Here is a 72,089-nt window from a genome sequence, read left to right on the forward strand (position 1 = left end):
GTGGACAATAGGAAGAAAAGTTAAGTATTCTTTGGTATTGTAAGCATTTAGCAGTAGCGGTTAATTGTGTGACCCTAACAATTGGAGCTCATATATATGGTCTTTCCCTGTGTTTGAATTCCCCTATACGGGTTTATTCTAGGAGGTTTCATCTAGAATAAGTAAAATGACAATCACAGAATTATATTTGAGTCTCTATTTGAAATTGCTCTACTACTCTCTTATGTTGTAATTTCTCCACTAAAATCTACTATTATAATACTTTTTCTCCTTCTGATTGATTTTTTAAGAATAACTCATAATAGCCTGAATATAGTATTCAATGTGACCATAATAATTGACTTCGAATTATATGATGACTATTAATACATTATCTAAGGAAAGTCTAACAGTTGCTCTGATATCAATGAAATAAGACTAGTCTATCTCAAAAATCAAAGATCCTTTTAATCCACAATAACATAAACCCTAACCACAAAATAGGACAAAATGGACTAGAACAAAGCTGAAAAGATTTAAATAAAATAGGATACAAAAAAAAAATAAGAAAGTAGAAATAGAATTGAATAGATTTGAATAGAAAGATACAAAACCAAATTTTACTATAAAAGAAGGATTGAAGCCATATTTGATCAGATGTCCAAAAAGCCTTCTCTAGTCTTATTTATACTTTGTTCTATCACTGAGGAATTTCTAGAATGTTCCTAGATGATCTCACTTAAATAACTGCCCTAAACTCCTTTTTAGAAGATTCTATGATAGGACCTACTTAGATATCTACTTTAAATCTTTTTTAGAAGATTCTATGGTTGGTCCCATATAGATAACCATCCTAAGTTCTTTTTAGAGTGTTCCACAATGAATCCTATATAGTCCACTAATCTAGCCTCAATACTAAAAACTTTCATAACTTCTCAAACATGGTTCCAACTATCTATTTCTATGTGTCAATAATACAAATATCTTATTTATACCCTATTATATGTATAGTATATAGATACAAATAAATATCATAGAAATTGATTATGGATTTTTTAAAAGTAGAATAATATAATTACATAAAAATAAATTGAAACAATAAAAAGACATATAAGAGTATTATGATTTTTTGTACTTTATAAAGGCAAAAGATTGATTTAAATAAAAATCAAATGAGGAGGGAGTATATGTAGTTGTGACCAATTCATTGCATAAATACTAGAATCAATTCATAAAAGGTCAAAAATTCTTATTCAGAGACAAAGAGTAGATGGGACTTTTTTCCTCTAAAAGCTTATAGCTATCCATGGCAATGTGGCAAATAAACATAGATTATCTATTTTTTACACAAGCTACTAAATATTAGATTTTTCATGCTATTAAAATATATATAATAAAAGAATAGGTAAATATAGTAAAAAAAATATTCAAAGAAATTAGGATACTTTAGAACTAGAAAAAAAGAAAAGAAGAATACAAGCAACAATTGTCATAGGTATTCCAAAAAAAATACAAATTATTCTAATGCAACCAAGGTAAGTGAAAAAAATTGATCTTTTTTTATTATGGTAGGATTAATTAGCTAATCTAAGATCTTAGTAACTTCGAATAGCCAAGCCAAGTTTCCTTCATATAATACATGGCCAAAATGGATCATTCTTTATTATGTTGTCCTGTTGTGGTTCGGCTACTATATGAAAATAATGTAATTATGTACTTAATATATAATTTATTAAGTAACATGGTGAGAGCCATGTTAGTAGATTTTAGTTGGTTGTAGAATATAATTTGATTATTACTTTGAGAAGAGGTTGTTTAAAAAGATTACTATAGAATTTGTATAACTTTAATTTCTTTTTGATAGTGGCTTTTAAGATTGGTTTTGGTTGATAGTAACTTCTAAATATTTAGAGTCACCTTTGTTAGACATTGGTGACATTTGAAAACTTATTTTGATTCTTTTATTTGGTGTTTAGAGCATACATTATGTAAATCTTATAAGAAAAAGGATTGAAGAAGGATTTTGGTAGCAAAGGGAGTAATTAGGGCACCAATATAGATGAATGGAGATGAAAAATAAAAATCTCCATTCCTATTGGTCAATAAAACATGACCAATGGGCTTTGAGGAGGCTGCCCGAGGCCATATTAGGGATTAGGATTAGTTTCTCGACCCCATTCGAACTTTGAAGGCTAGGATCAGAAGGTTTAGGTTTTTGGTTAAGGTTTTGGTGCATGTTTTGTGTCATTTGGGGTTTTTATGAAGAAGTTATAGGCGCTCAAAGTTAAGATGTTAGTTTTGGACCTACTGTCACTCTTTTGGGCATAACGCAAGCATACCGATGGCAATTGAGGATCGGCGACCGCGACTGAAGAGAGCACTTTTGCGACTATACTATTCACATACTGCTTATTAGATTCTAAGTTAAGGTGAAGGAGTTATTGGATTTTGAAGTCAGCACATGCAATCTAAGGGTAGTAAGTAAATCGATTTACTAGTGTTTGTCTCTTGAGCTATATCTTGAGCAATTTGACAAGGTTTTGGCTCAAAATTTCAAAGAATGTGTAATTTTATGTTAATAAACTTTGTGCATAAGTTTTATGACATTTGGAGTTCGGATTTTTGAGATATAAGGAAAATAGTTCTTTGGATGCTTGTAAATTAGGGTTTGGAGTGTCTACTAGGGTTTCTTAGATTCCAGAAGATCGGGAGTGAATTTGCGGTTGGTTTTTTTTGTGGTAAAATTTAAGGGTAAATTCTACCTATCTTGTAAATTTGAAATAAATTTAACGGTTAGATCAATAGTTATGATTTTCTAAAGTTCGGGGTGAGAAAACCCTTCTCGAGAAAAATATGTTTTGAAGGGATTTTGATATATTTGGAGTTTTATACAAAAATAAAGGAGATTTGGAAGCTAAGAAAAGAATCATATAAAGGTTTAAGGTACACTCTCTACAGCTAGATATCCAATGTATTCCCAGATAGCAAATCACTCCATACGACAATGTGAACAACATTCAATTTACAAAGTGATAAGTCAAAAATAGTGAAGAATGTTGATTGAAAATTGAAAGCTTAAATGGGCCAATACATGGAATAAAGAGAGAGTGCGGAAAGAAGGGGGGCTAATTTGGCTCACATGGCATTATCCATTAGTCCTAAATGTGTGGAGAGGTAGAATTAATAGTGACACGAATTAATGTTGTCCTATATATTTAACATTAATAAGATAATTAGTAGTTCAAAGATTCTAGGAATACCCCTCCACAATAAAAGCATGGAGATGGAAGATTCATATCCTTTAATTACTCACAAGTACAAAACAAGTTGTAAGATCAAAGAGGTTGGCAACTAATGACATCTCTAATAGAGAGCAATATAGGAGACACACTAACATGAAGAATAATACAAGATGTGTTATTAATCAACAAACATGTCTTATGCAATTCTCTCTCTTGTTGAAGTATTGCATTTTAGCATATAAGATTTCTTAGACATTCAAATCAATAATTTGTGGTTGTTGCTTTGCAATGTGATTACATGGTCACTACAAATTCAAAAGAATGATGCCACATTCAAAGGGGAAAATTAGACAGAAGAAAAGATGTATCAAATAATCTAGTTATATCTCATCGACTATAATAGAAATGCCTAGATCAAAACACAAAAACAAATGCAACACACACTTTACAGGTTGAAAAGTGGACATAGATATTTCATCAATTGTAGTGTAAATAAAAATGGACAATATAAGTCTACCAATATTTGGATACAATTTAATAATCTTTCTATTGTGGCTTCATATATATTAGATCATTGTTTCTAAAATGCATCACTTTATATGAAATAATTATATATATATTATAAATTTTTTCAAGTGTATTCTTAAATTTACTCATATTTATGTTAAATTTTATGAACCAAGTATTTTGTGAATTTTTTTCATCTCTTAAGTTTTTTAATATATTTATTTTGTAACATTTTTTTCCTACAAAATTATAATATTTTTTTATTTATAATTTTAAAATAATAATTTGATCTCTAATGGATATATAATCTTTTGATTGTATTTATATATACATTGAATTATTTACTTATTTAAAAAGACTTATTTTGAATACTATCAAATTTATAAACTCTTTTTGATTTGTTGACCAAAATGCTCTTGACTATAGCTATTTTTATATTAAATTCAAATAAAATTATGTTTGTTTTAAAATTCCATTTTTTTAGTATTATAAATATTTTAAACTTAATAATGAGTTTTTTTTAATTATTATTATTTTTTTTTGAAGATGCTATAGATTATCTTTATATCTTCTTTGTTGCAAGCTTTGTTTTATAAATAAACATTTACATATGATGATTTTTTTATAAAATTATTTTTTCTTCAATGTATTTATTAGCTATGAAAATGATGAAAATTAGTTGTTACTAGGATTAAAGTACAATTTCTGTTAAATTTGATAATAAATTTACATTGTGAATATTTTTTCAAATAATTATTTGATTCAATAAACTTATACTTGAAAATTTGTTATGCTTATGAATAAAAATGTCATTCCATGTGAAAATCCCCTAATGGGATACACGCAAGAGGATACAGAAAGAGTACAATAATTCCGTTCCATTCCATTCCAACTTTGAGCAACCGGTGACTAATATCAAGTTGGACCTAGTCCATAATCAAGATCTGGATAGGGACCTGCACTTGTTCAGGATCTGACTCGGGATCGAACCCTCACCATGGGCTATTACCCCAAGTCACCCCCAAGTCATCCCTTGCTGTACAACCCTAACCCCGAAATCCCACGTCCGCTACCTCAGTCTCGTCGGCAACCACCTCGTGTGTAAGCTACCACTAATTGGCCACTAATTTGTTCAAGTGGCACCAAGTTCCAGCCCGCGCGGTGAGAATAGGCGACAGCGCGCGCACCCGTCCGCCATCGTGCCGGACCTACGAGAACGATACCTTACTGGATATCGGATGGTACCTTGCTCTTAGGCATTGTTCGTAGCAACCAATGCTACGATTTAGTGGCGCTGCTGACTGGGCCAGCAATTGTCATAATTGTGTACTCCCAGTGGCTGACCGTGAAGCAGTTCAAACATCAACACCCACACGGTAATTGTGCCAGCTCCCCGTTCCGCTCCATCTGCCCACCACTTCCTTTACGTGAGCTTGCAAATCATCTGGGTACACCTACCTTGCACCGCACACCTTGCGAAGAAATTAAACAACTGCCACAGAACTCACAGGTACAACCAGATCAGACTCTGCTCCCCGCAGCGCTCTTGAGTTGTTCAAAAACTCTAGAACCACGCCCTACAAGGCGGTCACGAATCAATGGAAGTGGAACTGATGCAAGTCGGTAACGTGAACGAACGATGCTGTCCTGGGATCAAACCCCATCCAAATGGATATAATCAGTTATTCTTTCATCCATAAAGTATGGATGAAAGTGATAGCAATTACTGAGCTTAGCAGATAGTAATTCCAACATGTCAAGTCTAAAAACTTGGTTTTGTTTGCAAGTTTGTTTGTATCAACTATTACTCTTATATTTATAAATGTAATAAAACTCAGAGTAATAAAACTTTGCTGCAAAGATGTAAAGACATGTTTAAGCATTGAACAAACAAAACAACTTGATTTACATTGAGAGGATCAAATTCAACTGAATTTCCTCTTCTAAAAGTTTATCTTTTAAAAGATGCATCTTGTCAAGGTTTAAATATGGTTAAATAGATTGAAATTCCAAATATCTTGTGAATGATACTTTTTAGGATCATACCTTTAGGTTATTATTTTATTTCATTGGTTATTAGATTGATTTAATATATAACATTGGACTTAACTCAACCTTTGTTTTGATTGAGTTGTAGTATTCTTTAAGATATACCTAAATTAACTTTAGTCTTCGATTTTTTTGTTATATAAAGTCATGACATGAAAACTTTATAATTTGAAATTCTTTGTTTTGTGCCATTTGATAAATTTGATGGACATAACAATAATTATATTTATTTTATTTATATTATCAAAACTAGTTTCTAAGTTAAAATTTTATAAATTATAATATATATATATATATATTTTATATATTTTTATTTATACAAATAATAAATAAATACTTTTGAATATTTGAATGCATGTCAATATAATAGAAATCTTTTAAGATACCATATGTATTTCTTTGTCCAAGACACAAACTTGAAGAAGATACACAAACTCGTAGAATCTGTATTAAAAGAAAAGTGACAATATAGAAGAAAGTATATATATTCAAGAAAGAACTAGAATGGCTATTGCCAAAGACTATAAAACATAAGACTCTTGAAACTAGACTAAAAACAAGAAAGGAGTTGATAAGAGTGACAATGTCACGGCCATAATCATGTAAGCTAATAATTACATATAGAAATAGATAGAAGTAAGTAAAAGTAAATAAAAGTAAGTTAATTCTATAATATTTAATATAGAAGCTTCCTAGAAACTTCCTAGACACTGCTTTGACTTCATAGGTGTCTTTAATTGACTTTTTGGATTAGAAACGTGGTCAACAAGTTGGCCATGTGCCACACATGTTGTTAGCTTGAAGATCAAGCTAACTATGTGGCCCACACGTAGAAAAACTTGCCTTGTAAGTCAAGGCATGTGTCCTACAAAGTCAACACATATTGGAGGTCCTATAGAACGTCGCCACGTAGCCCCTAGTTAGATAGTATATATAGAGACAAGAGTGAAGGCTTCTTCACTCTTGTCAACTCCTTTTTTGCTTCTAGTCCAGGTTCAAGAGTCTTTAGTTTCTTGTCTTGTGGCAATAGCCATTCCAGTTTCCTTTTAATATACCTACTTGTTTATATTTTGACTTATTATATCGAGATAGCCTTTTGGTGTATATTTTCCCTCATCGAGTCTTTGTCCTTGACAGATTGATAAGAGTGCACTTACAATATCAGAGCTTTATTTTTTCTTGAGTAAGAGTGGATTACCCCTTTCTCTTGACAAGACATAAGCGTATTAGAAGTTTGCGGATTACCCACTTCTAAACTGATATTGTTCTTAGTATCTTCTTTGTTATCAAGTCTTTCTTTTCTTTTGTCTTGAGCAATATCAAAAAAAATTTTCTTCTTAGTATCATTATGGCAGAGCTTGTTGAAATGAAGAGTGCAATGGCACAAATGCAAGAGCAAATGAAGGAGTTAATGCTTGCGATGCATCAACTCAATTCACCAACACAGGAAAGAACAAGAATAATAGAAAGTGGAGATATAGAGATAATCGGAGCTCCTTCAACATCTACAACAAATCACGTTCCTTCTCCAATTGAACAACACCCTATAAGCACTAGAGAACCAAGAATTGCCTTACCTGAGAAATTTGATGGTACGAGATCAAAGTTTTGAGGGTTCATCAATCAAGTACAATTGGCAATTGAACTTCAACCGCAAAGCTATCCAACTCCAGGATCTCAAGTCAGGTTTATTGGCACTCTACTTTCTGGTTTTGCATTATCGTGGTTTTTATCTTTTCTTGAACAACGAAATCCAATATTGGACAATTTGGAAGTTTTTTTGGCAGAGTTTCGATCTATGTATGGTGAACACGATGCAACTCGTGTTGCAACAAATAAGATCCAAATTTTGCGACAAGAAAATCGCTCAGTAACAGTATATGCTTTACAATTTTGACAACTTGCAATTGACATCAAGTGGGATGATGCTGCACTCATCAGTCAATTTTTTTATGGATTGCAATACGAAGTAAAGAAATTGATGCTCAACTTACCTGATCCTCAAACTTTGAGTCAAGCAATCGATTTTGCGGTAAAATGTGATAATCGACTTTTCGAATTTTGATCCGAGAATCATTCACGAGAACCTCAACGTTATTACTCAATGGCAACATCAACATCTTTGCCAAACATACATTCAGAAGTAGAAGACATGCAAATTGACGCGGTACGTTTTAAATCCCTAACTGAGCAAGAAAAGATTTGTCGTCGTCAAGAAGGATTATGTTTACATTACGGAGAACCTAAGCACACTGCTCAACATTGTCCAAAGAAACGACGCAACTATAAAATGAGGGGTACGACGGTCAAAGAAGACAACATGTCGGAAAACGGATTTGTCCAGCTACAATAGGGATCGTGCAGCTGGAACCTTGTACAATTCCTAATGAAGGTCCTATCCTCTCCTCAGAACCCTCTCCTTGTTTTATAATAGACTTATATTTAGGACCTAAGAATTACAAAGCCTCTGCTTTATTAGATTCGAGAGCCTCAGCATGTTTTTTAGATGAACAATTTGTTAAAAGTCGTAAAATACCCTTTGTACAGAAACCTAAACCAGTACATGTAGAAGTCATAGATGGTCGTCCCTTGTCTTCTGGAGATGTCACTCATGAAACTCATCCTATAAAAGTAACAATAGACAGTCATGATAGCTACATAACTTTTAACATAATTAAATCCCCATCCAATCCAGTTATTTTAGGTTTATCCTAGCTAGAAAAATATAACCCTCGAATAGATTGGAATTCGCGTAAACTTGACTTTTTCTAAAGCGTTATTAATAGTTCTACCAACCAAGTAAAAAATTATAAATCTAGTATAGTAAAACCCGTATTGATAGGTGCAAAAGCATTTATACATGCAGCAAAAGAAGGATCAACTTTTGCTATTTATGCTGCACCTATTTCTGAAAACGTAAAGACTTCAATTGGCATTCCAAGTCAATATCAGGAGTATCAAGACGTTTTTGAGAAGAAGAATGCAGATATTCTTCCTGAGCATCGCCCATATGATTGTTCAATCGACCTCAAGGAAGGAACTCAGCCACCATTTGGACCAATTTACAGTTTATCGCAAGATGAGATGGCTGAACTGAAGACATATATTGACGAGAATTTAGCGAAGAATTTTATACGCCATTCAAAATCTCCAGGAAGAGCTCCAATTCTATTCGTAAAGAAAAAAGATGGATCTTTACGAATGTGTGTTGATTATCGAGGACTCAACAAGATCACAATCAAGAACAGGTATCCATTACCTTTGATATCAGGACTCCTTGACCAGTTGAATCAAGCTAAGATCTATATAAAAATAGATCTAAGAGGAGCATATAATCTAGTACGGATCAAAGAAGGAGATGAATGGAAGATTGCGTTTCGAACCAGGTATGGACATTTCGAATATAATGTCATGCCCTTTGGACTCAAGAATACACCAGCTGCTTTTCAACATCTCATGAATGATGTATTTCGTGAATTCTTAGATAATTTTGTCGTCTGCTATCTAGACGATATCCTGATCTATTCTAAGAACGTCAAAGAACATGAAATACATGTTCGTCAAGTATTACAAAAACTTAGAGATGCAGGATTGTACGCCAAGATAGAAAAGTATATATTTCACACTACTCAAGTTGACTTTTTAGGATACATCATTTCAAATGATGGTCTCATGATGGATTCTAAGAAAGTCCAAATAATCATGGATTGGAAGATTTCAAGGACAGTAAGAGATGTCCAATGTTTCTTGGGATTTGCCAATTACTATCGGATCTTCATCAAATATTTCTCACGAGTTGCAGCTCCACTTACACGCTTGACTAGTAAAGATAAATTTCAATGGAATCAAGAAGCGGAAGCAACATTTGAAACCTTGAAGAAATCGTTTGTCTCTGCACCAGTCTTATATCGTGTTGACTTTTCCAAGGCATTTTTTATGGAAACAGATGCATCAAATTTTGCCTTGGGTGCAATTTTATCACAAATGGGAACAGATGACAAACTTCATCCGATAGCTTTTCATTCAAGAAAATTCTCAGCAGCCGAGATCAATTATGAGATCCACGATAAAGAACTTCTTGCGATCGTGGATTCCTTTCAAGAATGGCGTCATTATTTAGAAGGCGCTTCTAGTCCAGTCATTGTGTATACATATCATAAGAACCTCGAGTATTTCATGTCAGTACGCGTGTTGAATCGTCGTCAAGCTCGTTGGAGTATGTCTTTGTCAAGATTCGAGTTAATTATCACTTATCGGCCAGGAAAACAACAAGGTTTGTCTGATGCCCTATCTAGACGTTCTTATTTTGCACCAAAAGAAGGAGATGCAGCTTTTGAGCAACAAAGAACGGTCCTCTTGAAACCGGAGCAATTTCATCTCCGAGCAATGAAATCAACATTGACTGTTGATTCAACTTTTCTCAAGCAAATCCAATCCAGTATATCTTCAGACCCTCTTGTTTATGATATCGAGAATAATTCTTCCAAGTCTCATGATCCTTCTAAGTTTGAGTTCAAGAATAATCTATTATATTTTGAAGGACGCCTATATGTTCCAGAAGGAGAAGCACGTTTACGTGTTCTTCAAGCACGTCATGACTTTCCAGCAACAGGGCACTTTGGATATAATAAGACTTTGGAACTCATATCAAGAGATTTTTGGTGGCCACAAATGTGGAAGTCAGTCAAAGACTTTGTACAATCTTGTGATATTTGTTCAAGATCAAAAATTCCTCGTCATCAACCTTACGGACTTCTTCAGCCATTACCTATACTAGAACAACCATGGTCTTCTGTTTCTATGGATTTCATCACAGATCTTCCAAGCTCAAGATTTTATGATTCTATATTTGTGATAGTAGATCGTTTCACCAAGATGGCACATTTTGTGCCATGTACAAAATCTATCACAGGTGAAGAAACAGCTAAGCTTTTCATTGATAATATCTATCGCTATCATGGATTACCTAAAGATATCATATCAGATAGGGGAACTCAATTTGTGTCAAGATTTTGGAGGACCCTTTTCAAGATTTTAAAAGTGGACATAAAGCTATCTTCGGCTTTCCATCCTCAAACTGATGGACAAACAGAGCGCGTAAACCAAGTCTTGGAGCAATATTTAAGGTGTACTATCAACTACCAACAAGATGATTGGACAACCCTTCTGCCATTGGCAGAGTTTGCTTATAATAATACTATACATTCTTCCACGCAACAAACACCTTTCTTTGCCAATTATGGCTATCATCCATGACTTGATACTTTTGATTTTTCAAAAGTTGATAATCCTGCAATAGAAGATATGACAAATCGGTTGTCAGAGTTATATGCAATAATGAAGACGCAATTGAAGGAAGCTCAAGAACGACAAAAGATAAACGCAGATCTATATCGTAAGGAGCAACCACAAATCAACGTGGGTGATAAGGTATGGCTACTTCGTCGCAATATCAAGACTACTCGACCTTGTGACAAGTTGGACTATCGTAGGCTTGGCCCCTTTTCTGTTTCTGAACAGATCAACCCAGTTGCATATCGGTTACATCTACCGGAGTCAATGAAGATTCATCCTGTATTCCACGTTGTCGTGTTGTAACACGAGTATACAGTGAAAATAAAAAGAAAGGGGAATTTTATTAATATTCAGTTACCTCAAATATTGGGAGCATCGACCAACTCCTGTACAAATACTGAGTGGTCAGGTTCAGTGACTCCGTTACAGTCAGCCGGGGCATACTGAAATGCCCCATTCGATTCCAATAACGGGAGTCAGCAGGAAGAGAAGGACCAATTCACACGACGGGTTCGAGGAGCCAATTGGATCCAATTTCGATAATCCAATCCGGGTCCTCTTACCCAATATGAGACTTGTATTGGTGGGGCAACCCAATGCAGTCTAGTTACGGCAAATCCAGGTCTTACTACGGGTCTTAGCCAATCTAACGCGAGGACCAATTTGACCCAATTACGAGAACATCCAGGTTACTACGGGCATCTTTACCAATATAGGACCTGAATTGGTCGGGCGACTCAATGTGGTCCCGATTACGGGGTTCGATTCTGTTTCAGGCTGTCCTGTTCTCTGTGCCGTCTCAAGGAACGTTGTTTTTGGTAAATGGATTTCTTAAAGGTAAAAACGGAGGAGAAAGCTTGGTGGCGAGAGCCAATTTCGAATCCAAGTTGAGGTGAGAGCCAATTTCGGATCCAAGCTTGAGGTGGGAGCCAATTCCGGATCTAAGATGGAAGATTGAAGAAATTCAGAGGATAAGGTTAGGTGGAATATATTTTTGGGGGGTGTGGTTTTCTTTTAAGGGGAAATCGGGGGGGGGGGGGGGAGCGAGTTTTTTCAAGCTTCTGCAAGGTTACCAGTTCGGTTTTTCATTGGAGGTTTTTGGAAGATCAAGGGAATTAGAGAGAGGAGCTTCATGCTTCGGGTCGGGGAAGGAAAGACATAGGATTTGGATTTTTCTTCTTCGTAGAGTTTTGGGGAAGACTGAGGCAATCGCTGCTGAAGTCAGTGTTGTAATGGTGAATCGGGATTTTTAAATGAAGTGGGTTTGAATACTCTTGACTATTTTGTGAAATCGAGTTACGTCTGTGATTGAAGGATTAAAAGGGTGTCTATAGGATTGAGTATGCGGAGTGAATGAAATTTATTGGGTTAATCTAACAAGACAGTCAGTGGATACAAGATCGTAAGTACAAAGCAGTATTGAAGGTTAACAGTTTGGGTTGTACGGGGTTCTCTGTAACGTCTAGAGACCTACCGGCTGGGGCAAAAAGGACTTCGACAAGCAGTCGAAGAGCACCCGTATAGATTTACGGTACATTGTTGCAGTCGTTTATATTCCAGCAGTCAAAAACTGATAGACTGCTTGACTATCGACGAATCTCCATACTACCTTCTACAGCCAGATGCCCGGCGCGTTCTCGAGCAGGAAAGCACGTAATACGACATAAGTGGTGAACCCGACGTGAAAGCTTGAGGTGGAAGGTATTGGATTTCGGTTGATTTTATCTTTATTTTTATGGAAAACGAAAATAAAAATTTTGAAGGATTTTTGGGAGAAATTTCTGGTGAGGAGTCTTCTAAAGGACAAGGTATGCACATGGATCCGTCTATTGCTAGTTTGTTTCAAGCCTTCTCATTGTCAATGCAGCAACAGCAAAGCAATGATCGAAAGGAAGCTTTGGCAACCAAAGCATTGCAAGCAGTGGTCAATAAAATTGATCAATTTGATGGGAGGAATATTTCAAGGTATTTAAGATGTTATGTTCATGAAATGGAATTAAATCGGGTTTCTGAGAAGAAAATGGTTGCACTATTTGGACTTGCCACGATACCGGAGATAAGGGACCACATTACATCGATTACGGATCGTTGTGGGAATTCATGGGAGGATTTTTCACATGCATTGAAAGACGAATATTTCTTGGAAGATGTTGATCGCGTTACTAAGAAGCTGTTTCTGGGATGGATTGAACGGCCCAATAAGAATTTGCAAGCAACAGAGCTACTAAGGGAATTTGAGAGGCAGTACTCTCAATTATCGAAGGTAGAAAAATTGACATTGGAGCCGAACAAAGTTGATCTATTTCTTCAAGCTGCTGATGGAGAATTGCAAGAGAAATTAGAACCCCTTCTTGAAGACAAAGAAGAAGATGAAGGATTGACAACAAAGTGGAAGAACGTTGAAGATGCGGTGGGGTTGCTTACAAAAAAAGAAAGGAGGAAGGATAGGAGCAATATTTCGAAAACAGTACAAGCACCCAAAGCTCCAGTACGTACTACACCACTGACAATGCCTACAGTTCAACCTTCGACATCCTTGTCAAAGAAAGCAGATATGGGTATGGAAGAAATTATACGAGGAATGCGAGATCTTCAAATCAAATTGGCAAGACTTGAAGAGAATACTTCTATAAACAATTCGAAGAATGTTTCAAAACAAGGATATGTACAAAGATGCATTTGGTGTAATGATGCTTCACACACTAGAAAAGATTGCAATGAATTTAATAATATGATATGGCAGGGAATTATTTGCTGGAAAGATGGGAAGATAGCATTGAAAGATAGGGAGGATCTTCTTCAAACCAATTTTGGCAAGGGAGGAATGAGAGCATTGGTTCAAGATTACTTAAAAGAGCATGAAACAGCAGCACCAGAAAGTGGAAGTTATGGTACTAGAATAGATGATGACCTTAGAGGAAGTACGGAAACTAGTGAGTTTTGGGCTTCTGCCACGTCTACAATGCAAGAAGGGAAATTACCTCGAGAATCATTATTGAGGACTGCAGCTACAATACGAGATGCAACAGGTTGGGAGGATCCTGTTGAGTCTCTTTCAGTTCATGCATATATTGCTAAGAGCCAACATGAAGCTTTGATGGAAGAAAAGAGACGAGGAAATTTTGATGATACTAGAGAAGGAAATTCTTCTAAGAGGCAAACTCGAAGAGACAAGGCTCGGGAGGCAGCTTCACAAGAATTGCCTGTAAAGGATACCTCAGCATCATTGGGAGAAAAAACAACGGAGACAAAAGATAAGGGCAAATCAATTGCTTATATGCTACTTTCTGACATTGAAGCGGCAACAAATTTGAAAGGGGTGTTGGAAGAACGTATATTAAACGCTAAGGTGGAATTCACATTGAAAGAAGTCTTGGGAATTGCAAAGAAGGAGTTTCATGATGTTATCATTGACAGCATTAAGCGAAAGAGGCAATTAATGAGCGAAACTGGAATGAGTCATGCTATTGATGCAAGAATATGTAGAGATGAAGAAGAGGTTGATATTGGTTACAAGCAACCAACAAATGAAAAGAATGGGTATAATCAGCGAGTACATTTCGAAGATTCTAGTGACAAGGAAATGGAAACTTTGAGCCATTATACTCGAAAGCATTGGGCAAGGGCAACTACTGAGGTATTGGTGAAGGTAGGAGATATAGAAGAACCAATAGTTGCTTTGGTGGACCATGGTTCTGAAATAAATCTCATGACTAAAGATCTTTATAAGAAGCAAAAATGGCCAATTGATATGGAACATGGATGGGCAATACGAGCAGCTAATAACACACGAGGCGAATTATATGGAGCTTGTCCAGATGTCAAAATTTGGATTGGAGATGTTGCGACGGAGCAACATTTCTTCGTTCAAGATACAACGTCTTATCCGTTGATTTTAGGACAACCTTATATCACGGCAACACGGATGGAAACAAAGGTACTTGACGATGGTTCTGCTTATGCAAGGGTACGGAGCGAAGATGGGAGGAAAGCTGTACAATTTCTAACAGTACCTCCTAACCATGAACGGAATTGAGATAGGTTGAGGGAGAAACCATTGCCAAAGATTGTTGAAGGATTTAAGGATTTTGGGGAGGTACCACAGTAAAGCGAGATTATGGAGGTACAAAAGAGGAGGTACTCTTGCGAGATGAAGGTGCCTTTGATGCGAGTTTTATTGGTATATTGGAGAATGGAAATATTATGTATAAGAAAGTTGAAGATTTTAAAAGAAAAGAAAGAAAAAGATTATATGATATTGAAGGACAGTTACGCAAGATAGGTACATTGCAAGATGATGAGAGGATTTTAGGTGTTTATGAAGAAAATGGGCTGGAAGATTCATTGGAATTGATTACATCTATTGGGTTAGGGGATAATGATAAGATTGTTGAGATTCATTCAAGAGAGGTTTATACCATGCTTGAATCTTTTCAAGCACCAGAAGTCACAGTAGAGACGAGATATAAAACGGCAGATAAGAAGGTAAAGCCTATTGCCGGACCATTACCAGAGGATTCTAAAGAATAAATGGGAGAAGCATCAAAAGAAGCAAGTTTAAGAGATCCAATGAGTATTGGACATCAGTTTACTGAAGAGACTTTTGAAGAATTGAAGATTGGTTTTGATGGTTCTTTATTGCCGGAGGAAATTACTTGCTTCAAAAAGATGTTGGCTAAACAAGGTAGATCGTTTGCCTTTGAATCTCATGAAATTGGGTGTGTGGATCCAAATATTATAACACCTATGGTTATCTTCACTGTACCGCATGTACCTTGGAATCTAAGACCGATTCCAGTACCGAGGGCACATTTACCTAAATTGGTGGAACTATTGAAAGAAAAGATAAAGATGAAAATATTAGAACCTTCATTTGCGCCGTATTCTAGTCGATGGTTTACGGTACCTAAGAAGAATGGGTCACTACAATTTATTCAAGATATGCAGCCGGTGAATGCTGTAATTGTCAGGAATGCAGGAATTGGACCTATTGTGGATGAATTTGCTGAGGCGTTTGCTGGAAGGGCGATCTATTCAATGGGTGATTTGTATTCAGGTTATGATCAATTTCAACTTGCCGAAGGAAGTAGAGATATGACAACGATGAGGACACCGCTTGGATTGGTTAGAATGTGCACTCTTCCTCAAGGCGTGACCAACTCAGTTGCGCATATGATGAATGGGATGAATAAGGTATTGAGAGATTTTATCCCGGAAAAGACTATGCCTTTTCTAGATGATGTTCCTATAAAGGGGTGGAGAAGGAGACAAGGATGAAACTTTAGATACGAGGGGGTGTCGCAGATATGTTATTGATCATATACAAGATTGTGAAAAGATTTTAACTCGGCTTGGAGAAGTTCATTTTACATTATCGGGTATGAAGTCCGTATTTGGAGTGCGAGAGGTTGTAATTGTTGGACATTTATGCGGATCTTACGGAAGAAAACCAGATCCGACTAAAGTTGATGCAATTGGAAGGATGAAAGAGGATTGTACTTCTTTAATAGAGGTTCGCAGGTTTTTGGGTGCATGTGTATTTTATCGAATCTGGATCCCTCATTTTGCTCACATAGCGGATCCATTATATGAACTGTTACGCAAGGGTTACCGATTTGAATGGGAAGAAAGGTATATTTAGGCAATGCAAAGATTGAAGAAATTATTGATGTCACCTCCAATATTGAGGAAGGTTGATTATAAGTGCAATAGACCAGTGATTCTTATTGTAGACGCTAGTCCAATTGCCGTTGGATGGGCGGTGGGTCAAGATGATTCGAATGGGAGTAGATTTGCAGTTCGATTTGGGGCTAAAGTTTTAAGTATTCGTCAGCGTGCATATTTGTAAGTCAAAAGAGAACTTATGAGAGTTATTTCGGCTATGAAAGCTGAAAAGGACTATTTGATTGGGGCAGTAGTAGTAATTGAAACAGATTGCTTGCCATGCTTGGAATGATTATTAACTGTTCAACGCCAGATATTGTAATGTTGAGATGGATTGCTTTTATTAAGTCACTAAATCCAGAATTTAAGCATATCACTGGAAAGGACAATTTAGTAGCAGACATGCTATCTCGAGCAAGATACGAGAGGGAATACAAAATGGTTGAAGACATTGATGATGTCGGATTGAAATTTTATTCAATATCAAATCTCAACAGAGAAGACAAGCTTTTTCTTGAAGAAGCTTATGAAGGAGAATTATTGGATATTGGTCATTATTTGAATACCTTGTCTAAGCAGGGGAATTGGTCTACAGAAAAATTCAAACAAATAAGAAAAAAAGCATATGGATTTTTACTTCGAGATGGATTCTTATGGAAGAGACCGAAGAAAGGAATTGGGATGCCACAACGAGTGATAGGCAAAAGGGAAGAAAAACTAAAATTATTAAAGGAGTTTCATGATAGTTTATGGGCAGGGCATAGAGGAATCTGGGCTACTTTTGCTAAACTCAAGGAACGATATTGGTGGAAAAATATGTATCGAGATGTGCTCTCATTTGTAGAGTCATGTGAAATCTGTCAATCGTATTCTAATATCCGACATCGAGATGGTCTTCATCGTACGTATCCTTTGGCTATTCATTTTAAATGGGTTGTTGATTTGGTTATTATGCCGGTTGGGTTATGGCAGATGAGATATTTGGTTTTAGCTCGTCAAGATTTATCAAATCAAGTAGAAGGAAGAGCATTGAGGACAAAATCTACAGAGGAGATTTGTAGGTTTTTGCTTGAAGATGTCATTTGCCGTTACGGGTGCGTAGGAAAAATCACTGCAGATCGTGGAGAATTAAATGCACAAGAAGCTCGTAAGTTCTTTGAAAGATGTGGAGTTAAACTATCACTGACTACTGCTTATAATCCGGAAGGGAATACGAAAAGCGAACGCGGTCACCCGCCGATTGTGAAAGCATTGGTTAAAGCTTGTAATGGGAAGGTTAAAGAGTGGCCATGACTTTTGTCATTTGCATTATGGGCTGATCGAACAACACATAGTTCGGTGACAAGATATATGCCAGTAGAACTTATGACAGGTCAAAAATCAATTATGCCGATTGAAGAAAAGGTACTTACTTGGAGTATGCTACCATGGGAAGATGGATTGACAAGAGAAGAACTTCTGGCTATTAGGATTCGACAATTGGAGCAAAGAACGGAAGATGTCCAGATAGCATTGGAAAGGTTAAAAAGAGCAAGGTTACAAAACAAGGCGCGATTCGATAAGCAACATCGATTGAGACCAAAAGCAATCGAGGAAGGTGACTGGGTACTTGTTTATGACAATAGTCTGGATAATCAACATAGTACTTTGCGGAAATTTTCAAAACGTTGGTTTGGACCATATGTAGTAACAACTGTTTATGATAATGCTACATACTAATTACGGGAGTTAGATGGTACAAAATTGAAAATACCAATTGCAGGGAAGAGAGTAAAAATATTTAAACGAAGACACGCAGAGATGAATATGGAAGACCTTAATGAAGGTACAGAGATTCCGCAGCAAGAAGATGAAAGTGATATGGATAATAAAGGTGACGAAGACGAACTGGACAAAGACGTAGGGGATATATTCTGAATCAAACAGCAATTGGGTAAATTGGTGCATACCGGAGGATGCACAGGTTCAGAGAGGGTGGATGTCGTGTTGTAACACGAGTATACAGTGAAAATAAAAAGAAAGGGGAATTTTATTAATATTCAGTTACCTCGAATATTGGGAGCATCGACCAACTCCAGTACAAATACTGAGTGGTCAGGTTCAGTGACTCCGTTACAGTCAGCCGGGGCATACTGAAATGCCCCATTCGATTCCAATAACGGGAGTCAGCAGGAAGAGAAGGACCAATTCACACGACGGGTTCGAGGAGCCAATTGGATCCAATTTCGATAATCCAATCCGGGTCCTCTTACCCAATATGAGACTTGTATTGGTGGGGCAATCCAATGCAGTCTAGTTACGGCAAATCCAGGTCTTACTACGGGTCTTAGCCAATCTAACGCGAGGACCAATTTGACCCAATTACGAGAACATCCAGGTTACTACGAGCATCTTTACCAATATAGGACCTGAATTGGTCGGGCGACTCAATGTGGTCCCGATTACGGGGTTCGATTCTGTTTCAGGTTGTCCTATTCTCTGTGCCGTCTCAAGGAACGTTGTTTTCGATAAATGGATTTCTTAAAGGTAAAAACGGAGGAGAAAGCTTGGCGGCGAGAGCCAATTTCGAATCCAAGTTGAGGTGAGAGCCAATTTCGGATCCAAGCTTGAGGTGGGAGCCAATTCCGGATCTAAGATGGAAGATTGAAGAAATTCAGAGGATAAGGTTAGGTGGAATATATTTTTGGGGGGTGTGGTTTTCTTTTAAGGGGAAATCGGGGGGGGGGGGGGGGGGAGCGAGTTTTTTCAAGCTTCTGCAAGGTTACCAGTTCGGTTTTTCATTGGAGGTTTTTGGAAGATCAAGGGAATTAGAGAGAGGAGCTTCATGCTTCGGGTCGGGGAAGGAAAGACATAGGATTTGGATTTTTCTTCTTCGTAGAGTTTTGGGGAAGACTGAGGCAATCGCTGCTGAAGTCAGTGTTGTAATGGTGAATCGGGATTTTTAAATGAAGTAGGTTTGAATACTCTTGACTGTTTTGTGAAATCGAGTTACGTCTGTGATTGAAGGATTAAAAGGGTGTCTATAGGATTGAGTATGCGGAGTGAATGAAATTTATTGGGTTAATCTAACAAGACAGTCAGTGGATACAAGATCGTAAGTACAAAGCAGTATTGAAGGTTAACAGTTTGGGTTGTACGGGGTTCTCTGTAACGTCTAGAAACCTACCGGCTGGGGCAAAAAGGACTTCGACAAGTAGTCGAAGAGTACCCGTATAGATTTACGGTACATTGTTGCAGTCGTTTATATTCCAGCAGTCAAAAACTGATAGACTGCTTGACTATCGGCGAATCTCCATACTACTTTCTACAGCCAGACGCCCGGCGCGTTCTCGAGTAGGAAAGCACGTAATACGACAACGTGTCTCTTCTTGAACCATATAAGACAGTGGATATACAAGGAAGAAGACAAATGCCACCGCCTCCTATAGAAGTAGATAATAATGAAGAATTTGAGGTGGAAGAGATATTAGACTCAAGGGGGCGCCGAAATAAGCTGGAATATCTTGTTCATTGGCGCGAATATGATATTAGTGAACGCACATGGGAGCCATCCAAGAATCTAGGAAATGCATCTGCTAAAGTCAAATTTTTTCATCAACGACATCCATCAAAACTAAGATGAAAATCTCTCTTATAAAAGAGACAAGATTGAGGCAAGATAACATTCAATTTCCTATCCTTCTTTGTAACTTCTTTTCATTTGTGACACTAATTAGATGGAGAGCCAACAACCAGCGGATTCAACTCAAGAACCTTCGTTTGCTGACCTGTCGGACGAGACATTACGATTGTCACAACCTTCAAGACGACGCAATCGAGATGAAGATCTTCAAGAACGACATGTTCTTCCTCGAACAGATGGTGAGATACAACGCGTTTGGTATCACGATTTGGGAAGGGACTCCCGATGTTTGGTGATTTTGCTAGAGGTAGGAACAACTCCTGATGGTGTTCCAAATATTCTATTCGAAGGGAGTTACGAAGGCCTCAACAATGATCAAATAACTGGGTGGTCTTCCCGCCCTGGTATGGAACACTACCGATGGTTGAGAGGCCCTATCAATCATCTTTGAAGAGAACAGTGATCAGAGTATGTGGCGAATACAATTCGTCGCATCATAGATTTCCTCAACATATGATGACCGCTCCTCGTGGAACTCGTCTCTAGAAGGGGGGGTTATGTCACGGCCATAATCATGTAAGCTAATAATTACATATAGAAATAGGTAGAAGTAAGTAAAAGTAGATAAAAGTAAGTTAATTCTATAATATTTAATATAAAAGCTTCCTAGAAACTTCCTAGACACTGCTTTGACTTCATAGGTGTCTTTAATTGACTTTTTGGATTAGAAACGTGGTCAACAAGTTGGCCATGTGCCACACATGTTGTTAGCTTGAAGATCAAGCTAACTATATGGCCCACACGTAGAAAAACTTGCCTTGTAAGTCAAGGCATGTGTCCTACAAAGTCAACGCATAATGGAGGTCCTATAGAACGTCGCCACGTAGCCCCTAGTTAGATAGTATATATAGAGACAAGAGTGAAGGCTTCTTCACTCTTGTCAACTCCTTTTTTGCTTCTAGTCCAGGTTCAAGAGTCTTTAGTTTCTTGTCTTGTGGCAATAGCCATTCCAGTTTCCTTTTAATATACCTACTTGTTTATATTTTGACTTATTATATCGAGATAGCCTTTTGGTGTATATTTTCCCTCATCGAGTCTTTGTCCTTGACAAACAAAGGCCTCACTCTTGCCTCTATATATACTATTTAATTAAGAAGTATGTAGCAACATGCTATAGGACCTCTAATATACATCCAACTTGTACGACATATGTCTAATTTGTAAGGCAAGTTTCTTAGGTATGCGCCATTTGTTCAACTTGTACTACAAATGGTCAAAATGTCGATACGTGGCCTCCTTGTTGGCCAAGTTTTCAATGTATCAATCACCTATAGACATGTATAAAAACAAAGCAGCCTCTATGAAGCTTTTAGCAAGCTTTTCACAAGATATTATCATATTTATCTACTTTGATTTACTTCTATCTATTCTTATTCTATAGATAATTATCAAGATATATATATATATATATATATATATATATATATATATATGTTCATGACATTATCCTCTCTTTTAGGGACCAGTTCTACAAAGAGCGGTGATTACATGTTAATGAAGACGAAGTTGCGCCAAATTATATTTCTTATGTACTCTAATCTTTGTTCCTTTCGAAGGAAGTTGATAGGTCCCTTTAACCATCGATAATGTCTGTAGTAGGGCAATAAAACCACCTTGATATTTGATCATTATTGAGGCCTTCATAACTTCTTTCAAACAAAATATTAGTAATACCATCAAGAGTGGTTTCAACCTTCAAAAGTATCACAAAACATTGCGAGTCCCTTCCAAGGTTGTGGTACCAAAAGCATTGTATCTTGCTGTGGTTATCGTTTTACTTATTTTATAATTTCTTTCAGAATAAACATATATAGGAGAATTCAAACACATGAAAAGACTAAGTGCATGAGATTTACTTGTTAGTATCAAACAATTAACTATATTCTGAACCATTAAAACACTAAGAAATACTACAATGCTTTCTCCCGGTAACAATATTCCTTCATGAATTGATAACAACAGTGTGCAATCCTGCACTCTCAAAAGACCGCTCAAAACACATAATTTCCATCCAACACCAGAAATAACAGACTTCACTCCAACCAATCTGAATTCACAGAATTTCTGTAATCACCAACTTTCTTTGTACAAAACACACACAGCTCTCAATAAACAACAATCATAATCTTTCAATAACTCCTCATATAATTCAATCGCTCAATACTCCAATTATATAATCAATAACTCATAAATCAATCTCTAATTTATTCCATAGACTCACTTCTCAATATTCAAAAACTATCCATTATTCTTCAACAACAAAGAAAAAAAAAGAAAAAAAGACAAAGAAGTAGTACCAAGCTTACCTCGCCTCATGGCTATCACACTCTGGCACTCAAATAAACTTCTACAACTCCTATATAATTACTCCATATTCCCAGATTCTAACCATAATTCTGTAATTAATTGCTTTTAATAACTAAATCAATCATCTGTCTTCTTGAACTGACTATTCTATGGACTATTAGTCTATTTTATCAATATCTTATACAAACAAACTAATACTTATTCTACATAGCCCCACTCCTATCTATGGAGCGTCCTTGTAAAAATACAAAATTGATTCCTATCTAAAAACTACTTAACAAAACTCTACAAATGTACTATTTCCTCTGGCCCATCCAATTGATCATTTGTTGCATTATCTAATGTGGATTCCATCGATTCTGGTTCTAAATTCAAATCTTCTTCTTCCTTCAATCCATCCATCGATTCCTTCTTCAATTGGTTTGAGAGATCTTCATTATACTCTCCCAATTTACGGACTTGAGCCTCCAGTTTCAAGATCTGGGCATCACAAAGTTCCTATTGATGCTGCTGCTGATTCATCCATTCTGGATTATCTTCAATTGGTACTTGTGACAGACTCCTCACTATTAACTCTTAATTGGAACTACTACTCTCGAATACACAAGAAACACAAGAAAATGGCACTCCAACTAACCCAAAACAACACCACTGAATGACTTTAACAGGTGCCTTACTCCTATTCTTTTAGTACCTCGTGATAATGACAATATGTTATCCATACTGTCCATAAAAGGTAATGGAAAGTAATCTTTCTTGGTGGCCGCATTAAGTTTCGAGAAATCTTGACAAATTCGGATTTTCTCGTTCTTTTTTGGCACCATCACAATTGAAGAAATCCACTCACTATTTAGTACCAGGTAATAAAATCAACCATAAGAAGCTTGTCCAATTCCTCCTTCACCATGAGAGAATATTTAAGATTAAGGCAATGTTGCCTCTACCATATGAAGTTTGATGGCATAAGATTTTTGACATAAAAATAAAAATCATGAAGATAATTCTATAATATTTTCATCTAATAAGTCTAATATTATGAATTGAGTATTTTGCTATCAAGTTATACTTGCTCATTTCACTTTTACTTTGGGTTTGGACAGATATGAATTTTATTTTTTTCAGTACAAGTGAGGCTCATCTTAACCTGAACACTTATCAAACAAATTTTAAAGAATTTTTAATCAAAGAATAATTTTTAAGGCTAGGAACATTCTCTTATGTGAAAATAGCCATGCGAGGGTTACAAAATGAATTTGTTGGTACTAAAAATCTACTGTATGTAATTTTAGCACCAACAAATGACTCAAGTATTGGTTTAACCAAGAAATTTGGATAACAATCTTGGATAGAAATTACGTTTGAAATGTGAGCAATGTCAATGAAAGTTACACTTAAAATTTTGTGAAGGTAGTCACTTTGACAATAATGGTGCATGTATTTGGGAAATTAGTTTTTGGTTCATTGCAAAACTATCAGTTGTATGCTTCTTTTCAGATTATGATAAATTATAATAAAATCGACAAAGCTTTGAATAATGTTTATATAATAAAAAATTGGATTTTGAAATTGAATATACATTTTAAATCATTTCAACAATGGAATGTAACATAAAAGTATTATTTGATACTGTGATTGTCGTTTTATTTACTCTAACTAATCTAATCAGAGTAAACTTGTATAAGGAGATTCGAACATAGGGAAAGAATACCGCATGAGCTTACACGTTAGGGTCACACAATTAACTGTATTCCGCATTACTTAAAACACCCAGGAACACTACAATGCTTTCCACTTCTTAATAATACTCCACCATCACTCATAACAACAACAAGTAATCCTCCACTATCCTAAATGATAGGACATAATCATACTATAATCCAAACTCTGGAGTTCTTCACCATCAACTGCCTTCACATTACAATGTTTCACACAAACACAGATTCATTCTCTCTGCTGAACTACAATCAGATTTCAGCATTCAATCTTTCTCCTTCCCATTTAATAACAATCATACTTCCATTCCATAATTCACTTTCACAATATTCAGAAACTCTTAATCTTCTTATTCAAAGAAAATAACAAACAAAAGAAAAGAGGTAGCACCAAGCTTACCCCGACTCACACTATCACAATCTAACCCCTACTTCCTCTCTCCCATCCTCCTTATGCTACCACGAGATACCAACTGCTACATCTCTAATGAAAACTGCTTTTCTTAACTATTCATCCATTTTACCTACTGAACTACCTTTTTAACAGTCATTTATCCATGTTTACACTATAAACTAAGTATCTACAATTCAGCAAATAACTACTTATTCTACATAGCCCCACTCCCATCTGTGCAGCGTCCTCGCAAACATAGAACCGATACATAACTAAAAAAAAAAACTTCTCCAAAATTTCTATTTATCTGATATACCCAATTGATCAATTACTTCATTATCCGTTATTGGTTCCACCGATTCTGGCTCTAGTGGTACGTCTTCATCTTCTTCTAACATTTCAAGTGACTCTTTTTTCAACTGGGCTAAAAGATCTTCATTATATTCTCCCAATTCCCGGACCTGAGCTTCCAGTTTCAGGATCTGAGCATCGCAAAGTTCCAACTAATGTTGCTGCGGACTCATCCCTTCTAGGACATCTTCAATCGACACTTGAGATTGGCTCCTCACAGTTAACTCTTTCGTCAGTTTTGACACCTCATTTTGTAAAATTTCAATTTCAGACCTCATTTTCTCTGTTTCACATCTCAATTGGTCACACAATAACGCTTTCTCTGTCGCCAATAACTCTGTCTTGTCCACTTCCGCTTGCAACTGGCATTTGAACTTCTCCCGTTCCAAATCCCATGACTTCCTATTCTGAATCAATTCGTCCCGTTGTCCTTCCACAATCCGTAAAATCTGTTCTTTTTCCTTTGTCCAAGCCTCATATTGGAGAACCAATTTCTGCTCCAGGACCAACTTGGCTTCTTCAATTTCTTGAATCCTCAGTTCTTGCTCCCTAATTTTTCGATTTTGATCTGATATCCTTTTTTTACTGTCCTCCCAATTTCGTTTACTACTGTCTTCTACATCCAATGCTCGTACCATACAATGTATTTACGAAATGTGCTTCAATATGATATTTTTAAGAAATACTCCTTCAGGTAATCGACCTTCTGGAAATGCCAACTGGTTGATATCTATCAATAATGGAACTTGATTCTCCTCTTCCACCGCAACACCACTTGGAATCCATCCCTCTTCGATAACCAGAACTACCCCTTGAACCACTGTACGACTTGATTCTCCGATTTTGTGTATTACATCCATTGCATTGTGATTCTCTGCCAACAAATTTTGTTCTCTCTGCAAAGGTGATGACACTTGTATAGGGTTTTCCTCTTCTGACGGTGGTTGACGCAATGTGTGCGCGATGACAGCATACACATAATTTGAACAAAGCAAGGATGTGAACTTCCCCAATTTGAACTTGGCTCCTATCTCCGCATGAATACGAGTAGCTACGTAAGCCACCCAGTTGAACACCATCCCTTCAAACGTTCCTACTGCTGCATACAATAATCGTTTTGACACATAAGTCAGGTGTCGGTACAATCCTAAGCGCCTCAGCACGAACCGCAACCATTCCATATTCTGGTGTAATCGCCTCCTGAGTCCGCCATCCTTGGCTCCTTTCAAAGGATGACATTCCTCCCTTGGAATATCTACCTGGGCTGAAATCGCTTGACTCATCAGTCCCTACTGCCATCTCTCCAATGGGAAGAAACAACACCTTTTCCAGGATTGTTTCATCAATTCCAATAATTCGCCCTTGAACGACACTCGATCCATCCTCGGGGTCGTAATTTTTAATGTATTCCTCCACTAATAACACATTGATTGATGGTAAACGCTTTCAGTAGTGCAAAAACTGGAACAGCTTCGCAGTCCAAAAATCCCTTATTTTTCTCTACGTCCAACAGATTTCTAACTTCATCAGCTCCATATTGGTAATGATTATCACAGACGGTGGTTTTGCTGTGCATTTAGCTCTCACATTCCGGCCACTTTCATCTCTGTCTACAGTTCTCTTGGTACTTTCAATCGCCATGACTCAAATGCTTACAAGTCCTAACCGTCAATGCAACTCTTCAGTATGTCCGAAACACTAAAATGAAACACAAATAAGCAACAAGAGAATATAACACTACAGAATAACCCTTAATAAGAGCCCCACTCCTATTCTATTACCTAGTGATGAGAACGACAACATGGTACCCATATTGTCCATTTCTCACTTCCTTCGCATCTGACACAATAGTGATTACTAAATATCCTTGCAGCCGCCTCTACGCCTTATACCATAATTAGGTCCCTCCTGAGTCCATTCGAAGTCTCCTCCCCTCAAATAAAATAAAACCCGTCCCGGGTTTTAGGTATTATATAACTGTAAACGATTCCCATTAATGCGGGTACTGAAACGATGACCCGTGAAATCCTCCAATTGAACAGACCCATTGGAAAATCCTTCAATTACGTGATATGGCCCATGCCAACGAAATTGAAATTTTCCCAGAAAATCATTGAATCGGCTGTCATACAACAATACCAAATCATTGGGCATAAAACACTTCGGCCGCAGTTTACTATCATAGTAACTCTTCCTCCGTTTTTGAGTGGCTTCCATGTAGAATAGAGCGACAGCTCGTATTTCATCCAAATCCTCCAATTTCATCAATCGAGAGTGTAATGACTCGGTGTCACTAAGGCGTTCATCTAAGGCAATACGTAAACTAGGAACCTCCAATTCGATAGGTAAAATTGCTTCTTAACCGTAAACTAATTGGAACAGAGTAGAGTGGGTAGTTACTTTATAGGCGGTACGATAAGCCCACAAAGCTGCAAAGAGTTTGGTCTCCCAATAAGTACCGGCCCCTGAAATTGTCTTAGTCAAGACTTTGCACAAAATGCCATTGGTCTTTTCCGTTTGTCCATTGGCACGAGGATGATAGGGAGTAGTCTTACGATGCTTGATCTCATATGTGGTCGTCAAGGCGGCGATGGTAGCATTGATGAAATGGGTGCCTCGATCGCTGACCAATTCCTTGGAACACCCAAAGCGAGTGATAATATTCTCATACAGAAAAGTTGCCACCGTATTGGCATTATCGGTGCGGGTAGCAATCGCCTCTGCCCATTTGGTGACATAATCTGTGGCGACTAAGATATACCGCTTTTGACTAGGTTTTGACGCAGGTGCAATGGGACCAACAAAATCAATACCCCATTTTTCAAACGGGACCTGGGCCAAGATTGGGACTAACGGCATGGCGGAAGTACCCGTAGGTCGACCAATTCATTGACAAGGATCACAATGGCGAACGAACTGGTGGGCATCAGAAAACATTGTAGGCCACCAATATCCGGCCATTAAAGCCTTGCGAGCAGTGCTGTCTCCCGCGAAATGACCACTACAACTATCCAAATGACAACCGATAAGTATCGACTGTACTTCACTGGGAAAGATACAACGCCGTAAAAGACCATCTTGGCCTTGTTTATATAAAGCATCACGAATCATCATGTATGGGGCACTCTTCAGAATAAGGCGCTTCTTAAGCTTGTCCGTGAAAGTCGACGGAAAAGTATAGAAGGTCAGAAACTGAATAATTTCGCTATATTCGGGGGATATCACATCCACCACAAATAATGTGACGTCGGGAAGATCATCGGGAACAGGCTCATTGCCGAGAATATTAGACAACCGGGATAAATGATCTGCGTTCGCATGTTGCTTCCCAGGTCTAACAACCACCGTAAAATTAAACTCCTAGAGGAGTAAGACCCAGCGAGCAATGCGCCCACTCAATTGAGGCTTATTAATCAGATATTTGAGAGCATCATGATCCACATAAAATACAAACGGATACCCAAGCAAATAGTGCCAAAATTTTTGAATTGAGTATATCATACCCAACGCCTCTTGTTCAGTAGTAGTATAGTTGCGTTTGGCAGCCACCAATTGTCGACTGGCATAATATATGGGATGATCTAATCCCTTATCATCCTTCTGGCTTAATACCGAGCCAATAGCAGCATTGGATGCATCAACATACACATGAAATGGCTTTGTCCAACAAGGAGCCACCAATATTAGTGCAAAGACCAATTTTGACTTTAAGACTTCGAAGGCTACGGTACACTCCTTGGTCCAGTTTAGCGTTTAGCGTTTTCTTCCAATATGATATGATGTTCACAGACATCAGCGAGGATACCTTGTAGATCATCATAAGTCCAAGCAAAAGTGGATTTATGATGTAAGAAAAAGTCTGTCCAACAGGTCAACTCTTGTTCCTTAATACCTTTTTAGACCTTAATTAGCCGAGGTTCGGCCGTGGTTGCTAAGTTAATAGTTTGACATACAGGTTCAGCAACAATACTCTGTTTCAATTCCCCCAGTGATTTAAAATTACTCGGTATGTCTGACATATGCGAAGTAACGAATCCCGTCTCGAGGGCACTAACATGGTGCACATCGTGCGGAGGTTTCCAGTCAATATTAACATAAGCAGAGTTTTCCGAATCCTTCGGGTATATCAAGTACTCCCTCGGACCTCCACATTGGTACACCACTCCAGGGTGTAGTGCAGCCTCCACATTGGCCTCCGTACTCGATACTTCTGTGTCATCCTCGGAGCTAAGCTCTTCGTTCGACGTCAATTCAGATGCTGGCAACTGAGACTCCCCATGATAGCGTACTGGGTACATTTGTAACACCATTTTATCTACGCCCTTACCAATTGTCAAAGTACCCCGACCCCAATCGTTCTTGGCCTTTGCTTGATACAGCCAAGGTCGTCCCAATAAAATAGGGTACGATAAAGTTGAACGTTGTAAGCGAAAGATAATGTAGTCAATTTCATATGCAATACCTGCAATTATAGTTTGAACACTCCGTAAAATACCCATTGGCTTAACTCGGCTATGATCTGTCATCCGTAATATCAATGTCGTGGGGACTAATTGTTCGAGATCTAAAGCATCCATTGTATCTGCGTTCATTAAATTGACGCTGGAACCTCCATCTACCTGGATGCCAGAGATCAGAACACCATCAATCAAAACATCAATGGTTGGTGCACCTGGATCAGGGTTCAAACTAACTTCACAAACTTCCATATTACGATGCCGATGTCTTGTTAGGGATGAATTCAAGGTGAAATGACACTTTGGTGCGACTACTAGAAGTTGCTTCATAGAAATTGAAGGCCGAATAGCGTCCAAATCCTTTAAAATATCATAGGGTTCCATATTTAGGGTAATTCCCAATGCCCTCTTCCGTTTCATGGGTTTGAGTTTAACTCCGTGATGTACATTATTCTGCCGCCTTGGCCTTGGAATTGGAACAGCAGCTTGAGCTTTCTTGGGACTACCTTTTCCAAGGGGATCTTTCAACGGGTATGATGCTTCTTGGAACTGTGTTGGAAACAGACCGGTTCAAGACGGAACTGAAGACTCCGTAATTGGGACCTCATTGGGCTTCGCAACCAAATCAGGGCTCAGAACTTTTTCAGTGTCAGGACCTAAATGGGATGGATCCATAATTGGGTGTGATTGGCCCTTCGCTTTAGGATCTTCCAAATGTTTAATTGGGCCTTTCTCTTTTTGCTGACTCCTAGTAAGAACGGTATGGACATATTCCACCCGATTTACTGGAGAGTCTTAAGGACCTCTATTTATTCCCTCCATTTTTTCTGGACTCTGGATCTGCTGATCCCGATTATTGAAATTGAATGGAGCATTACATTACTGATACGTATGCCCTGACTGCTTGTAATTCCCACAAACTGGCGTATAATCGTCACTGGCTCTTAAATTGGGACATTCATTGGCATAATGACCAATCTGTCTACAACAAAAACAACGGAATGGCCTTTTTACACCTCCATCAGGCATATTGGATGTCTCCATCGGTATATACCTACTAGGTTGGTTCCATGTAGGTTGAGAAAACGATCCTAGTTGTCCCAGTTGTACTTGGTTCAATGGCATCGATGGAGCATATGGCTGATACCCATGCTGCTCCTTACCATAGTTCTGAGGATTTGATACAAACCCCTGATTATAAGTGGAATTCTGAAAATGATTGACTGCTCGATTTTGTCGGTTTGATCAATTTCCATGCCATCCAAACATATTTCCTGTTTGAACTTGATTGACATCCCATGGAGTTGGTGGAATCATGGTCGGATTATTGAATTGTTGTTGTCTTTGCAAATTCCAACAATTAGCGGTTAAGTGCTTGCCTTCACAAAATGTACATTTATCCAATACTTGTGAAGGTGACAAGCATTCCGTTACCAAATGACCGTGGCCCTGACAATTACTGCACCATACATTGGTCCTAGTATTGGTTGGCTTTTGCCTCTTCTCTTTATCTTTGGTCATATTAACGGCTATTTCTTCCATTTTCTTCGTCAAGTTCAATAACAAGGCTTCATTGGAATTTTTTGAAGCTGGTATTATTTGTTTTTCTGCCAAAGTTGACTCTTGTGTTTGATATGGAAAATATGGAGCATACGCTGTTGTGACTTGCGGTGGTAAAGCTTGCAATGAGGTAACATTAACTGGCCCCTAAGTATTGGCACTTGAATGGGCCACTGTTTCGATCATCTGTGGATAACTACCCACTGATCCGTTCAAAGCCGGATATTGATAATTGCTTTGAACTGGTATCATCGTGGCACTCGTAGTTAAAAACTGATCATAATGGCATTCCTCCCAAACCTTGGCTCTATCAAAGGATGCAGATACTGTAACTGGTTGAACTTCTTTGACAAACATTTTTAGCTCTGGGGGGTGTAAACCATTTATTAATATAGATAATATAAATGCCTCCGACATTTGGTGGTTCTGCCACTTACTAAGTATATCAGCCACTCAGCCATAGTATGATTTCACCGCCTCTCCTAGGATCATTTTGCTGTTCATTAACCTTCCTCGAAGACGGTCTTCAAAACCAATTGGTCGAAAACGGGTCAAAAATGTATTCTTCAATGCTTCCCAGTTCGAAAATTGACCAACTGGTTGACGGTTATACCATTCAAACGCCATATCCTTTAAGGTTGATGGCAACCATCGTAACCAAATATCCTCGGTTCTCCCATTATTGGTGACACATGCTGTCAAAAACTACGACAAATGTTGATCTTGATCCGCACCCGGAAAGCCCCTAAAGGTAGGTAATGGAGCCACGCTAGTTGTGCGATCACTCACAGTACCCATTTGTACTGCTATGGGAACTGCTGGACCTCCCGTCGTCATTGAATTTGACAACGTGACACTTAATTGTTTGTTAATATAGTCTGCGTCTCTCCCAAATATATTTTCCGAACTTTCCACCCTGCTCAATTTGCTATTATTATCCTTGAACAAGTTTATTGGTTGAATAGGAGGTGAGAATGACGGATTTTGAAACACACTGAATTGGCCCTTATTGACCAATAATTTATGCCACTCTATGGAATCAGTTTTGACGGAATCGACAGTTTCCGCTGTCGGGGTAGAGAGAGTTTGCCTCAAGAAAGCGCTGGGCTTCTGGTTGTCATTAAATACTCAATCAAGTTTGAAATATAAGGGTAACAATTTTATATATATAAACTCCTCTCCTTTGGAGCAATTACATCAATATACAAGCCTTAAAATCCAAAGAACACCAAAATACTTGATAAGGTGTTATAAAAAACTTATATATCCTTATGAGGAATTTTTCCCAAAGTTCAACAGCTCATTACTTACGATCTAACCGTCTAAACAACTCCAAATTTAACATAGAGTACTGATATATCTTTAGCAACTACCACACCAAAATTCAACTGTAAATTCGTCTTGGATCTTGTGATATCTTGAAAACCCTAACTGTAGCTTCAAACCCTAGCTTTTTTACACCCGTGTACAACTTCCTTCATATCTCACAAAGTAATTATTCAAATACTATGAAACTTTGATCTAAAGCTTTTTAACCTAATTACACACACTTGTGGAAATTTTGAGCCAAAAATTCGTCCAGAAACTCAAGATATGGCTTCACCCATAACTAGCAACAAAACGATATACTTACTGCCTTCAAATTACAAGTGCTGTCTTCAACGCCTCATAACTCCTTTACCCAATCTTAGAATTCACTATACAGTAAGTAGAATGTGTAGCCGAAAAAATGCTCCCTCCAAATCCAGTCGCCGATCTTCCGTTGCTCTCCGTATTCGTATGTGATGCCCAAAAGAAGTGACAGTAGGTACGAAATTGACACCTTATCTTTGAACATTCATATCTTTTCCATAAAAACTCGAAATCACACAAAATCTTCACCCAAATTATACCCAAAACCCTAAACCTTCTGACCCTAGCCTCAAAAGCTCGAATGGCCTCGAAAGAGGAACCCTAATTCCTAATATGGCCTCGGGCAGCCTCCTCAAAGCCCATTGGACATGGTATTCGACCAATAGGGATGAAGTTCTTCACCCCTTGCCTTCATCCAACCATGCCTTACTTTCATCCTTTCCAATAAGCCTCCTTCTAGTTATATTTTCATCTTTTAACTCCTCCCTTCCCTTAATCTTTATACTAACTATCTAAATCCTATATAATATAAACTCTATAATCAAACTAGATTAACTTCCAAATAATTTTTCTTATTTCAATTCATTTTAAATTAACATACTAACTATTCTAACTCACATTAAGACTTATAAACATATTACATGTTTTCACTAATTTTTACATACTGTAAGTAATTACAGTACGTCACCGCTATTGGAAACGTACCCAATGGAGTACCCAACTCTTCTGTGATTCCTCCACTCTCAGTTAACGGTCTCAGAAGAAAGTCTGGCCTATTGACCAAATTTTCCGCAAGTGCTCTTGGCAATTTCTCTAACGGTATATACTTCTGAAATATTAGATGTCGATGAGTCTCTGGGTATGCTCGAATATGACGACAGGCATGCAACCATGGCTTAATCCAGCTTTGTCTATGATTCCTTTTTAACTTTCTTTTTTGCTCGTTTCGAAACAAATTTCTTGCTTGCGATCTCTCTATTCTTTCTCTTGACTGCCGTATTTTCTTTACTGTTAAGTTCTCATTCTTAATAACCATACTCTTTCATTATATTTTTCTGCGACTGCTACCTATTTCCCATCTACTTCAACCGGCAGTTAATATCTAACACTCCATGCTATTATCAATTTCCCCGGCAGTGGCGCAAAAATGTGATTGTCATTTTACTTACTCTAACTAATCTAATCAGAGTAAACCTGTATAGGGAGATTCGAACATAGGGAAAGAATACCGCATGAACTTACATGTTAGGATCACACAATTAATTGTATTCCGCACTACTTAAAACACCCAGGAAACACTACAATGCTTTCCACTTCCTAATAATACTCCACCATCACTCATAACAACAACAAGTAATCCCGCACTATCCTAAATGACAGGACATAATCATACTATAATCCAAACTCTGGAGTTCTTCACCATCAACTGCCTTCACATTACAATGTTTCACACAAACACAGACTCATTCTCTCTGCTGAACTACAATCAGATTTCAGCATTAAATCTTTCTTCTTCCCATTTAATAACAATCATACTTCCATTCCATAATTCACTTTCATAATATTCAGAAACTCTTAATCTTCTTATTCAAAGAAAATAACAAACAAAAAAAAAGAGGTAGCACCAAGCTTACCCCGGCTCACACTATCACAATCTGGCCCTTACTTCCTCTCTCCCATCCTCCTAATGCTACCACGAGATACCAACTGCTACATCTCTAATGAAAACTGCTTTTCCTAACTATTCATCCATTTTACCTAGTGAACTACCTTTTCAACAGTCATTTATCCCTGTTTACACTATAAACTAAGTATCTACAATTCAGCAAATAACTACTTATTCTACAAATACATATATACATAATACCCAAGTTGAAATAATTACAAAATAAGAAAAAGAAACAACAATCAGGTTCACATATAATCCTCCTAATTTTCATCAATACATAGTAAATTCACTAATCAAAATGTTTACAAAGCTTGAAGGATTTTTTGCATATGAAAATGAAAGCCAATCAAAAAATACAATCTTACAACCTATAAATCCAAGGTGATAAAAAGAATTCATAAGATTCTAATAGAAGTAGTTTAGAAGTAGAACTTCTATTTTTCCACACTAATATTCTATTTTGAAATATCTGTGTTTGAAGAAAAAAAAAAGAAAAAAAAAGAAGGGAGAGAGCAACAATCAAACAAGCAAACAAAAGAATGAAAGCAAGAAAAAGAAGAAAGATCAAATGTTGGTTGTATTAAATACAATTAAACAGAATTATTTTTTAACATTGTCTTCTTCCATATTGAGCATTGAGCATAAATCCTCCCAAAATTAAGAAAAATTTCAGAAAATCAAAATTGACATAAAGCCACACAGTGCCAAAGAGAATGGCTCACACAAACATTGTCATGGCTCTTGCAGGGCAATGAAAACAAGGGCTCACAAATGTGGCATGAATCACAACTCATTCTTTAAGCAACATAGAAGAAATGGAGGGTTGTTTCCTTCAAGGTAGGTGTAACACCTTTTTCTTTTCTTTCTTTATTTGTTTTTTAACCCTAGAATGTGATAAATTAAAGTACCTTTTTCACCCTATAAAAAATTGATTGATTAGACTTTAACAAGAAATAATAATGACAATAATTTATATTTATATATGTTGTATAAATAAAGTTTCTTACATACAACATATTGAGTATTACAAACCAATCACAAAGTATGTAATATAAACCAAATACTAATATACAACCAACACACTCTTAAGTATAAATCATTATCATTGTTATTATCATTGTTATACTTATTTATGCTTATTGGATTCTCCCTATGGTGTGAGAGATAGTTTGACTTATTTGTGCATAGATTCATCATCTTTCACTTCACAAGCATATCAAGTCAATAGAATTTTTCTACCTAAGTATTCAAATCCTAATTGACATTAATAAAGAACTAATAGAAGAATCTAAATGGACAAAAAAAAGTACTAAATCAAACTAAATCACATACATCTGTTGAGATATGGTTCTTAATGCGACATTACATGTGATATATATTCTTTTGAAAAGAAAATATGTTACTATATAATTTGTAACCTTCCAATATCTTAATGAAATAAAAGATATACAATAATGGGGCAAAAGATGAGTTTAAATCTCACACCTATTTAAACTTGCTTATATGAAATTGTTCCAATTATTAACAAAGTTAAAGGGTTCTAGATTTTTCACTTGAAAATTTAATATGCTTATTAATAATCTTTGTATTATTTAAAATTATTTGAAGGGAGTCTTTTTAGTTTTAAAGTATTTATAAAAGAGTATCACATACATACATATTTATCCTGATAATTATCTAGATAATAAGAATAGGTAGAAGTAAGTCAAAGTAGATAAATATGATAATATCTTATAAAAAGCTTCCTAGAAGCTTCATAGATGCTACTTTGCCTTTATACAAGTCTATAGGTGATTGGTAGGTTGAAAACTTGGCCAACAAAGAGGCCATGTGTTGACATGTTGAGCACTTGTACTACAAGTTGGACATGTGGTGCACACCTAGAAAACTTGACTTGAAAATTAGACAAGTGTCCTATAAGTTGGATGCGTATTAGAGGTTCTATAGCATGTCACCACATAGTTCTTAATTAAATAGTATATATAGAGGCAAGATTAAGGTCTTTGTCACTCTTGATAACTCCTTATTTGTTTTTAATCTAATTTCAAGAGTCTGATGTTTTTTAGTCTTTGGCAATAACAATTCTAGTTCTTTCTTGAATATACATATTTTCTTATATTTTGTCACTTTTCTTTTGATATAGATTCCATGAGTTTATGTATCTTCTTTCAATTTGTTTCCTAGACAGATTGACAAGAGTATACATACAATATGAGAGCTTTGTCTTTTCTTGATTAAGAGTGGATTACTCATTTTTCTAATGCAATGGCTCAAATGCAAGAGCAAATGAGAGAGTTAATACTTACAATGCATCAACTCAGTCTACTACAACAAAAAGCAACAAGATTATTAAGCAATGAAGATATGGAGATGATTATAGTTACTTCAACATCTATACCAAGCCATATTACTGCTCCTACAATGAAACATTGTGCAGGTTTCAAAGAATCAAAAATTGGATTGCTTATGAAGTTTGATGGTACAAGATTTAAGTTTTAAGGTTTCATCAATCAGGTACAATTGGTGACTGAACTACAACCTCAAAGTTATTCAATACAAGGATCACAAGTCAGGTTTGTTAAAATACTACTTTCATATTGTGCTTTATCATGGTTTTCATCATTTTTTGAACGACATGATCAAATATTGGATATTTTGGAAGCATTCTTGGCAGAATTTTGATCTATGTATGAAAAACATGATGCAATCTGTGTTGCAACCAACAAGATTTATATCTTATCACAAGATAATTGATTAGTGATATAATATGTTTCACAATTTTGATAATTAATGACAAATATCAAGTCAAATGATGCAACATTCATCACCTAATTTTTTTATGGATTATAATATGAAGTAAAGAAATTGATGCTCAATTTACATGATCCTCAGATATTGAGTCAAATAATTGACTTTACTATAAAATAAGATAATTGACTTTTTGAGTTTTGATCTAAAAATTGCATAAAGAAACCTCAATATTATTACAATTCAATGATGACACCAATGACTTCTCAATCTAAACATTTGAAAGTAGAAGACATGTAAATTGATGTAGTACATTTTAAATCTCTTATTAAACAAGAAAAGACTCATTGTCATGAAGAAGGACTTTATTTATATTGTGGAGAAGCTAAGCATACTACTCAATATTTTCCAAAGAAACAACGCAACTATAAAATAAAGAATACTGCTAACAAAGATGAAAACATGTCAAAAAATGAATTTATCGAGCTACAATAGGGACCGTGTGGCTGGAATCTTATCCAATTCCTAATGAAGGTCCTATTCTTTCCTCAAAACCTTCTCCTTATTTTACAATAGATGTGTATTTAGGATCTAATAATTACAAAGCCTCTGCCTTAATAGATTCAAAAGCCTCAATTTCTTTTTTAGATGAAGAATATATTAAAAGTCATAATATACAGTTGGTACAAAAAACTTAATCCGTATACATAGAAATCATAGAAAGTCATCCATTATCTTTTTGAGATGTTACTCATGAAACACTTCCTATAGATGTAATAATAAATAGTCATGATAGTTGCATAATTTTTAATATAATTAGATCTCCTATTAATTAGGTCATTTTAGGTTTATCGTCGCTAGTAAAGTATAATCCTATGATAGATTGGATTTCTCGTAAACTTGACTTTTCTTCAAACATCATTAAGAGTTTTTCTAATCCAATAGAAAGCCATGAGTCTAGTATTACAAAATATGTACTTGTAGGTACAAAAGCTTTTTTGCATGCTACAAAAAAAAGATCATTTTTTATTATTTACGTCACATCCATTTTAAATGATGGAAAGATTTTAAGTGAAATTTCAAGTCAATATCAAGATTTTAAAGATGTTTTTGAGAAGAAAAATGCAAATATTCTCAAGGAGTATTGTCCATATGATTGCTCAATCAATCTTAAAGAAAGAACTTAGCCGCCATTTGGTCCAATCTATAATTTATCACATAATGAGTTGGTTGAACTCAAGAAGTACATTGATGAGAACTTAGCCAAAAATTTCATATGCCATTCAAAATCTCTTGTAGGAGCTCCAATCTTATTTGTGAAGAAAAAGATGGATTATTGCAAATGTGTGTAGATTATTGAGGACTCAAAAAGATTACCATCAACAATAGATATCCTTTGCCTTTGATATCTGGACTTCTTGATCAATTAAATCAAGCTAATATCTATACAAAAATAGATCTATGAGGAGTTTATAATCTAGTCCACATTAAAGAAAGAGATAAATAGAAGACTGCATTTTGAACAAGGTATGGACACTTTGAATATAATGTCATGCGTTTTAGACTCACAAATGTACCAACTACTTTTCAACATCTTATGAATGATATTATTTGTGAGTTTTTAGATGATTTTGTTGTCAATTACTTAGATGACATTTTAATCTATTCTAAGAATGCAGAAGAACATGAAGTTTATGTTTGTCGTTGTGAGGGTAGAGAGAGTTTGCCTCAAGAAAGCGCTGGGCTCTTGGCTGCAACTAATTGCTCAATCCAGACTTAAGTTAAAGAGGACCAAGTTTAAATAAATATATATATATATATATATATATATATATATATATATATATATATATAATACTTTTAGGTGCTATTACATCAAATATAGAAGTCTTAAGTTTCTAAAAACATCCAAAATATATGATAAAATCCTATAAAACCTTGTATACCCTTATGTGGAAAATTTTCCGAACTTCAATACCTCATATTTCGTGATCCGACTATTTAAACTTTCTCAAATTTTACATGAAATATTGATGTATTCATATCAACTTCTACAACAAATTTCAATTGCAATTTAATTGCGAATCTTAAGATATCACTAAAATCCTAACAGTAGCTTCAAATCCTAGTTTTTATACATCTGCATGTAATTTTCTTCATATCTCACAAGCTAAATACTCAAATGCCACAAAGTTTATATATATAGTTTTTTAACACAATTATCTATCTTTTCCAAAAGATTTGAGCCAGAAATTCTTCTAGAAACTCAAGATGTGGCTCCAACTATTACTATGAATAAAATCAATTACTTATTGCCTTTGATTTGGATGCACTGACTTCAACCCCCTATAACTTCTTCATTTAAGCTCCAAATTCATCAAACAATACATGAAAGGTGTAGTCAAAAAAGTGTTCTCTCCAAACCTAATTTCCGATCTTTCATTAATCTTTATACGCATATGTTATGCTTTAAAGAATGATAGTAGGTATAAATTTGACACCTTAACTTTGAATACCTATATCTCTTTCAAAAAAACTCAAAATCACACAAATTCTTCACTCAAATTATATCCAAAATCCTAAACTTGCTAACTTTAGCCTCTAAAGCTCGAATGACTTCAAAAAGAAAACCCTAATTCTTAATAAGGCCTTAGGCAGCCTCCTTGAAGTCCATTGGACATGGCCTTCAACCAATAGGAATGAAGTTCTCCATTCCTTACTTTCATCCAACCATGCCTTACTTTCATCCCTCCCAATAAGCCTCCTACTAGTTAAGATTTTCTTTTTTAGGCTCTAATCTCTTCTCAAGGTTTCATAATAAATATTTAGATCATATAATTATTTTAAATACTATATTCAAAAAAGATAAAATTCAAAATAAAGTTTCTTAAATCCACTCTCCTTAAATTAATCTACTAACCATTCTAACATACATCTAGATTTATTATTATATATTATATTTTAACTAATTTTTACATATTATAAGTTTTTACATTACAACATTGTGTCTTATAAAAACTTAGAAGTATGGGATTATATATCAAGATAGAAAAGTATGTATTCCATACTACTCAAATTGACTTTTTAGGATACATCATTTCAAACAATGGTCTAATGATGGATTCTAAAAAAAATCACACAATCATGGACTGGAAGATTTCAAAAATAATAAGAGATGTACAATGCTTTTTGGAATTTGTAAATTATTATCAGATCTTCATCAAAAAGATTTTTCAAGTTGTAGTGCCACTTATATGCTTAATTTGTAAAGACAAGCTTAAATGGAGTAAAGAAGAAAAAATATTATTTAAAGCTTTGAAGAAAGCTTTTGCTTTTATATCAATCCTATTTTTTAGCAACTTCTCTAAAGCATTTTTTATAGAGACAGATGCATCTGACTTTGCTTTGGGTGCAATCTTGTCATAAATCAGAGCAAATGACAAACTTCATCTAGTAGCTTTTTATTCAAGAAAAATTTCAACAGTCGAGATTAATTATGAGATCCACAACAAAGAACTTCTTGAAATTATGGATTCTTTTCAAGAATTGCATCATTATTTAGAAGGTACTTCAAGTCTAGTTACTATGTATATAAATCACAAGAATCTCAAATATTTTATGTTAGCATATGTTTTGAATCATTGCTAGCCTTATTAGAGTATGTTTTTGTCAAGATTCGAATTTAATATTACTTATCAACTAAGAAAACAACAAGATTTGTCTTATGCCCTTTCTAGACGTTCTTATTTTATACCAAAAGAGGGAGAAGCAGCTTTTGACTAACAAAAGATAATTTCACTGAAGCTAAAATAATTTCATTTCCAAGCAATGAAATCAACATTGATTATTGATTTGACTTTTTTCAAGCAGATCCAAGTAAGTATGTCCTCAGATCTTTTTGTTTATGATATTAAAAATAATTCTACTAAATCTCAAGATACTTCCAAGTTTGAGTTTAAAAAGAATCTATTCTATTTTGAAGGACAATTATATGTTCTAGAAGGAGAAGCACAATTACATGCTCTTGAAGCTTGTCACAATTTTTCTACAACAGGATATTTTGGATACAGTAAGACTTTAGAGCTTATATCCAGAGTTTTTTTAGTAGCCTCAAATGTAGAAGGTTATTAAAGAATTTGTGCAAACATGTAATATTTGTTCAAGATAAAAAAACTCATCATCATCGATCTTATGGACTCTTCTAACCATTATCTATACCAAAACAACTATGGTCTTCTATCTCTATGGATTTTATCACAGATCTTTTAATTTCAAGTTCATATAAATTCATATTTGTGATTGTAGATCATTTCATCAAGATGGCACATTTTGTACTATGTACAAAATCTATCACATATGAAGGGATAGCTAAATCCTTCCTTCACAACTTCTATTACTATCATGGATTATGAAGGGATAGCTAAACCCTTCCTTTACAACATCTATTGCTATCATGGATTATGAAGGGATATTATATTAGACAAAGGAACACAATTTTTATTGAGATTTTGGAGAATTCTTTTCAAGATATTGAAGGTGGATATAAAACTATCTTTGGCTTTTCACCCTCAAACTGATGAACAAATAGAATGGATAAATCAATTTTTAGAGCACTATTTGAGGTGTACCATCAACTATCAACAAGATGATTAGACAACTCTTTTACTATTGACAAAGTTTGCTTGCAATAATTCAATACATTCTTCTACTCAAGAAACACATTTCTTTGCCAATTATGATTATCATCTACAATTTGACACTTTTGAATTTTTAAAAGTTGATAATACTATGGCAAAAGATGTAGCAAATCGGTTGTTAAAGCTACATGCAATAATGAAGGTACAATTAAAAAAAGCCCAAGAATGATAAAAAGCCAATGTAGATGTCTATCGCAAGGAACAACCTCAATTCCATGTGAAGAATAGGGTATGGTTACTTTGTCATATTATTAAAACTATTTATTCTTGTAACAAGCTGGATTATTGTAAGCTTGAACCGTTTTTCATTTGTGAACTGATCATTCTAGTTTCTTATTGATTGCACCTATTGAAGCCTATGAAAATCCATCATGTATTCCATGTATCTTTACTTGAGCCATATAAGACAATGGATATACAAAGAAGGAGACATTTGTTCTTGTAACAAATGCCACCACCTCCTATAGAAGTGGATAATAATGAAGAATTTGAGGTGGACAAAGTCTTAGATTCAAGGCGGCTTCAAAATAGGTTAGAATATCTAGTACATTGGTATAAATATGACATTAATAAATGTACACAAGAGCCATCTAGGAATCTAGCAAATGCATTAGCTAAAGTTAAAGCTTTTCATCACCGACATCCATCAAAATCAAGAAGAAGAGTCAAAAAATTCTTTGCTATAAAGCAAAGCAAACCCAATGGAGATTTTATTCTATCTTGTATTATTAACTCTTTGGATTTTTTAGTACTTAGGAGATGGAGAATCAACAACCATGAGATTCAACTCAAGAGTTATCATTTGTTGAGCTACCAAATGAGACATTACGACTATCACAACCTTCGAGACAATGAAATCGAGATGAAGATCCTCAAGAATGACATGTTCTTCTTCAAATAGATGACAAGTGTAGAATAGATATTAGTTTGTTTCTTTAAGATATTAGTAAAATAGACTAATAGTCCATAGAATAGTCAGTTCAAGAGGCTGGATGATTGATTTAGTTATTAAAAGCGGTTAATTATAGAATTAAGGTTAGAATTTGGGAATAGAAAGTAATTATATAGGAGTTGTAGAAGTTTGTTGGAGTGCCAGACTATGATAGTCATGAGCCAAGGTAAGCTTGGTGCTACTTCTTTGTTTCTTTGTTTTTTTTTTTTTTTTTTTTTTTTTTTTTTTTTTTTTTTTTTTTGTTGAAGAGTAATGGATAGTTTTTGAATATTGAGAAGTGAGTCTATGGAATAAATTAGAGATTGATTTATGAGTTATTGATTATGTAATTGGAGTACTAAGTGATTGAATTATATAAGGAGTTATTGGAAGATTATGATTGTTATTTATTGAAAGCTGTGTGTGTTTTGGAAAAAAGAAGTTGGTGATTACAAAAATTCTATGAATTCAGATTAGTTGGAGTGAAGTCTATTATTTCTGGTGTTGGATGAAAATTATGTATTTTGAACGGTCTTTTGAGAGTACAGGATTGCACACTATTGTTATCAGTTGATGAAGGAATATTATTACTGGGAGAAAGCATTGTAGTATTTCTTAGTGTTTTAGTGGTTTGGAATACGGTTAATTGTGTAATCCTAACAAGTAAAACTCATGCACTTAGTCTTCCCTTATGTTTGAATTTTCCTACACATGTTTATTCTGAAAGGAATTGTAGAATAAGTAAAACAACAACCATATTTTGGCACCGTTGTCGAGGATAGACAATAGCATTGAGTATTAGAAATTAACTACCGGTTTAGTTAGATGGAAGATCATCATGGATATACTCATATAAGCTAGTAATTACATATATAAATAAGTAGAAGTAAGTAAAAATAGATAAAAGTAAGTTAATTCTATAGTATTTGAATGGAAGCTCCCTAAAACCTTCATAGATACTACTTTGACTTTAAAAGTGTCTTTAATTAACTTTTTGGATTAAAAACGTGGTCAACAAGTTGGCCATGTACCACACATGTTGTTAGCTTGAAGACCAAGCTAACAATGTGGCCCACACGTAGAAAAACTTACCTTGTAAGTCAAAGCATGTGTCCTACAAAGTCAACACTTATCTGAGGTCCTATAGAATGTTGCCACATAGCCCCTAGTTAGATAGTATATATAGAGACAAGAGTAAAGCCTTCTTCACTCTTGTCAACTCCTTTCTTGCTTCCAATCTAGTTTTAAGAGACTTCATGTTTTCTAGTCTTTGGCAATAGCCATTCCAGTTTCTCTTTCAATATACATACTTATTTATTTATATTTTGTTACATTTTTTTGAGTGAAGGCTCACTTATCTAAATTTCTTTTCATCGAGTTCTTGTCCTTGACAGATTGACAAGAATACACTTTTAATATCAGAGCTTTGTCTTATCTTGATTAAGAGTGGATTACCCATTTTTCTTGATAAGACACAAGCATATTAGAAGTTACGGATTATCCTCTTCTAAACTGATATTGTCCTTAGTATTTTCTTTTTTCTCAAGTCTTCTCTTCTATTTGTCTTGAGTGATATTAGACATCTTCTCTTTTCTAAGTGTTATCATGGTAGAACTTGTTGAAATGAAGAGTGCAATGGCACAAATATAAGAGCAATTGAGGGAGTTAATACTTGTGATGCATCAATTCAATTTACTACCACAAGGAGTAATAAGATTGGCAAGAAGTAAAGATATAGAAATGATTGGAGTTGCTTCAATATCTGTACCAAATCATGTCCCTTCTCCTATGGTGGAACATCCTTCCAGTGTTAGAGAACTAAGAATTATCCTACCCGAGAAGTTTGATGGCACCAGATCCAAGTTTCGAGGATTTATCAATAAAGTGCAACTTGTGATTGAACTTCAACTCCAAAGCTATCCAACTCCAGGATCGCAAGTTAGATTCATTGGTACACTTCTTTTAGATTCAACACTATCGTAGTTTTCATCTTTTCTTGAATGATGAGATCTAATATTAGATAATCTAGAGATTTTTTTGGCAAAGTTTTGATCCATGTATGGAAAACATGATGCAATTCGTATTGCAACCAATAAGATTTGTATTTTACGACAAGAAAATCGATTAGTAACGTTGTATGCTTCACAATTTTGATAACTTGCAACTGATATCAAGTGGGATGATGCTGCACTTATTAGCCAATTTTTCTACAGATTATAATATGAGGTAAAAAAATTAATGCTCAACTTACCTGATCCTCAAACATTGAGTGAAGCAAAAGACTTTGCTGTGAAGTGCGACAATCACCTTTTTGAATTCCAATCTGAGAACCGTACAAGTGGACCTCAACGTAACTATAATTCAATAGCAACACCAACATCTCTTCAATACATACATTTGGAAGTAGAAGATATGCAAATTGATGTAGTACGTTTCAAACCTCTTACTAAACAAGAAAAGACTCGTTGTCGTCAAGAAGGATTATGTTTATATTGTGGAGAACCAAAGCACACTGCTCAACATTGTCCAAAGAAACGACGCAACCACAAAATGAAGAGTACGGCTGTCAAAGAAGATAATATGTTAGAAAACGAGTTTGTTCAGCTACAATAGGGACCGTGCGATTGGAACCTTGCACAAAATCTAGTAAAGATCCTATTCTCTCCTCAGAACCCTCTCTTTGTTTTATGTTAAATATTATTTTAAGAACTAAATATTACAAAGCCTGTACCTTATTAGTTTCAGGAGCCTCAACATGTTTCTTAGATGAAGAATTTACTAAAAGACATAGCATATTTTTAATAAAGAAAACTAAACCTATTCATGTAGAAGTCATAGATGGTCGTGCATTATCTTGTGGAGATATTACTCATGAAATCCTTCCTATAGAAGTAATAATCAATGGTTATAATAGCTTTGTAGTATTTAATATCATTAGATCTCTCTCTAATCTAGTCATTTTAGGTTTATTATGGTTAGAAAAATACAACCCTCAAATAGATTGGATTTTTCAAACTTTTACTTTTTTTAAAAGTATAACTATCAATGTAGTTAATCAGGTAGAGAGTCATAAGTCCAGTTCAATTAAACTCATATTTATAGGTACAAAAGCTTTCTTGCATGCTGCTATAAAAGAATCACTATATATTATTTATGCCACACTTGTTTCTAATGGTGCAAAGACTTCACGTGGCATTCCAAGCCAATATTAAGAATTTCAAGATGTATTTGAAAAAAAGAATGTAGATACACTCCCAGAACATCATCCCTATGATTGCTCAATTGACCTTCAAGAAGGAGCACAACCGCCATTGAGACCAATCTATAGTTTATCACAAAATGAGTTGACTGAACTCAAGGAGTATATTGAAGAAAATCTAGCCAAGAATTTCATACGCCATTCTAAATCTCCGGTAGGAGCTCCAATTCTATTTGTGAAGAAAAAAGATGGATCATTGCGGATGTGTGTTGATTATCAAGGACTCAATAAGATTACCATCAAGAATAGGTATCCACTACCTTTAATATCTAGACTTCTTGATTAGTTGAATCAAACTAAGATCTATACAAAAATAGATCTCTGGAGAGCATACAATCTAGTACGTATCAAAGAAGGAGATGCAGCTTTTCAGCAACAAAAAATGGTTCTCTTAAAGCTGTACCAGTTTCACCTTCGAGCAATAAAATCAACATTGACTATTGATTTAACTTTTCTCAAGCAAATCTAGTTAAGTATGTCTTCAAACCTTCTTGTTCATGATATCAAGAATAATTCTTCTAAATCTCATGATCCCTCTAAATTCGAGTTTAAAAACAACCTACTCTATTTTGAAGGATGCCTATATATTCTAAAAGGAAAAGCACGTTCACGTGTTCTTTAAGCTCGTCAGGACTTCTCAGCAGCAGGACATTTTGGATACAATAAGACTTTGGAGTTAATATCTAGGGATTTTTGGTGGCCTCAAATGTGGAAGGCAATCAAAGATTTTGTACAATCATGTGATGTTTGCTCAAGATCAAAAACTCCTTGTCATCAACCTTTTGGACTTCTTCAGCCATTACTCATTCCAACACAATTATGGTCTTCTGTTTCTATGGACTTCATCATGGATCTTCCGATCTCAAGTTTTTATGACTCTATATTTGTGATAGTAGATTGTTTTACCAAGATCGCATATTTTGTACCATGTACAAAATCTATCACAGGTGAAGAAACAGCTAAGCTCTTTCTTGACAATATCTATCGCTATCATGGATTATCGAAGGATATTATATCAGATAGAGGAACTCAATTTGTATCAAGATTTTGGCAAACTCTTTTCAAGATTCTAAAAGTACATATAAAACTATCTTCAACATTCCATCCTCAAACTAATGGACAAACGGAGCATGTTAATCAAGTTTTGGAGCAATATTTAAGATGTACCATCAACTACCAACAAGATGATAGGACAACTCTTTTGCCATTGGCAGAGTTTGACTACAATAACATGGTATATACTTCTATAAAATAAACATCTTTTTTTGCTAATTATGGTTATCATCCACGACTTGATACTTTTGACTTTTCAAAAGTTGATAATCCTGTTGCAAAAGATTTGGCGATTCATTTGTCAGAGCTACATGCAATGATGAAGGTGCATTTAAAAGAGGCTTAAGAACAACAAAAGGCCAATGCGAATGTCTATCAAAAGGAACAACCACCATTCCACTTGGGTGATAAAGTATGGCTACTTCATCGTAATATCAAGACCACTTGTCTTTATGACAAGTTTAACTATCAAAGGCTAGGACCATTTTCTATTTCGACACAAATCAATCCAGTCGCATATCGTTTATATCTACCGGAGTCAATGAAAATCTATCAAATATTCTATGTATCACTTCTTGAACCATACAAGACAGTGGACATATCAAGAAGATGACAAGCTCCACTTCTTCCTATAGAAGTGGACAATAATGAAGAGTTTGAAGTAGAAGAAGTCTTAGATTCAAGGCAATGCCAAAATAAATTAGAATATCTTGTCCATTAGCGTGGATATGATATTAGTGAATGCACATGGGAGCTAGTAAAGAATCTTGTAAATGCAGCAAAGGCGGTGGAGGCTTTTCATTGACGACATCCATTAAAATCAAGATGAAAACCTTCTTTATAAAAAAAACAAGATCTAGGTAAGATAACATTCTACTTTCAATTCTTATTTATAGCTTCTTTGTAGTTGTGACGCTCGGGAGATAGAGAACCAATAACCAATGGATTCGCTTCAAGAGCCTTTATTTGCTGATCTATCAGACAAGACATTATGATTGTCACAACGTTCAAGACGACGCAATTGAGATGAAGATCTTCGAGAACGACATGTTCTTCCTCAAATAGATGGCGAGATACAAGGCGTTTGGTATCACAAATTAGGAACGGACTCCCGATGTTTGGTGATTTTACTAGAGGTAGGAACAACTTCTCATGGTGTTCTAAATGTTCTATTCGAAGGAAGTTTTGAAGGCCTCAACAATGATCAAATAATTGGATGGTCTTCTTGCCCTGATATATGATACTACCGATGGTTGAGAGGTCCTATCAATCATCTTCGAAGAGAACAAAGATCAGAGTATGTGGTGAATATAATTCGTCGCATTATAGATTTTCTCAACATATGATGACTGCTCGTTGTCCAACTTGTCTCTAGAAGGGGGGGTAATGTCATGGACATACTCATGTAAGCCAGTAATTACATATATATATAAGTAGAAGTAAGTAAAAGTAGATAAAAGTAAGTTGATTCTATAGTATATGATATAGAAGCTTCTTTAAACTTTGATAGATGTTGCTTTGACTTTATAGGTGTCTTTAATTTATTTTTTGGATTAGAAACGTGGTCAACAAGTTGGACATGTACCACACATGTTGTTAGCTTGAACATCAAGCTAACAATGTGGCCCACATGTAGAAAAACTTACATTGTAAGTCAAAGCATGTATCCTACAAAGTCAACACTTATCGGAGGTCTTATAGAATGTCGCCACGTTGCCCCTAGTTAGATAGTATATATGGAGACAAAAGTGAAACCTTCTTCATTTCTTTCAACTCCTTCTGACTTCCAGTCTAGTTTCAAGAGTCTTCATATTTTCTTGTCTTTGGCAATAGCCATTCCCGTTTCTCTTTCAATATACATACTTGTTTATTTATATTTTGTTACCTTTCTATGAGTGAAGGCTCACTTGTCTGAATTGCTGTTATTCCAATTGTTATCCTTGATAGAGATAGGAAGCAAATTCAGAAGATTATAATGAAAGAGTATGGTTATAAAGATTGAAAACTTAATAATAAAGAGATTAGGGTATTCGAAAGAAAGACTCGAAAGATCGCAAGCAAGAAATTTATTGAGTTACAAGAAAGAATGGAAGTTAAAAAAGAATCATCGATAAAGCTAGATTAAACCATGGTTGCATGCTTGTAGGCATATCCAAGTATACCAAGAAGCTGATCGACATCAAATATTTGAGAAGTATATACTATAAGAAAAATTGTCAAGCGCTCTCGTGGAAAATTTTGGTCAATAAATCAATGTTTTCTTTGAGGCAGTTAACTGCAAGTGAGAGAGTCACAAAAGAATTGGGAACTCCATTGGATACGTTTCCATTAACAAAAGCTTCCAATTTTGTTATCATATGTTGAGGAAATCTATGATGCGACGAATTGTATTCGCCACATACTCTGATCTTTGTTCTCTTCGAAGATGATTGATAAGGCCTCTCAACCATGGGTAGTATCATATATCAGGGCAAGAAGACCATCCAATTATTTGATCATTGTTGAGGCCTTCATAACTTCCTTCGAATAGAATATTTGGAACACCATGAGGAGTTGTTCCTACCTCTAGTAAAATCACCAAACATCGGGAGTCCCTTCCTAATTCGTGATACCAAACACGTTGTATCTTGCCATCTATTTGAGGAAAGACATGTCGTTCTTGAAGATCTTCATCTCAATTGCGTCGTCTTGAAGGTTGCGACAATCATAATGTCTTGTCCGATAGATCAGCAAATAAAGGCTCTTGAGTCGAATCCACTGGTTATTGGTTCTCTATCTCCCGAGCATTGTCGTATTATGTACTTTTCTGCTCGAGAACGTGCCGGGCATCTGGCTGTAGAAGGTAATATGGAGATTCACCAATATTCAAGCAGTCTATCGGTTATTGACTATTGGAATATAAACGACTGCAAGAATACACTGTAAATCTATATGGATGCCCTTTGACTGCTCGCCGAAGTCCTTTTTGCCCGAGCCGGTACGTCTCTAGACATTACAGGGAACCCCGAACAACCCAAACTGCTAATCTTCAATACCGCTTTATACTCACGATCTTGTGTCCACTGACTGTCTTCATAGATTAACCCAATAAATTTCATTCACTCCGCATACTCAATCTTATAGACACCCTTTTGATTCTTCATCACAAACGTAACTCGATTTTACAAAACCGTCAAGAGTAATCAAACCCACTTCATTAAAAATCCCGATTCACCATTACAACACTGACTTCGGCAACGATTGCCTTAGTCTTTCCAAAACCCTATGAAAGAAAAAAATCCCAATCTCTATCTTTTTTTCCCTTCACAAAGCATGAAGCCAGCTCTCGGATCCCTCAAAACCCCTCCAAAAAATTCTTCTCTCCTCTCATTTCTTAACCTTAATTCTGAATTTCTTCAATCTTTCGTCTTAGATCCAAAATTGGCTCCTGTCGTCAGAGCTTGGATCTCAAATTAGCTCTTGCCGTCAGAGCTTTTTCCTCCGTTTTTACCTTTAAGAGATCTTTTTACTGAAAACAACGTTCCCTGAAACGACATAGAGAATAGGACAGCCTGAAACACAATCGAAATCTCGTAATCAGGACCACATTGAGTCGCCCGACTAATTCAGGTCTCACAATTCAGGTCTCATATTGCGTAACAGGCACGTAGTAACTTGGATGTTCCCGAAATTGGTCCGCATTGGGTTGTCTGACTAAGTCATGTTGGCTGAGGCCTGTAGTAAGACTTGGATTTTCCCATAATTGAACTGTATTGGGTTGCCAGACCAATTCAGGTCTCATATTGGGTAAGAGGACCCGGATTGGATGTCTTAAAATTGGATCCAATTGGCTCTTCGAACCAGGCTCACCCGTCGTGTGAATTGGTCCTTTCTCTTCTTGCAAACTCCCGTTATTGGAATCGAACAAAGCATTTCAGTATGCCCCGGCTGACTGTAACGGGGTGACTCACCCTGGCCTCCCAGTATTTGCATTGGAATTGGTCGTTGCTCCCAATATTCGAGGTAACTAAATATTAATAAAAGTCCCCTTTCTTTATATTTTCACGATATACTCGTATTACAATACGACATCCATCCCCTCTGAACTTGTGCATCCTCCGGTATGCACCAATTTACCCAATTGCTGTTTGATTTAGAATACATCCTGTATGTCTTTGTCAAGTTCGTCTTTGTCACCTTCATTATCCAAATCACCTTCATCTTCTTGCTGCGGAATCTCTATACCTTCATTAAGATCTTCCATATTCATCTCCACGTGTCTTCATTTAAATATTTTTACTCGCTTCCCTGCAATTGGTATTTTCAATTTTGTACCATCTAACTCCCGTAATTAGTAAGTAGCATTATCATAAACAGTTGTTACTACATATGGTCCAAACCAACGTTTTGAAAATTTCCGCAAGGTACTATATTGATTATCCAGACTATTGTCATAAACAAGTACCCAGTCACCTTTCTCGATTGCTTTAGGTCTCAATCGATGTTGCTTATCAAATCGTGCCTTATTTTGTAACCTTGCTCTTTTTAACCTTTCCAATGCTATCTGCACATCTTCCGATCTTTGCTCCAATTGTCGAATCCTAATAGCCATAAGTTCTTCTCTTATCAATCCATCTTCCCATGATATTATACTCCAAGTAAGTACCTTTTTTTCAATCGAAATAATTGGTTTTCGACCTGTCATAAGTTCTACTGGCATATATCCTGTCACCGAACTATGTGTTGTTCGATCAGCCCATAATACAAATGACAAAAGCCGTGGCCACTCTCTAACTTTCCCATTACAAGCTTTAACTAATGCTTTCACAATCAGTGGGTGATCGCGTTCGCTTTTTGAATTTCCTTCCGAATTATAAGTAGTAGTCAATGATAGTTTAACTCCACATCTTTCAAAGAACTTACGAGCTTCTTGTGCATTTAATTCTCCACGATCTGCAGTGATCTTTCCTACGCATTCGTAGCGGCAAATGACATCTTCAAGCAAAAACCTACAAATCTCCTCTGTAGATTTTGTACTCAATGCTCTTCCTTCTACTTGATTTGATAAATCTTCACGAGCTAAAACCAAATATCTCATCTGCCATAACCCAACTGGCATAATAACCAAATCAACAACCCATTTAAAATTAATAGGCAGAGGATACGTAGGATGAAGACCATCTTGATGTCGGATATTAAAATACGATTGATAGATTTCACATGACTCTACAAATGAGAGCACATGTCGATACATATTTTTCCACCAATATCGTTCCTTGAGTTTAGCAAAAGTAGCCCAGATTCCTCTATGCCCTGTCCATAAACTATCATGAAATTCCTTTAATAATTTTAGTTTTTCTTCCTTTTTACCTATTACTCATTGTGGCATCTCAATTCCTTTCTTCGGTCTCTTCCATAAGAATCCATCTCAAAGCAAAAATCCATATGCTTTTTTTTCTTATTTGTTTGAATTTTTCTATAGACCAATTCCCCTACTTAGTCAAGGTATTCAAGTAATGACCAATATCCAATAATTCTCCTTCATAAGATTCTTCAAGAAATAGCTTGTCTTCCCTGTTGAGATTTGATATTGAATAGAATTTCAATCCGATGTCATCAATGTCTTCAATCATTTCGTCCTTCCTCTTGTATCTTGCCCGAGATAGCATATCTGCTACTAAATTGACCTTCCCAGGAACATGCTTAAATTCCGGATTTAGTGACTTAATATAAGCAATCCATCTCAACATTGCAATATCTGGCGTTGAATAATTAATAATCATTCCAAGCAATGGCAAGCAATTTTTTTCAATTACTACTACTGCCCCAATCAAATAGTCCTTTTCAGCTTTCATAGCCGAAATAACTCTCCAAAGTTCTCTTTTGACTTACAAATATGCACGCTGACAAATACTTAAAACTTTAGCTCCAAATCGAACTGCAAATCTATTCCCATTTGAATCATCTTGACCCACAGCCCATCCAATGGCAATTAGACTAGCATCCACAGTAAGAATCACTAGTCTATTGCACTTATAATCAACCTTCCTCAATATTGGAGGTGACATCAATAATTTCTTCAATCTTTGCATTGCCTGAATATGCCTTTCTTCCCATTTAAATCGGTAGCCTTTGCTTAACAGTTCATATAATGGATCCGCTATGTGAGCATAATGAAGGATCCAGATTCGATAAAATACACATGCACCTAAAAACCTACGAACCTCTGTTAAAGAATCACAATCTTCTTTCATCCTTCCAATTGCATCAACTTTAGTTGGATCTGGTTTTCTTCCATAAGATCCACATAAATGTCCAACAATGACAACCTCTCGTACTCTAAATACGGACTTCATACTCGATAATGTAAGATGAACTTTTCCAAGCCGAGTTAAAATCTTTTCACAATCTTGTATATGATCAACAACATATTTGCGACACCCCCTCGTATCTAAAGTTTCATCCTTGTCTCCTTCTCTACACTCTTTTATAGAAACATCATCCAGAAAAGGCATAGTCTTTTTCGGAATAAAATCTCTCAATACCTTATTCATCTCATTCATCATATGCACAACTGAGTTGGTCGCGCCTTGAGGAAGAGTGCACATTCTAACCAATCCAAGTGGTGTCCTCATTGTTGTCATATCTCTACTTCCTTCCACAAGTTGAAATTGATCATAACCTGAATACAAGTCACCCATTGAATAGATCGCCCTTCCAGCAAACGCCTTAGCAAATTCATCCGCAATAAGTCCAATTCCTGCATTCCTGACAGTTACTGCATTCACCGGTTGCATATCTTGAATAAATTGTAGTGACCCATTCTTCTTAGGTACCGTAAACCATTGACTAGAATACGGCGCAAATGAAGGTTCCAATATTTTCATCTTTATCTTTCCTTTCAATAGTTCCACCAATTTAGGTAAATGTGCCCTCGGTACTGGAATTGGTCTTAGATTCCAAAGTACATCGGTACAGTGAAGATCACTATAGGTGTTATAATATTCGGATCCACACACCCAATTTCATGATATTCGAAAGCAAACGATCTACCATGTTTAGCCAACATCTTCTTGAAGCAAGTAATTTCCTCCGGCAATAAAGAACCATCAAAACCAATCTTCAATTCTTCAAGAGTCTCTTTAGTAAATTGATGTCCGATACTCATTGAATCTCTTAAACTTGTTTCTTTTGAGGCTTCTCCCATTTCTTCTTTAGAATCTTCTCGTAATGGTCTGACAACAGGCTTTACCTTCTTATCTACCGTTTTATATCTCGTCTCTACAGTGACTTCTGGTGCTTGAAAAGATTCAAGTATGGTATAAACCTCTCTTGAATGAATATCAACAATCTTATCATTATCCCCTAACCCAATAGAAGTAATCAATTTCAATGAATGTTCCAGTCCATTTTCTTCATAAACACCTAAAATCCTCTCATCATCTTGCAATGTACCTTACTTGCGTAGTTGTCTTTCTATATTATATAATCTTTTTCTTTCTTTTCTTTTAAAATCATTAACTTTCTTATACATAATATTTCCATTCTCCAATATACCAATAAAACTCGTATCAAAGGCACCTTCATCTCGCGAGAGTACCTCCTCTTTTGTACCTCCATAATCTCGCTTTACTGTGGTACCTCCCCAAAATCCTTAAATCCTTCAACAATCCTTGGCAATGGTTTCTCCCTCAACCTATCTCGATTCCGTTCATGGTTAGGAGGTACTGTTAGAAATTTTACAGCTTTCCTTCTATCTTTGCTCCGTATCCTTCCATAAGCAGAACCATCGTCAAGTACTTTTGTTTCCATCCGTGTTGCCGTAATATAAGGTTGTCCTAAAATCAACGGATAAGACGTTGTATCTTGAACAAAGAAATGTTGCTCCGTCGCAACATCCCTAATCCGAATTTTGACATCTAGACAAGCTCCATATAATTCGCCTCGTGTGTTATTAGCTGCTCGTATTGCCCATCCATGTTCCATATTAATTGGCCATTTTTACTTCTTATAAAGATCTTTAGTCATGAGATTTATTTCAGAACCATGGTCGACTAAAGCAACAATTGGCTCTTCTATATCTCCTACTTTCACCAATACCTCAGTAGTTACCCTTGCTCAATGCTTTCGAGTTTAATGGCTCAAAGTTTCTATTTCCTTATCACTATAATCTTCAAAACGTATTCGTTGATTATACCCATTTTTTTCAATTGTTGGTTGCTTGTAACCAATATCAACCTCTTCTTCATCTTTATATATTCTTGCATCAATAGCATGACTCATTCCAGTTTTGCCCATTAATTGCCTCTTTCGCTTAATGCTGTCAATGATAACATCATGAAACTCCTTCTTTGTAATTCCCAAGACTTCTTTCAATGTGAATTCCACCTTAGCGTTTAATATACGTTCTTCCAACACCCCTTTCAAATTTCTTGCCACTTCAATGTCAGAAAGTAGCTTATAAGCAATTGATTTGCTCTTATCTTTTGTCTCCTTTGTTTTTTTTCCCAATGATGCTGAGATATCTTTTACAGGCAATTCTTGTGAAGCTGCCTCCCGAGCCTTGTCTCTTCGAGTTTGCCTCTTAGAAGAATTTCCTTCTCTAGTATCATCAAAATTTCCTCGTCTCTTTTCTTCCATCAAAGCTTCATGTTGGCTCTTAGCAATATATGCATGAACTGAAAGAGACTCAACAGGATCCTCCCAACCTGTTGCATCTCGTATTGTAGCTGCAGTCCTCAATAATGATTCTCGAGGTAATTTCCCTTCTTGCATTGTAGACGTGGCAGAAGCCCAAAACTCACTAGTTTCCGTACTTCCACTAAGGTCATCATCTATTCTAGTACCATAACTTCCACTTTCTGGTGCTGCTGTTTCATGCTCTTTTAAGTAATCTTGAACCAATGCTCTCATTCCTCCCTTGCCAAAATTGGTTTGAAGAAGATCCTCCCTATCTTTCAATGCTATCTTCCCATCTTTCCAGCAAATAATTCCCTGCCATATCATATTATTAAATTCATTGCAATCTTTTCTAGTGTGTGAAGCATCAACACACCAAATGCATCTTTGTACATATCCTTGTTTTGAAACATTCTTCGAATTATTTGTAGAAGTATTCTTTTTAAGTCTTGCCAATTTGATTTGAAGATCTCGCATTCTTCGTATAATTTCTTCCATCCCCATATCTGCTTTCTTTGATAAGGATGTCGAAGGTTGAACTGTAGGCATTGTTGGTGGTGTTGTACGTACTGGAGCTTTGGGTGCTTGTATTGTTTTCCAAATATTGCTCATATCCTTCCTCTTTTCTCTTTTTGTAAGCAATCCCACCGCATCTTCAACGTTCTTCCACTTCGTTACCAATCCTTCATCTTCTTCTTTGTCTTGAAGAAGGAATTCTAATTTCCCTTATAATTCTCCATCAGCAGCTTGAAGAAATAGATCAACTTTGTTCGGCTCCAATGTCAATTTTTCTACCTTCGACAATTGAGAGTACTGCCTCTCAAATTTCCTTAGTAGCTTTGTTGCTTGCAAATTCTTATTGGGCTGTTCAATCCATTCCAGAAATAGCCTCTTAGTAATGCAATCAGCATCTTCCAAGAAATATTCGTCTTTCAATGCATGTGAAAAAACCTCCCATGAATTCCCATAACGATCCGTAATCGATGTAATGTGATCTCTTATCTCCGGTATCGTGGCAAGTCCAAATAATTCAACCATTTTCTTCTCAGAAACCCGATTTAATTCCATTTCATGAACATAACATCTTGAATACCTTGAAATATTCCTCCCATCAAATTGATCAATTTTATTGACCACCGCTTGCAATGCTTTGGTTGCCAAAGCTTCCTTTCGATCATTGCTTTGGTGTTGCTGCATTGATAATGAGAAGGCTTGAAACATACTAGCAATAGATGGATCCATGTGCATACCTTGTCCTTTAGAAGAATCATCTCCAGAAATTCCTCCCAAAAATCCTTCAAAATTTTTATTTTTGTTTTTCATAATATAAAAATAAAAATAAAATCAAACAAAATCCAATACCTTCCACCTCAAGCTTTCATGTCGGGTTCACCACTTGTGTCATATTACGTGCTTTTTTGCTCGAGAACGCGCTGGGCATGTGGCTGTAGAAGGTAGTATGGAGATTCGCCAATATTCAAGCAGTCTATCGGTTATTGACTATTGGAATATAAACGACTGTATGAATACACCATTAATCTATACATATGCCCTTCGACTGCTCATCGAAGTCCTTTTTGTCCCTGCTGGTAGGTCTCTAGACGTTACAGAGAACCCCGAACAATCCAAACTGCTAATCTTCGATAGTGCTTTATACTCACAATCTTGTATCCACTGACTGTCTTCATAGATTAATCCAATAAATTTCATTCACTCTGCATACTCAATCTTATAGACACCCTTTTAATTCTTCATCACAGATGTAACTCGATTTCACAAAACAGTCAAGAGTAATCAAACCCACTTCATTAAAAATCTCGATTCACCATTACAACACTGACTTCGGCAACGATTGCCTTAGTCTTTCCAAAACCCTATGAAAGAAAAAAAAATCCCAATCTCTATCTTTTTTCCTCTTCCCGAAGCATAAAGCTAGCTCTCGGATCCCTCAAAACCCCTCCAAAAACTTCTTTTCTCCTCTCATTTCTTAACCTTAATTCTGAATTTCCTCAATCTTTCGTCTTGGATCCAAAATTGGCTCCTATCATAAGAGCTTGGATCCAAAATTGGCTCTCACCATTAGAGCTTTTTCCTCCGTTTTTAATTTTAAGAGATCTTTTTATCAAAAATAACGTTCCCTAAAATGGCACAGAGAACAGGACAGCCTCAAACAAAATCAAAGCCCCATAATCGGAACCACGTTGAGTCGCCTGATCAATTCAGGTCTCACAATTCAGGTCTCATATTGGGTAAGAGGCCCATAGTAACCTGGATGTTTCCGTAATTGGTCCGCATTGGATTCTCTGACCAAGTCAGGTCTCATATTGGGTAAGAGGATCCGGATTGGATGTCTTGAAATTGGATCCAATTGGCTCCTCGAACAAGGCTCACCCGTCGTTGAATTAGTCCTTTTCCTTTCTGCTGACTCCCGTTATTGGAATCGAATGGAGCATTTCAGTATGCCCCGGCTGATTGTAACGGGGTGACTGAACCTGGTCTCTCAGTATTTGCACTGGAGTTGGTCATTGCTACCAATATTTGAGGTAACTAAATATTAATAAAAGTCCCCTTCCTTTATATTTTCACAGTATATTCGTATTACAACACGAAAACATCAAAACTACAAAGAAGCTATAAATAAGAATTGAAAGTAGAATGTTATCTTGCCTAGATCTTGTTTTTTTTATAAAGAAGGTTTTCATCTTGATTTTAATGGATGTCGTCAATGAAAAGCCTCCACCGCCTTTGCTGCATTTACAAGATTCTTTACTAGCTCCCATGTGCATTCACTAATATCATATCCACGCTAATGAACAAGATATTCTAATTTATTTTGGCATTGCCTTGAATCTAAGACTTCTTCTACTTCAAACTCTTCATTATTGTCCACTTCTATAGGAAGAAGTGGAGCTTGTCATCTTCTTGATATGTCCACTGTCTTGTATGGTTCAAGAAGTGATACATAGAATATTTGATAGATTTTCATTGACTCCGGTAGATATAAACGATATGCGACTGGATTGATTTGTGTCGAAATAGAAAATGGTCCTAGCCTTTGATAGTTAAACTTGTCATAAAGACAAGTGGTCTTGATATTACGATGAAGTAGCCATACTTTATCACCCAAGTGGAATGGTGGTTGTTCCTTTTGATAGACATTCGCATTGGCCTTTTGTTGTTCTTAAGCCTCTTTTAAATGCACCTTCATCATTGCATGTAGCTCTGACAAATGAATCGCCAAATCTTTTGCAACAGGATTATCAACTTTTGAAAAGTCAAAAGTATCAAGTCGTGGATGATAACCATAATTAGCAAAAAAAGATGTTTATTTTATAGAAGTATATACCATGTTATTGTAGTCAAACTCTGCCAATGGCAAAAGAGTTGTCCTATCATCTTGTTGGTAGTTGATGGTACATCTTAAATATTGCTCCAAAACTTGATTAACATGCTCCGTTTGTCCATTAGTTTGAGGATGGAATGTTGAAGATAGTTTTATATGTACTTTTAGAATCTTGAAAAGAGTTTGCCAAAATCTTGATACAAATTGAGTTCCTCTATCTGATATAATATCCTTCGATAATCCATGATAGCGATAGATATTGTCAAGAAAGAGCTTAGCTGTTTCTTCACCTGTGATAGATTTTGTACATGGTACAAAATATGCGATCTTGGTAAAACAATCTACTATCACAAATATAGAGTCATAAAAACTTGAGATCGGAAGATCCATGATGAAGTCCATAGAAACAGAAGACCATAATTGTGTTGGAATGAGTAATGGCTGAAGAAGTCCAAAAGGTTGATGACAAGGAGTTTTTGATCTTGAGCAAACATCACATGATTGTACAAAATCTTTGATTGCCTTCCACATTTGAGGCCACCAAAAATCCCTAGATATTAACTCCAAAGTCTTATTGTATCCAAAATGTCCTGCTGCTGAGAAGTCCTGACGAGCTTAAAGAACACGTGAACGTGCTTTTCCTTTTAGAATATATAGGCATCCTTCAAAATAGAGTAGGTTGTTTTTAAACTCGAATTTAGAGGGATCATGAGATTTAGAAGAATTATTCTTGATATCATGAACAAGAAGGTTTGAAGACATACTTAACTAGATTTGCTTGAGAAAAGTTAAATCAATAGTCAATGTTGATTTTATTGCTCGAAGGTGAAACTGGTACAGCTTTAAGAGAACCATTTTTTGTTGCTGAAAAGCTGCATCTCCTTCTTTGATACGTACTAGATTGTATGCTCTCCAGAGATCTATTTTTGTATAGATCTTAGTTTGATTCAACTAATCAAGAAGTCTAGATATTAAAGGTAGTGGATACCTATTCTTGATGGTAATCTTATTGAGTCCTTGATAATCAACACACATCCGCAATGATCCATCTTTTTTCTTCACAAATAGAATTGGAGCTCCTACCGGAGATTTAGAATGGCGTATGAAATTCTTGGCTAGATTTTCTTCAATATACTCCTTGAGTTCAGTCAACTCATTTTGTGATAAACTATAGATTGGTCTCAATGGCGGTTGTGCTCCTTCTTGAAGGTCAATTGAGCAATCATAGGGATGATGTTCTGGGAGTGTATCTACATTCTTTTTTTCAAATACATCTTGAAATTCTTAATATTGGCTTGGAATGCCACGTGAAGTCTTTGCACCATTAGAAACAAGTGTGGCATAAATAATATATAGTGATTCTTTTATAGCAGCATGCAAGAAAGCTTTTGTACCTATAAATATGAGTTTAATTGAACTGGACTTATGACTCTCTACCTGATTAACTACATTGATAGTTATACTTTTAAAAAAAGTAAAAGTTTGAAAAATCCAATCTATTTGAGGGTTGTATTTTTCTAACCATAATAAACCTAAAATGACTAGATTAGAGAGAGATCTAATGATATTAAATACTACAAAGCTATTATAACCATTGATTATTACTTCTATAGGAAGGATTTCATGAGTAATATCTCCACAAGATAATGCACGACCATCTATGACTTCTACATGAATAGGTTTAGTTTTCTTTATTAAAAATATGCTATGTCTTTTAGTAAATTCTTCATCTAAGAAACATGTTGAGGCTCCTGAAACTAATAAGGTACAGGCTTTGTAATATTTAGTTCTTAAAATAATATTTAACATAAAACAAAGAGAGGGTTCTGAGGAGAGAATAGGATCTTTACTAGATTTTGTGCAAGGTTCCAATCGCACGGTCCCTATTGTAGCTGAACAAACTCGTTTTCTAACATATTATCTTCTTTGACAGCCGTACTCTTCATTTTGTGGTTGCGTCGTTTCTTTGGACAATGTTGAGCAGTGTGCTTTGGTTCTCCACAATATAAACATAATCCTTCTTGACGACAACGAGTCTTTTCTTGTTTAGTAAGAGGTTTGAAACGTACTACATCAATTTGCATATCTTCTACTTCCAAATGTATGTATTGAAGAGATGTTGGTGTTGCTATTGAATTATAGTTACGTTGAGGTCCACTTGTACGGTTCTCAGATTGGAATTCAAAAAGGTGATTGTCGCACTTCACAGCAAAGTCTTTTGCTTCACTCAATGTTTGAGGATCAGGTAAGTTGAGCATTAATTTTTTTACCTCATATTATAATCTGTAGAAAAATTGGCTAATAAGTGCAGCATCATCCCACTTGATATCAGTTGCAAGTTATCAAAATTGTGAAGCATACAACGTTACTAATCGATTTTCTTGTCGTAAAATACAAATCTTATTGGTTGCAATACGAATTGCATCATGTTTTCCATACATGGATCAAAACTTTGCCAAAAAAATCTCTAGATTATCTAATATTAGATCTCATCATTCAAGAAAAGATGAAAACTACGATAGTGTTGAATCTAAAAGAAGTGTACCAATGAATCTAACTTGCGATCCTGGAGTTGGATAGCTTTGGAGTTGAAGTTCAATCACAAGTTGCACTTTATTGATAAATCCTCGAAACTTGGATCTGGTGCCATCAAACTTCTCGGGTAGGATAATTCTTAGTTCTCTAACACTGGAAGGATGTTCCACCATAGGAGAAGGGACATGATTTGGTACAGATATTGAAGCAACTCCAATCATTTCTATATCTTTACTTCTTGCCAATCTTATTACTCCTTGTGGTAGTAAATTGAATTGATGCATCACAAGTATTAACTCCCTCAATTGCTCTTATATTTGTGCCATTGCACTCTTCATTTCAACAAGTTCTACCATGATAACACTTAGAAAAGAGAAGATGTCTAATATCACTCAAGACAAATAGAAGAGAAGACTTGAGAAAAAAGAAAATACTAAGGACAATATCAGTTTAGAAGAGGATAATCCGTAACTTCTAATATGCTTGTGTCTTATCAAGAAAAATGGGTAATCCACTCTTAATCAAGATAAGACAAAGCTCTGATATTAAAAGTGTATTCTTGTCAATCTGTCAAGGACAAGAACTCGATGAAAAGAAATTTAGATAAGTGAGCCTTCACTCAAAAAAATGTAACAAAATATAAATAAATAAGTATGTATATTGAAAGAGAAACTGGAATGGCTATTGCCAAAGACTAGAAAACATGAAGTCTCTTAAAACTAGATTGGAAGCAAGAAAGGAGTTGACAAGAGTGAAGAAGGCTTTACTCTTGTCTCTATATATACTATCTAACTAGGGGCTATGTGGCAACATTCTATAGGACCTCAGATAAGTGTTGACTTTGTAGGACACATGCTTTGACTTACAAGGTAAGTTTTTCTACGTGTGGGCCACATTGTTAGCTTGGTCTTCAAGCTAACAACATGTGTGGTACATGGCCAACTTGTTGACCACGTTTTTAATCCAAAAAGTTAATTAAAGACACTTTTAAAGTCAAAGTAGTATCTATGAAGGTTTTAGGGAGCTTCCATTCAAATACTATAGAATTAACTTACTTTTATCTATTTTTACTTACTTCTACTTATTTATATATGTAATTACTAGCTTATATGAGTATATCCATGATGATCTTCCATCTAACTAAACCGGTAGTTAATTTCTAATACTCAATGCTATTGTCTATCCTCGACAACGGTGCCAAAATATGGTTGTTGTTTTACTTATTCTACAATTCCTTTCAGAATAAACATGTGTAGGAAAATTCAAACATAAGGGAAGACTAAGTGCATGAGTTTTACTTGTTAGGATTACACAATTAACCGTATTCCAAACCACTAAAACACTAAGAAATACTACAATGCTTTCTCCCAGTAATAATATTCCTTCATCAACTGATAACAATAGTGTGCAATCCTGTACTCTCAAAAGACCGTTCAAAATACATAATTTTCATCCAACACCAGAAATAATAGACTTCACTCCAACTAATCTGAATTCATAGAATTTTTGTAATCACCAACTTCTTTTTTCCAAAACACACACAGCTTTCAATAAATAACAATCATAATCTTCCAATAACTCCTTATATAATTCAATCACTTAGTACTCCAATTACATAATCAATAACTCATAAATCAATCTCTAATTTATTCCATAGACTCACTTCTCAATATTCAAAAACTATCCATTACTCTTCAACAAAAAAAAAAAAAAAAAAAAAAAAAAAAAAACAAAGAAACAAAGAAGTAGCACCAAGCTTACCTTGGCTCATGACTATCATAGTCTGGCACTCCAACAAACTTCTACAACTCCTATATAATTACTTCCTATTCCCAAATTCTAACCTTAATTCTATAATTAACCGCTTTTAATAACTAAATCAATCATCCAGCCTCTTGAACTGACTATTCTATGGACTATTAGTCTATTTTACTAATATCTTAAAGAAACAAACTAATATCTATTCTACACTTGTCATCTATTTGAAGAAGAACATGTCATTCTTGAGGATCTTCATCTCGATTTCATTGTCTCGAAGGTTGTGATAGTCGTAATGTCTCATTTGGTAGCTCAACAAATGATAACTCTTGAGTTGAATCTCATGGTTGTTGATTCTCCATCTCCTAAGTACTAAAAAATCCAAAGAGTTAATAATACAAGATAGAATAAAATCTCCATTGGGTTTGCTTTGCTTTATAGCAAAGAATTTTTTGACTCTTCTTCTTGATTTTGATGGATGTCGGTGATGAAAAGCTTTAACTTTAGCTAATGCATTTGCTAGATTCCTAGATGGCTCTTGTGTACATTTATTAATGTCATATTTATACCAATGTACTAGATATTCTAACCTATTTTGAAGCCGCCTTGAATCTAAGACTTTGTCCACCTCAAATTCTTCATTATTATCCACTTCTATAGGAGGTGGTGGCATTTGTTACAAGAACAAATGTCTCCTTCTTTGTATATCCATTGTCTTATATGGCTCAAGTAAAGATACATGGAATACATGATGGATTTTCATAGGCTTCAATAGGTGCAATCAATAAGAAACTAGAATGATCAGTTCACAAATGAAAAACGGTTCAAGCTTACAATAATCCAGCTTGTTACAAGAATAAATAGTTTTAATAATATGACAAAGTAACCATACCCTATTCTTCACATGGAATTGAGGTTGTTCCTTGCGATAGACATCTACATTGGCTTTTTATCATTCTTGGGCTTTTTTTAATTGTACCTTCATTATTGCATGTAGCTTTAACAACCGATTTGCTACATCTTTTGCCATAGTATTATCAACTTTTAAAAATTCAAAAGTGTCAAATTGTAGATGATAATCATAATTGGCAAAGAAATGTGTTTCTTGAGTAGAAGAATGTATTGAATTATTGCAAGCAAACTTTGTCAATAGTAAAAGAGTTGTCTAATCATCTTGTTGATAGTTGATGGTACACCTCAAATAGTGCTCTAAAAATTGATTTATCCATTCTATTTGTTCATCAGTTTGAGGGTGAAAAGCCAAAGATAGTTTTATATCCACCTTCAATATCTTGAAAAGAATTCTCCAAAATCTCAATAAAAATTGTGTTCCTTTGTCTAATATAATATCCCTTCATAATCCATGATAGCAATAGATGTTGTAAAGGAAGGGTTTAGCTATCCCTTCATAATCCATGATAGTAATAGAAGTTGTGAAGGAAGGATTTAGCTATCCCTTCATATGTGATAGATTTTGTACATAGTACAAAATGTGCCATCTTGATGAAATGATCTACAATCACAAATATGAATTTATATGAACTTGAAATTAAAAGATCTGTGATAAAATCCATAGAGATAGAAGACCATAGTTGTTTTGGTATAGATAATGGTTAGAAGAGTCCATAAGATCGATGATGATGAGTTTTTTTATCTTGAACAAATATTACATGTTTGCACAAATTCTTTAATAACCTTCTACATTTGAGGCTACTAAAAAAACTCTGGATATAAGCTCTAAAGTCTTACTGTATCCAAAATATCCTGTTGTAGAAAAATTGTGACAAGCTTCAAGAGCATGTAATTGTGCTTCTCCTTCTAGAACATATAATTGTCCTTCAAAATAGAATAGATTCTTTTTAAACTCAAACTTGGAAGTATCTTGAGATTTAGTAGAATTATTTTTAATATCATAAACAAAAAGATCTGAGGACATACTTACTTGGATCTGCTTGAAAAAAGTCAAATCAATAATCAATGTTGATTTCATTGCTTGGAAATGAAATTATTTTAGCTTCAGTGAAATTATCTTTTGTTAGTCAAAAGCTGCTTCTCCCTCTTTTGGTATAAAATAAGAACGTCTAGAAAGGGCATAAGACAAATCTTGTTGTTTTCTTAGTTGATAAGTAATATTAAATTCGAATCTTGACAAAAACATACTCTAATAAGGCTAGCAATGATTCAAAACATATGCTAACATAAAATATTTGAGATTCTTGTGATTTATATACATAGTAACTAGACTTGAAGTACCTTCTAAATAATGATGCAATTCTTGAAAAGAATCCATAATTTCAAGAAGTTCTTTGTTGTGGATCTCATAATTAATCTCGACTGTTGAAATTTTTCTTGAATAAAAAGCTACTAGATGAAGTTTGTCATTTGCTCTGATTTATGACAAGATTGCACCCAAAGCAAAGTCAGATGCATCTGTCTCTATAAAAAATGCTTTAGAGAAGTTGCTAAAAAATAGGATTGATATAAAAGCAAAAGCTTTCTTCAAAGCTTTAAATAATATTTTTTCTTCTTTACTCCATTTAAGCTTGTCTTTACAAATTAAGCATATAAGTGGCACTACAACTTGAAAAATCTTTTTGATGAAGATCTGATAATAATTTACAAATTCCAAAAAGCATTGTACATCTCTTATTATTTTTGAAATCTTCCAGTCCATGATTGTGTGATTTTTTTTAGAATCCATCATTAGACCATTGTTTGAAATGATGTATCCTAAAAAGTCAATTTGAGTAGTATGGAATACATACTTTTCTATCTTGATATATAATCCCATACTTCTAAGTTTTTATAAGACACAATGTTGTAATGTAAAAACTTATAATATGTAAAAATTAGTTAAAATATAATATATAATAATAAATCTAGATGTATGTTAGAATGGTTAGTAGATTAATTTAAGGAGAGTGGATTTAAGAAACTTTATTTTGAATTTTATCTTTTTTGAATATAGTATTTAAAATAATTATATGATCTAAATATTTATTATGAAACCTTGAGAAGAGATTAGAGCCTAAAAAAGAAAATCTTAACTAGTAGGAGGCTTATTGGGAGGGATGAAAGTAAGGCATGGTTGGATGAAAGTAAGGAATGGAGAACTTCATTCCTATTGGTTGAAGGCCATGTCCAATGGACTTCAAGGAGGCTGCCTAAGGCCTTATTAAGAATTAGGGTTTTCTTTTTGAAGTCATTCGAGCTTTAGAGGCTAAAGTTAGCAAGTTTAGGATTTTGGATATAATTTGAGTGAAGAATTTGTGTGATTTTGAGTTTTTTTGAAAGAGATATAGGTATTCAAAGTTAAGGTGTCAAATTTATACCTACTATCATTCTTTAAAGCATAACATATGCGTATAAAGATTAATGAAAGATCGGAAATTAGGTTTGGAGAGAACACTTTTTTGACTACACCTTTCATGTATTGTTTGATGAATTTGGAGCTTAAATGAAGAAGTTATAGGGGGTTGAAGTCAGTGCATCCAAATCAAAGGCAATAAGTAATTGATTTTATTCATAGTAATAGTTGGAGCCACATCTTGAGTTTCTAGAAGAATTTCTGGCTCAAATCTTTTGGAAAAGATAGATAATTGTGTTAAAAAACTATATATATAAACTTTGTGGCATTTGAGTATTTAGCTTGTGAGATATGAAGAAAATTACATGCAGATGTATAAAAACTAGGATTTGAAGCTACTGTTAGGATTTTAGTGATATCTTAAGATTCGCAATTAAATTGCAATTGAAATTTGTTGTAGAAGTTGATATGAATACATCAATATTTCATGTAAAATTTGAGAAAGTTTAAATAGTCGGATCACGAAATATGAGGTATTGAAGTTCGGAAAATTTTCCACATAAGGGTATACAAGGTTTTATAGGATTTTATCATATATTTTGGATGTTTTTAGAAACTTAAGACTTCTATATTTGATGTAATAGCACCTAAAAGTATTATATATATATATATATATATATATATATATATATATATTTATTTAAACTTGGTCCTCTTTAACTTAAGTCTGGATTGAGCAATTAGTTGCAGCCAAGAGCCCAGCGCTTTCTTGAGGCAAACTCTCTCTACCCTCACAACGACAAACATAAACTTCATGTTCTTCTGCATTCTTAGAATAGATTAAAATGTCATCTAAGTAATTGACAACAAAATCATCTAAAAACTCACAAATAATATCATTCATAAGATGTTGAAAAGTAGTTGGTACATTTGTGAGTCTAAAACGCATGACATTATATTCAAAGTGTCCATACCTTGTTCAAAATGCAGTCTTCTATTTATCTCTTTCTTTAATGTGGACTAGATTATAAACTCCTCATAGATCTATTTTTGTATAGATATTAGCTTGATTTAATTGATCAAGAAGTCCAGATATCAAAGGCAAAGGATATCTATTGTTGATGGTAATCTTTTTGAGTCCTCAATAATCTACACACATTTGCAATAATCCATCTTTTTCTTCACAAATAAGATTGGAGCTCCTACAAGAGATTTTGAATGGCATATGAAATTTTTGGCTAAGTTCTCATCAATGTACTTCTTGAGTTCAACCAACTCATTATGTGATAAATTATAGATTGGACCAAATGGCGGCTAAGTTCTTTCTTTAAGATTGATTGAGCAATCATATGGACAATACTCCTTGAGAATATTTGCATTTTTCTTCTCAAAAACATCTTTAAAATCTTGATATTGACTTGAAATTTCACTTAAAATCTTTCCATCATTTAAAATGGATGTGACGTAAATAATAAAAAATGATCTTTTTTTTGTAGCATGCAAAAAAGCTTTTGTACCTACAAGTACATATTTTGTAATACTAGACTCATGGCTTTCTATTGGATTAGAAAAACTCTTAATGATGTTTGAAGAAAAGTCAAGTTTACGAGAAATCCAATCTATCATAGGATTATACTTTACTAGCGACGATAAACCTAAAATGACCTAATTAATAGGAGATCTAATTATATTAAAAATTATGCAACTATCATGACTATTTATTATTACATCTATAGGAAGTGTTTCATGAGTAACATCTCAAAAAGATAATGGATGACTTTCTATGATTTCTATGTATACGGATTAAGTTTTTTGTACCAACTGTATATTATGACTTTTAATATATTCTTCATCTAAAAAAGAAATTGAGGCTTTTGAATCTATTAAGGCAGAGGCTTTGTAATTATTAGATCCTAAATACACATCTATTGTAAAATAAGGAGAAGGTTTTGAGGAAAGAATAGGACCTTCATTAGGAATTGGATAAGATTCCAGCCACACGGTCCCTATTGTAGCTCGATAAATTCATTTTTTGACATGTTTTCATCTTTGTTAGCAGTATTCTTTATTTTATAGTTGCGTTGTTTCTTTGGAAAATATTGAGTAGTATGCTTAGCTTCTCCACAATATAAATAAAGTCCTTCTTCATGACAATGAGTCTTTTCTTGTTTAATAAGAGATTTAAAATGTACTACATCAATTTACATGTCTTCTACTTTCAAATGTTTAGATTGAGAAGTCATTGGTGTCATCATTGAATTGTAATAATATTGAGGTTTCCTTATGCAATTTTTAGATCAAAACTCAAAAAGTCAATTATCTTATTTTATAGTAAAGTCAATTATTTGACTCAATATCTGAGGATCATGTAAATTGAGCATCAATTTCTTTACTTCATATTATAATCCATAAAAAAATTAGGTGATGAATGTTGCATCATTTGACTTGATATTTGTCATTAATTATTAAAATTGTGAAACATATTATATCACTAATCAATTGTCTTGTGATAAGATATAAATCTTGTTGGTTGCAACACAGATTGCATCATGTTTTTCATACATAGATCAAAATTCTGCCAAGAATGCTTCCAAAATATCCAATATTTGATCATGTCGTTCAAAAAATGATGAAAACCATGATAAAGCACAATATGAAAGTAGTATTTTAACAAACCTGACTTGTGATCCTTGTATTGAATAACTTTGAGGTTGTAGTTCAGTCACCAATTGTACCTGATTGATGAAACCTTAAAACTTAAATCTTGTACCATCAAACTTCATAAGCAATCCAATTTTTGATTCTTTGAAATCTGCACAATGTTTCATTGTAGGAGCAGTAATATGGCTTGGTATAGATGTTGAAGTAACTATAATCATCTCCATATCTTCATTGCTTAATAATCTTGTTGCTTTTTGTTGTAGTAGACTGAGTTGATGCATTGTAAGTATTAACTCTCTCATTTGCTCTTGCATTTGAGCCATTGCATTAGAAAAATGAGTAATCCACTCTTAATCAAGAAAAGACAAAGCTCTCATATTGTATGTATACTCTTGTCAATCTGTCTAGGAAACAAATTGAAAGAAGATACATAAACTCATGGAATCTATATCAAAAGAAAAGTGACAAAATATAAGAAAATATGTATATTCAAGAAAGAACTAGAATTGCTATTGCCAAAGACTAAAAAACATCAGACTCTTGAAATTAGATTAAAAACAAATAAGGAGTTATCAAGAGTGATAAAGACCTTACTCTTGCCTCTATATATACTATTTAATTAAGAACTATGTGGTGACATGCTATAGAACCTCTAATACGCATCCAACTTATAGGACACTTGTCTAATTTTCAAGTCAAGTTTTCTAGGTGTGCACCATATGTCCAACTTGTAGTACAAGTGCTCAACATGTCAACACATGGCCTCTTTGTTGGCCAAGTTTTCAACCTACCAATCACCTATAGACTTGTATAAAGGCAAAGTAGCATCTATGAAGCTTCTAGGAAGCTTTTTATAAGATATTATCATATTTATCTACTTTGGCTTACTTCTATCTATTCTTATTATCTAGATAATTATCAGGATAAATATGTATGTATGTGATACTCTTTTATAAATACTTTAAAACTAAAAAGACTCCCTTCAAATAATTTTAAATAATACAAAGATTATTAATAAGCATATTAAATTTTCAAGTGACAAATCTAGAACCCTTTAACTTTGTTAATAATTGGAACAATTTCATATAAGCAAGTTTAAATAGGTGTGAGATTTAAACTCATCTTTTGCCCCATTATTGTATATCTTTTATTTCACTAAGATATTGGAAGGTTACAAATTATATAGTAACATATTTTCTTTTCAAAAGAATATATATCACATGTAATATCGCATTAAGAACCATATCTCAACAGATGTATGTGATTTAGTTTGATTTAGTACTTTTTTTTGTCCATTTAGATTCTTCTATTAGTTCTTTATTAATGTCAATTAGGATTTGAATACTTAGGTAGAAAAATTCTATTGACTTGATATGCTTGTGAAGTGAAAGATGATGAATCTATGCACAAATAAGTCAAACTATCTCTCACACCATAGGGAGAATCCAATAAGCATAAATAAGTATAACAATGATAATAACAATGATAATGATTTATACTTAAGAGTGTGTTGGTTGTATATTAGTATTTGGTTTATATTACATACTTTGTGATTGGTTTGTAATACTCAATATGTTGTATGTAAGAAACTTTATTTATACAACATATATAAATATAAATTATTGTCATTATTATTTCTTGTTAAAGTCTAATCAATCAATTTTTTATAGGGTGAAAAAGGTACTTTAATTTATCACATTCTAGGGTTAAAAAACAAATAAAGAAAGAAAAGAAAAAGGTGTTACACCTACCTTGAAGGAAACAACCCTCCATCTCTTCTATGTTGCTTAAAGAATGAGTTGTGATTCATGCCACATTTGTGAGCCCTTGTTTTCATTGCCCTGCAAGAGCCATGACAATGTTTGTGTGAGCCATTCTCTTTGGCACTGTGTGGCTTTATGTCAATTTTGATTTTCTGAAATTTTTCTTAATTTTGGGAGGATTTATGCTCAATGCTCAATATGGAAGAAGACAATGTTAAAAAATAATTCTGTTTAATTGTATTTAATACAACCAACATTTGATCTTTCTTCTTTTTCTTGCTTTCATTCTTTTGTTTGCTTGTTTGATTGTTGCTCTCTCCCTTCTTTTTTTTTCTTTTTTTTTTCTTCAAACACAGATATTTCAAAATAGAATATTAGTGTGGAGAAATAGAAGTTCTACTTCTAAACTACTTCTATTAGAATCTTATGAATTCTTTTTATCACCTTGGATTTAAAGGTTGCAAGATTGTCTTTTTTTACTGGCTTTCATTTTCATGTGCAAAAAATCCTTCAAGCTTTGTAAACATTTTGATTAATGAGTTTACTGTGTATTGATGAAAACTAAGAGGATTACACGTGAACCTGACTGTTGTTTCTTATTCTTATTTTGTAATTGTTTCAACCAGGGTATTATGTAGATATGTATCAAATAATACTTTTATGTTACATTCCATTGTTGAAATGATTTAAAATGTATATTCAATTTCAAAATCCAATTTTTTATTATATAAACATTGTTCAAAGCTTTGCCGATTTGATTATAATTTATCATGATCTGAAAAGAATCATACAATTGATGGTTTTGCAATGAACCAAAAACTAATTTCCCAAATACATGCACCATTATTATCAAAGTGACTACCTTCACAAAATTTT

Source organism: Physcomitrium patens, chromosome 25, assembly GCF_059467195.1.
Source record: "Physcomitrium patens ecotype Gransden chromosome 25, ASM5946719v1, whole genome shotgun sequence".
Classification (NCBI taxonomy): domain Eukaryota; kingdom Viridiplantae; phylum Streptophyta; class Bryopsida; order Funariales; family Funariaceae; genus Physcomitrium; species Physcomitrium patens.